At 40.4% G+C, this 62,302-nt stretch overlaps 6 protein-coding genes across 12 annotated transcripts in view; 4 read left to right on the top strand and 2 right to left on the bottom strand.

Moving 5' to 3' along the window:
• Positions 1 to 1,758: 1,758 nt before the first annotated feature.
• On the bottom strand, positions 1,759 to 5,490 carry LOC146313337 (cyclin-dependent kinases regulatory subunit 1). Its single transcript, XM_084739188.1, has 4 exons — positions 5,362 to 5,490; positions 5,062 to 5,128; positions 4,607 to 4,734; positions 1,759 to 2,545 (listed from the first exon to the last, which is right to left on the bottom strand). The coding sequence occupies exons 2-4, from the start codon at positions 5,118 to 5,120 to the stop codon at positions 2,496 to 2,498; spliced, it is 237 nt and encodes a 78-aa protein (XP_084595314.1). The 5' UTR covers positions 5,121 to 5,128; positions 5,362 to 5,490; the 3' UTR covers positions 1,759 to 2,495.
• A 1,231-nt stretch (positions 5,491 to 6,721) lies between these two features.
• Positions 6,722 to 22,357, top strand: pbxip1a (pre-B-cell leukemia homeobox interacting protein 1a). Of its 5 annotated transcripts, XM_084739118.1 has the most exons (12): positions 6,722 to 7,042; positions 7,546 to 7,585; positions 8,091 to 8,218; positions 9,444 to 9,528; positions 9,656 to 9,723; positions 11,330 to 11,978; positions 14,510 to 14,746; positions 15,233 to 15,310; positions 18,303 to 18,340; positions 19,654 to 19,749; positions 19,910 to 20,090; positions 21,114 to 22,357. In XM_084739118.1, the coding sequence occupies exons 3-12, from the start codon at positions 8,147 to 8,149 to the stop codon at positions 22,181 to 22,183; spliced, it is 2,574 nt and encodes an 857-aa protein (XP_084595244.1). In that variant the 5' UTR covers positions 6,722 to 7,042; positions 7,546 to 7,585; positions 8,091 to 8,146; the 3' UTR covers positions 22,184 to 22,357. The 5 variants fall into 5 exon arrangements, with proteins under 5 accessions (XP_084595244.1, XP_084595246.1, XP_084595243.1 ...); XM_084739120.1 differs by lacking the exon at positions 7,546 to 7,585 and having other exon boundaries at positions 6,722 to 7,027; XM_084739117.1 differs by lacking the exon at positions 7,546 to 7,585.
• Positions 22,358 to 28,201: 5,844 nt separating this feature from the next.
• On the top strand, positions 28,202 to 30,759 carry s100a11 (S100 calcium binding protein A11). Its single transcript, XM_084739013.1, has 3 exons — positions 28,202 to 28,356; positions 28,436 to 28,575; positions 30,422 to 30,759. The coding sequence occupies exons 2-3, from the start codon at positions 28,447 to 28,449 to the stop codon at positions 30,554 to 30,556; spliced, it is 264 nt and encodes an 87-aa protein (XP_084595139.1). The 5' UTR covers positions 28,202 to 28,356; positions 28,436 to 28,446; the 3' UTR covers positions 30,557 to 30,759.
• Positions 30,760 to 33,481: 2,722 nt separating this feature from the next.
• Positions 33,482 to 41,262, top strand: s100u (S100 calcium binding protein U). Its single transcript, XM_084738709.1, has 3 exons — positions 33,482 to 33,637; positions 38,510 to 38,640; positions 39,351 to 41,262. The coding sequence occupies exons 2-3, from the start codon at positions 38,521 to 38,523 to the stop codon at positions 39,942 to 39,944; spliced, it is 714 nt and encodes a 237-aa protein (XP_084594835.1). The 5' UTR covers positions 33,482 to 33,637; positions 38,510 to 38,520; the 3' UTR covers positions 39,945 to 41,262.
• Positions 41,263 to 45,837: 4,575 nt separating this feature from the next.
• On the top strand, positions 45,838 to 49,455 carry s100s (S100 calcium binding protein S). 3 transcript variants are annotated; one of them, XM_084739301.1, is made up of 4 exons: positions 45,838 to 45,916; positions 47,949 to 47,995; positions 48,309 to 48,462; positions 48,662 to 49,455. In XM_084739301.1, the coding sequence occupies exons 2-4, from the start codon at positions 47,982 to 47,984 to the stop codon at positions 48,851 to 48,853; spliced, it is 360 nt and encodes a 119-aa protein (XP_084595427.1). In that variant the 5' UTR covers positions 45,838 to 45,916; positions 47,949 to 47,981; the 3' UTR covers positions 48,854 to 49,455. The 3 variants fall into 3 exon arrangements, with proteins under 3 accessions (XP_084595427.1, XP_084595429.1, XP_084595428.1); XM_084739302.1 differs by having other exon boundaries at positions 45,867 to 45,916; positions 47,949 to 47,999; XM_084739303.1 differs by lacking the exon at positions 47,949 to 47,995 and having other exon boundaries at positions 45,865 to 45,916.
• A 9,733-nt stretch (positions 49,456 to 59,188) lies between these two features.
• LOC146313332 (SH2 domain-containing adapter protein E-like) overlaps positions 59,189 to 62,302 on the bottom strand; it is a 10,776-nt gene continuing 7,662 nt past the window's right edge. Inside the window, exons 4-6 of the mRNA XM_084739379.1 lie at positions 61,440 to 61,665; positions 61,029 to 61,148; positions 59,189 to 59,748 (exon numbers count right to left, since the gene is read on the bottom strand). Of these exons, the coding sequence (XP_084595505.1) occupies positions 59,565 to 59,748; positions 61,029 to 61,148; positions 61,440 to 61,665 (530 nt within the window). The 3' untranslated portion in view covers positions 59,189 to 59,564. The remainder of the gene's footprint in view (positions 59,749 to 61,028; positions 61,149 to 61,439; positions 61,666 to 62,302) is intronic.

The following is a 62,302-nucleotide window of genomic DNA, read 5'->3' as shown; positions in this document are numbered from 1 at the left end:
AGACACATTCTGCACGTCCAACAGCGTGGCTTCATAGTAGAAGAGTTCAGGTACTGGACTGACCTTCCTGTAGTCCAGACCTGTCTCTTATTGACAATATGTGGAGCATTATGAAGCATAAAATTCAACAACAGAGACCCCGAACTGTTGAGCACCTGAAGTCATATATCAAGCAAGAATGAGAAAGAATTTTGCTTTCAAAACATCGACAATTATTGTCCTGAGTGAAGCTCCGAGGTGATGTAACACAGTGGTAAACAGCTCCTGGTCCAACTCTTCTGGAACAAGTTACAGGCATCAAATTCACAAGTGTATATTAACAAATAATAAGCAATAAGGGGTGATTGCAACATGCAAGTTATATTTCCCAAAGCACTGTGAGCAAGTGTGTATTTGAAAGAATTTCATGTCCGATGGATTTATTTTTATATTTGCTGGGAGTGATTCCACAAAAAGGTGTTTCTAAAGGTTAGGGTGTAGCATTATCTCTCTTTCAAAGGTCATCCAGGGACACATGTTAGAACCTGACCAGATGTTGGCTGTATTTGGGGTGCCGGACAGTCCTCTTGAAGGACCCACTTCTGCTGTGGCAAGGTTCATAATCCTCTTAGCACGCAGATTAATGGACTGGAAACCAGTACAACCTCCCACTCACACCACGTTGATTGAGGATGTTATGAGAACTTAAACTGGACAAAAACTCTTCAGGCGAGGCACGAAACAGCCTCTTAACTTTTTGCTGCAAAAACTAGTTTATACCTAAAGTTGGACATCAATCACTACAGAAAGCAGTTTTGCACCTCGTTTAATGTCATATGTACTGTGCCTGTACTGTTTGTGTGTCTGTACATAAATGCTGTACATTTTCTATAATTTCAGGTTGTGTACAGCACTTCCTGTTTACCAGAATGCCAAGAAACAGACATCTAGAAAAAGAAATGGCAAATATGATTAAGTAAATGTCTCCATTTTGATGCAGCCTCATATTGTGGTAAAGCAAAATAAGGCATCATCAATTCCACACAGCATCTGCAGAGATCCAATATTCTGTTATTTTCAAAGACACAGTAATTCAAAGGTGTAGGGATTCCATCCAACACCAATTTCAGTTGTTTCATCAAAGACTAAATGCATCACAACTTTCCCATATTGATTTTTTAATCATTCTGGATGGTAGAGCAGCTCTATATCTACACATGTAATACCTTACAATAAAAGGCACAAGTTCACAGAACAATTCAAGGCAGAATTTCAGGCCCAGCAGAGCAGCTCAGAGAGAGAAAAAGGGGACAGAAGGTAAACACAAACATGTCAGAGTGGTGCACACATTCAGAAGAAGTTTGACATAAAAACAAGTGCCTTAATAACATTTAATACCAAAATAAATGGGACCGTTTTCAAACATTTCAGTCAATGGTCTGGACTTATTCTATAAGAGCGATTTAGGGTTAGTGTCTGCTGTGATTTAGAGCAAAGGAACAATTTGCAAATCTATTAGGTGAGACGGGTGTGTAGGAGAGAGGCAAGTAACACTGTCCAACTTGCAAAACCTTTTACCTGATGAAGGTCTAGTACAAAAACATTGCAAATAAATGGTGTATTGCAAGTTGGGCAGCGTGAACGAGTCCTTTTGCATTTTTTAGGGTGAGTGTCTGCCAATAAAGCTGTTGGCTGCCTTTTCACATGTCAAGTGGTAAATGTGTAATTGTTCAGTAGTTGTAAACCCCAAATACTGCCAAAACACACATCCACACTAAAGAGATTTAAAAGTCTACATTTATTTCAGAAAAGGGCAACACATTCATAAATACTGAGCAGCTCACTGGTACAAACACCCATCACAGAGATTTGTTTGAAAGTAGGCCAAAGCTAATAGAATATTTTCTAATGGAAACGGGATCAGAACTAGTTTCTGGCGACTCCTATTGATGCAGCTTTTAATGCACATGACAAAAATTGTTAAATGCCAATTTACAGTGTCATTTAAACCAAGCAGCAACATGTCACTTAAAACCGCAATTTGATGTTCCAGAGTCGACCGTAATTTAGGATCTGCCCTGAACTTCACCCAGGATGCACTCTGTTAGAATTACTGAAACGTTTAAACAAGTTTCACTCCATATCTTATAGCATTTGTTCTAAAAAGCTGGAATTATCCAAGCAGGTTCAGCAAGTTGGACAGATATAAGTCAAAGAGACAGTGTGAGCTGATTTGAAGGTTTCTGGCAGACAACGTGTCGCCGTTAACATGAAGAAGTCTTTTTTCCCCCCCGAAGAGAAGGGCGGTGATTTTTTTTTTCCCTTCAACGTATACTCCATTCCACCTCCACTGTTCATAAATGTGATAGTCCTTCTCCAGATCCAACGTGATCAGCCCAAACAAGTCACCCACCACATGAGAGGTCGGTAAGCTGACATCACGATCAGTATTTTGGCGAATTGATCTGTGGCACAAGAGCAGGACTGATCTTCCAAGGACCCGGAGAATCTCTCCATTATGACTTTTGGGTGGGCAGAGGGCGCCGGAACAGCAAGATGTGTGGCTCTGGAGGAGAAAAGAACCAGGTACACAATATATAAGCAAAGATGCTTTAACAGTTGTGACGCTTATGGAGAAACGTGACACCTGGGACTCCTCTTCCACTGTTTTTGAATAGAGGGTGCAGCTGAGTTTGACACCCGCTGTCCATATGCTGGTGATCACCAAATCTATTGAAACGTTTGTCTATACCACGTCCTCAGAGGGTGTAACTTTACCCGTTTTAACATCTGACTTTACATCTTCTGCCTTAAAGGCATCCAGATGGGCACCAGCTTAAACAAGGGGGCTTCAGCTTTCAATTAACTAAAAGCTACAGAAGACAAGTTCAGTTACATGCAAAACAGACACGTATCAGGCATCAACTAAGGCTGCACTGAATAATTGAAGCTTTAATCATAACAGTGACCGTCGTAATCTATAAAACAAGCAGCCCAGTTTTTTTGCATGTCTCTTCATTCTGTTTAATTTTGCACGGTTTCAGAAACAGATTAGGCTGCACTAATATTATTAGCATTATCCTATTTGTAGAATTGGATTCCAGTGGTGATTGCCTAGGACTGATTCTAAAGTGTGTGTGATCCAAACATTTCTAATAACCCAGAGCACTGTCAAGTCCAAAAGTCTAAATATTTAAAAGCAGTAATAATTTCCAGTTTGCAGTGTTTTTTAATGGAACAAAATATTTTGCTTCAATCCATGTTTATTGCTGTTTAGCACTTCTTTTTTTCTTTAAAAGAAAAAAAATGTTTTAATCCAGTCAGAAAGCTATCTGCTGCACACAAAGGGAGGCATGCACAGAATAATAATGGAGCTGTCTAATAGCAATCTGACAGCATGATAAATTACATTTACATAGTAACAATAACAAATTATATTTCAGCTCCTCTAAAAAAAGACCAAATGACTTGATCTGGCGAATCACAGTTGAAATTGTGGAATTTTTTAGGATTTTTTTTTTGATGATGACAAAGTGAAAGATATTCGAAGCTTTTTTTGAAAACCTCAATAGAAACTCTGGATGTCTGACAATCAGTGCAGCTCTACCATCAACGCCGAGTCATGTGCTTGTTCCCTTCAGCTTCTGTTAAATTTTTTGTAAATGCAGATTCCCTATGTGACATTTTGCATTTGCAATCTAGTGTTGTCACAGTACTGGAATCTCAAATTTTGATACTAGGTTTCCTTTTGAAACTCGACACTGAGGACATAAAATTTTAGATTATTAAAAAAATATAACAAGGCTGTAACACTACAATGGATGTAACAAGATGAATGACAGGAAGACCGCACTGTGCATGTTTAAGAGGGCGGACTATGTGGGCAACGCGCAGGGCACGGTGTGTGCCAACTCACTGTTAAAGAGAAGAAATGGTGTGTACACTGCAGCTAGGTACCAGTGTATAGATACTGCAAAAAAAAGGTGTACTGAAAGCATCATTTGATTTTTTTTTTTTTACAACACTATTGCAATCTGCACCCAACTGTTGCTCATTGTGTTAGTGTGACCTGCAATCAAAAAGACTGTACTATTTAATTAACATTTGACTCTTACACACTCATTGAACTTCAAGATTTTCACTTTCACACTTGCTAACCACTGCTTTTTGACAGCTCATATATTATGGAAATGTTCTTAAGTGAAACCTCTGAAACAGATAATTGAAAAGCTACAGCTTTAAGTTTCCAAGCTTAATTTTCCCCACAAGTGGCCTCATCACGTCTGTCTTGTCCATTATTGTCAGTCTCTGGTGGCTATATGTCAATTCATGAAACCACCACACATGCAAATATTTTCTTCCCTTCATGAATGATCACTCTGCATGTGTGCTAAATTTTTCATCTATTAAAAGCTGTCTCAGTGACAGAAACAGCCATAATTGTGTTTGATTGAAATCTTTCCACAGTGGCCTGCCACAAGTCTCAACAGCAGAACAGAACCAAAGAAAGAATATTCATCAGAAACAGATGAAGACAAGGTATTTATGACTTTTTTGTTTACGACAGGTATAAGTCCAGGTAATTTGTCGCAGACATTATACCCATCTTAGCAACACTATTTAGTACCTGGCTGGTGGATCATATAATGGACCCATCCTTGGCTCTGCTGGACCCCCAGATTCCGCCACTCAGTCTCTGACATCAGATGGGTCTTGGGGACACGCTTTGCGATTTCTTTGGGAAGCATCACATGCCTGTAAGTCAAAAAATATTATGAGATATTCCTCTGTTAGTCCCTCAATGGGTAAATTTACAGTGTTACAGCAGCAATGTGGATAGCAAAAATATAAAGAAGCATCAATAAATAATATAAAAACTTCAGCAAATTGAAATAAACTAAACAGGAAATATGAAAATACAAATAGGAACACTATGAATACAGAGATAAAATAAAAATATGATGATGACGTACCATGTTACATAACTGAATAGTTTGGATACAATGCCACTTTGTAAAATAGTTATAAAATACCGGAGACACACTTAGAAAATTAAAGGATATAAACATGAGCCATACACACCTGTACTCATACTTGTCATCGTCGTATTTATCAGAGTAGTAGATCTGTTTGTGAGACATGACGGAACCTGGTGGACAAGTTTTGACCATTAGGTAATATTCAGAAGCAGAAAAATACAGCAAAGTAGCCAGATATTTTAGTTGGGAACACGACAGCAACTTTAGCATCATTTAGCGAGTGTGGCTAACGGTTAACGTTAGCTAACGTCGCTCAACTGTTATGTCTTAAACTTTCGTTGTCAAACAGCAAATTAGATGTTTCTAGTATAACGAGCCGCAGAAAGCGAGCTTTCAAAGTTACCTTATATGATTGCCAAAATATCCTGTTGAGAAAAAGTCAATTATTCCAGGTTTTTTCGCGTCCAACAGCAGCGAGATGTTCGCTCTCCTTTGTTTCCCTCTCGAATGTTTGCGAGCCCGCTTTTCACCGTTCAAATACACCACGTCGCTTCCTATTGGCCAATCGATTTAAAGAACTCACTTGCCATTGGTCGCGTCTGTCTGTCGCAGGAAATAGTCGTAACGGGTGCGCGCCCGTGTAATTGGTGGACAAGAAAAATGTGCTGGAAGTCTGTAATCCAAACATGGCATACTTCAAAGTTATTGCATAACCAGTGACCCAGATTTTTTTCACTGGACCTCAACATAACAACGGATTTAGTGAAGTGTATTTTTAAATTCTACTTTTGTTCGAGGTAACAAACAACTTCATTTAAAAAATATAGAAATAATCTTTTCTGAATCCTGTGCATTCTGTAGTACTGGCACAGAAACATTTGTAAATTCATTGTATTCATCTTTTTCATTTAAACATCAATGCACCACTTTTGTTCTTACTGTTGTTTTTTGTTGGCCTAAAACAAGTTTTTGTAAGGAGGAAATACAAAAATGTAATTTTCTGGCAATAAATATAAGCATCAAAAGTACAAATAGAAGTACATGACACATGTATACATGTGTACTGTATACTTACATAACATAGCCCACATAAACACAAAAAAGTGTGTGTCTGTGTGTGTGTGTGGGGGGGGGGGGGGTGTTAGTGAACTTCAGTTGCATTTGGAGTTACTTGTAAAAATGTAATCTGAAATGCAACTGGTAACTTAAGTTGTCAGAAAAATGTAGTGGAGTAAAAAGTCCAGTGTTTTCGTCTGAGATGTAGTGGAGTAGAAGTATAAAGTTGCACAAAACAGAAATACTCAAGTGCCACAAATTTGTACTTCGGTACAGTGCTTGTGTAAATGTATTTAGTTGCTTTCCATTTCTGTGCGTCAGTAAAAGTATACATAAATGATATAAGACATTTACTGTCATTTAGGAGCAGCTTTACACTGTGGTACTGCATGTATGTGGAGACATGTGAGCTCCAGTTCTCTTTAATTGTGTATGTTTGTGTGCATTTTCTCATTTCAGATATGCAGACGTGTGAATGTAAATATGCCTCTCAGAAAACATTTTAATTTTAGAAGAAAGGAGACAGATGATGAAACTAATGTCCACACTGGAGCAACTGGAGTGAAGGGGCTGTCCGCTCTGGTAAGTCCCGCAGTTCAAATATAACTCTGCCGACGTGTCAGTGAGCGGCTGGTCCAGCCAGACTCTCCCTGCTGTGTATATATATGTGTGTGTGTGCACGCATGAATCCTCAGGCGTCGGTTCACACATGAAGTTGTATTATTAAAACACAGCGTCTCTGTCACCTGCCACTTTCACCTGCGCGCGTCAATCACGCTGGGATGTGCGTCGTTTGCCTGACACGACACTTTTATGTGATTGGTCCCGTGTTTGTTCGGGGGCGGGAGCTGCGTAGCCTTTGCTGAAATCCCATTGGACGGACGGCGCGTTGGTTGACGTGACGGAGCTTGGAATTCCCAAAGTTCCCAAGTTCACGGGAAGAGAGGAGCGTTGTTCATACTAAAAAAAACAAAACAAAACGTTTTTAAGGAAAAAAACAACGATCGACTGAGGTGTGAGCAAGTGGGGTAAATAAACCTTTTTCTTTGTGTTTAATTTTGTAGAGCGGAGCAGGTGTTTGAAGCGCTGGTGCACAGTTGGGCCTGAGTGAGAACGCGGAAGAGTGGGAATGGGATTGTGTCTAGAAGGGAACCTAAAATTTGGGAAACTCTCGCGAGATTTGTTACTTTATTTCGTACCCTGTACAAAATAATTATGTTTTATCATGTGACAATGGTCTGATTAAAATATAGATCGATTTAGAGACATAAACTTCCTGTTTAGGGTTAGGGAATGATTATATGTCGAGTAAAATGTTCACTCTCGCGAGATCAATTGTGGGTCCGGGGTTCTCTTCTACTTTGGACCGTTCAGCCTACCATTCTTTGTTTACCATCATGAATGAACCTTTAATTTGGTTGCTACAACAACCATAGCCCCTGAATTTTGTTTCTTAAACGCACAAAACAGAGGCTTAGCGAGCAAAGTGTTGTCGACAAGTGAGTATAAACCGTTTGTTTGCTCTTTTCAGGATCAATGAACTGCTCGTGTCTGGGGTTTGACCATTTTTGGTAATTTAACAGCCACACAGATTGAGTGGATGCATGGATCTGAATGAATGGTTGGCTGGAAATAGCAGCGGTGGTGAATGCAATCGGGAGAGTCCTGTTTCTAGTGACTAAAGCCTTTGTTTAACTGCGCAGCAGTATATTATGGATGCCACCACACCGTTACATAACTCGTATCAACGACAATCTGGTCTTTATCCCGTGCGTACGCTGAATTAGGTCCCAAACTGCAATGTAACTGCACAATTGTGTGCTCTTAGACTACTATTTACACATTTATCAACATTATCCTGCAGAAAATAAGGCACAGTTTGTCATTTTGCGTGTATTTTTATGTTAAGAATTGTGCATACTCTTAATTTTGACATTAGCTTATGTCTGTCTACACTACCAAACAAGTTGCAGTCAGATTAATACATCTGCATGATTCCGTTAACTCCCACATGACGTGCAGTGTGTGCATCAGGCATGTTCAATGAAGACACGTTGTTTCTGTCGTCGTCTGCAGAATATCATAAAGCTGAATCTGCACCGTGCTGTGCCACGTTGAGCCTGCAGAGGGCGATGTCTGACAACAGCAACAGCACAGGCAGCACTGGCTCCTCCACCAACAGCTGGACCCTCCTCTCCCCCGAGGTGAGACAACACAGAAACACATGATCAGGAAACTCTGCTGCGAGCCCCGTGTGCCTGGATATCATTTAGAGGATGGTTGTCTCACTTGCTCATGATTACAGGATCATCTGAAATGTGGCACATCTGGACTTAGAACTCAAAGTTTCCCATCATGATAAAATGGTGGTGAATGACGCTGCTAACATATGATATCCTCCTAGAATATGATGCATTGCTGCAGATTAAACTAACCGACAGTATATTAAACTGTTAAAATGAGACCAACTTTAAACATCTACAGCAGTAAAATGCAACATACACATTAATGCAGCAGTGATAATAATCCAAACATATCATTCATACTAGTAAAACACTGACAGATACCTTTCTACTGCAGAATGAGCACTTTTACTTTTAATACTTTAAAGTTTTCTGAGAATACTTGCATACTTTTAATTAAATAAGATTTTGAATGCATGGCTTTTATTTGGTCTTGAGTGTTTTCTCATTGTGGTATTAATACTTTTATTTAAGTAAAATACCTGAATACTTCTTCCATCACTGCTGTTCTGCATGTCTGTGTTGAGTTAGAGAATTAAGGACAAAAGCCTTATATTATAATAACCACAAAATCCTCCTCAGATGTAAATATACACTTATTATTAGGCACACCTAATTAGAACTAATGCAGTTTAAGACAGCAGTCCTGCAGTAAATCCTTCCGTCACAAGGCTGTAGTGTACAGTATTTGTTGAAATGTGTTGTTACATGTGATGTTAATGGTATTTCTGTAGTATGAGCTGATGTTAAATTGTGTTCTGTTCTACTGAGAGATAGTAGAACATACTTTTCTTCAACCATTATTTATATCAGTGAAGGTGAACTAAATGTGACAGCTGAGTATATATAATTTTAGGAATGGAGAATTATATGACAATCATATTTGATAATGGATGTTCAGTGATTTTAGCTGCTATTATGCAGTAATTCAGAAAAACTGAGTGAAATCAGACTCACTGCCTTCTTTATATTGGATTAAGTCAACAAAATGGCGTGTCACAAGAAAAAAAGCCAAAACCCATGATTTAATCACAGTGATAGATGAGAAGAAATATTGTTGTTTGTCAACCAAAGCTTCGGTGCGTGTGCTTGCATGCCTGTATTAGCGTGCTGTAAATGTCAAGGTCGGTGTTACTGATGTGCGTGCTGTCAGTGCTGAAGCCTGATCTCTCCTCTCACTCCGCAGGAGGCTGCTGTTGAGAATGTCGGGCCAGTCGACGACGGCACCGAGAGCTTGGGCGACGTCCCGAGTCTCTCCGAGGAGGTGACAGGTACTGACAAGCCGAGACCAGTGGCTGCCGGCCAGGAGTGTGACTTAAATATTGGATCAACGTTTGCTTTTAAATCTGTTGTCTGGTGTCATATTTTAGTTTTGACATCGTGTGACTGTTATTTCAGGAGCTGCTGCGGAGTTCAAACCAAGTGACATTTCTGTGGAAACTGTCCTGTCTGAAGAAGGTCATCAGGTTAGTGCACAGTAAACTGCAATAATCATCAATAATCAGAGCACAAGTTAGATCAATAAAGAACATCAGTATGAAGATGACAGTCAGTACACGTGCAGCTGAGTTTGACTGAACACCTTTCAGATCTGTCACATCAACTTTATATACTCGCCTTTTTTGCCAACACCTCAGAATCAAGAACAGCTGGATTACCGTTTTGCCTCCATGTTTAATTTTGCATTCTCATGTTTCGCCTCAGATGGTCCCTTTTCCCGAGTTGGGAAGTCTTTCATCCTTCTTCGGTGCCTTCATGAGCTTTTAAAGCCTCTGGAAACTGAAATCCTGAACCGCTGTAATAATGTGTAAATAATCAAACATACTGCTCTTAAATAATGTCCGTTTCTTTCCCTTCTTGCCCCCCCACTCATACATACACACCTTTTCATAATCCATTAAGTCAAATTGCATTTTTTTCACCTTTTGTACAGTTGTCGTGACAGACTCTCTCCACCTCCCTACATTCGTATTTTAAGTGTAATTCATTTGCCAAAAAAGAAACAAAATGCACAAGAAACAAAGTTTAAGATGAATTTGACACAATAAATGTGCGGTGGAAATTTGACATAATGACAGCCATGTTTCTGTGTGTATCAGACAAAAACTCGGCAGGCAGTGTACCAAAATTTTCACAGATGTTCCAACTTTGAGGGGGCACTCGTGTGAATTTTCCCAGTTGGGAAGTAATTTTCCTGGAATTTCCTGTTTGTTTGTTTTTTCCAGTATTGGTGCTACAATGATACTTTAAAATGACACAAGTACCTAAAAGGTGCTTTAACCGATACTTTTTTTAAAGAAAAGAAGCACAAAATGACTGTTGACGCAGTTTAAAGTTTACTTTTATGTATAAATAAATACAAAACACTTACATTTACTTAACAAATTAATGCTTCACCAGTTTACATGCAAACATTTGTTGCACGTCTCCCTACACTTTAGCTTTTAACCATGTTTAAGGTTTAAGGTATCTACTAGCTAATGGAGGCCAGAGCCATGTGGAGTTGGTGAGTTGGTGTTGCCGTAATATTAGCTAGCGGGTTGTAAACATGTTTGTAACATCGACACCAGAGGGAAGCTATTTCAGTCGACAGCTGACGGGCGTGTGGCACCGAGATGAAGCGCCGTAACCTGTGTTGTGATTCGAGCTGATAAGTACCAGTCATATAGAAACCGGTGCTGTATTGGAACTGACTTTCGATGCTCAACCCTTCTCCTGAATGCAGGATAAGAACCTTACAGGGTGAAATATGTCTCAGAAATATGCCTCAGCTGAGTGTGACGCTTTTAGTCACATCCGATGTTGGGTTTTCAGTAAGATGATTGGAAAAAACTCCAGCTGCCTCAGTCCTGCTATGCCAGTGGCTACTCTCAAAGTGAGAAGATGAGACCAGTTCTCTTCAAATTGTCACTCTTTGCAGCACAGGATGTCACTAAATCCAAGAAAAGTACTGTAGTCAAGACAGACTGAGTGAAAATGGATGAACAGAAAAACAAAATCATAGCGCTCTGCGATGATGATCACAAAAAGATGATACCAAAGTAGTTTTTTCCTTTCTATCCTGATTTCTAGGTGTGTCAGGAGACGTCCCCAGAGTCCAGCATGGGTCCAATCCCTTCCAGTCCCACCAGAATAAGTCCTCTTCCACCCAACCTTCTTGATTCTCCAGACGTCGACCTGGAGAGTCAGCCTCCAGTCATCCATGACATCGTAACCACCTCTCCCAGTGACAACGAGCACCTCGGAGCCACGCCCTTTGTCACCAACATGGATTTAGGGGCTCCGCTCGATATCCCCGCTGCTGAACTTCTTCCGGTGGAGCCCGAGGAGTCCTGCTCCGCTCCTCCCCTCACTGAGATCCCCGTCTCTGCAGAACAAGAGCTCGAAACGCCTGCTGATGTCGGTCTGATTCCTGCTGAGGAGAGTCCTGCCTTCACTGCTGAACCTGAGGTCAACATCCCCACAGAGACCCTCACAGCCGCCGCTGCTCCCTCTCATGTTGAGGCTGATATCAGCTTCGCTCCTGAAGTTACAGAGCCGCCGCCAAGCCAGGAGCCAGAGATCCTGGCGACAGAAAGCCCCATCGATGAGCGTCCTGCACCAGAGACTGTGGGCTCAGTGGAGGCAGAGGAGGCGGAGGAGGAGGGCGAGGCAGCAGTCGAACAGGAGGAGATGGAGCCACCTGAGACAGTGACTCAGGAAGAGAGAGAAGAAGAAGAAGGTATGGGATCAATCTACAGGAATATTTATGATGATATATCAGGAGGAAATGTAGATGTCATCAGTCAGTATTCTCATAAAGTTTGGAACAGCTGCTTTAAGTCTTCAAAACTGTTTCTCAATTTAGACCTTTAAAACAGATGCTGCGTATGAATGCACTATACACTACACACCCAAAGTGTACACTCTTCGGATGCACTGCTCAGCGTGTACAACATCACTTTCTGAGCCTCCTCTCTGGTTGGATACACGTAACCATGGTAACCTGTACCAACAATGAATGTATATGATGTGAATATACATCATATAAGTGAAATCTTACTTACATTCACATTGCTGACGTTACACAGACCGGCATTGGTCGCTGTCCACCTTCGTCTGTTAAGTTTCTGTTTTTGTCATCGGTATCACAGTGCATTGTGGGAATAATTTTGCTGGTAGAGCGTCCAGTGCTTGCATACTGCAATATTTCCCTGGATACAGTATTTACTTCTCCTAATATTGATTTCATACTGAGGTTACTAAGGGAGGGTACTAAGCTTGAAAATGCACCTTGATGATGCTTGAAAGTACTTGAATTTGACCATGAAAAAGGAGGCTGGAACCCTGCTGCCAGCAGCAGCACGGATTCTGCTCAGCTGCCGATTTGACGTCTTTGTTGCGTGTCACATTACGAGTCACACAGAGGACAATTTGAAATGTGATTTGAGTTGCCAGAGCATCCCGACTGAGATGCATCTGTAGAATCCTGATTAGAATTGCATTTCAAACCTCCTCCAAGTGTGGCTTTGAGGTGGAAATTTGTAAAGATCAATCTGGATATAATCTGGATCCGCCGAAAAACACACTGTATTTGGGCTGGCAGTCTGAATAAGGTTTAATAGATGCAGTGGATCAATCACACTGATTCCTTCTAAATTTGTGTCCTTCAACAAGACAAAGTCTCTGCCTTCTGTTAGCTGCTCCTACAGACAGACATGTTTGTTTTACTGCACACCCATGACAATTTGGACAGTAATTATTGAGGTATCTTGTTATCTGAAAACAACAAAAGTCAGACAAGAAGCTTATATAACAATAAATCAGTAAGATGCAAAAGAGCAAAACCAATGAAACAAATAATCCATCATTTCTGAACACCTGGTCTTCCAGTTAGCGTTGAGAAATGCACAGCAGAGTCCTTTCTGCGGTAAAATCCTGACTAGAAGAGCAAAAAATCTCACTAAACCCACATTCCTGTCATTCTCTGTGCATTATGTACCGTTTTGCAACGCTGGAATAATTCGTGGCCACAGATTTGCTTCGCGGTAACATGATTAAACAGGATTACACAGGATGCCAAGTCTACTTAAATGAGCAATATGTGGCAATTGCGCATCCAAAAATGAGTACTGCAGTCCAAATCCTACTTAATGTACGACCTATGGTTGAAGTTATTTCCTCCCTCCCGCTCCTCCCCGGAGCTGAGGGAGCTCAGGCAGGCTGCAGGGACACTGCAGGAGCACAAGATGAGCACAACACTGTCGATAACAACTGACACTGAGTCCTCCACAGCCAAACTCCAGTAACATTTTGCTCAATTTAACTGTTACAAACATCTACTCCTCATCAAAGATTATTCACAACTTCGTAGGACTCACAAACAGGCACTAACTTGTTCGGCGAACGTTCTGCATTATTTTTAACTCCAGTTAACATGAAATGAGTAAACTAAAAGTTATTCCAGCCTAGAGCAGAAATTTCAACAGAGATCAAAGCGGCTGTAGTGCTGTGAAGAGCATTTCAACTGTGCATGTTTCCTTTATCTCTGATGACATCTCCTCCTCTAACGTTGTGCTAAACTTGTGCATATCCCCAGACAAAGTTGCAGCTGATCATATAACCATAAACCAACTTCCACACAGTGAACATAGGGCTTCTGAGGGGCCCCCGGGGGTCTGAAGCTCTGCAGCAGTTAACAGCTTAGCGCTGTTGGTAACTCAGCCTCGAGCAAAGTAAAAGTTGTAATTAGCACTAGTGGATAAAAGCAGAAAATGAGAGTCCTCTTGCAGAAGAATTGGTTAACATGTTCCTTATCTGTGTCACGCTCGCAGCTGCAAAGTGATTTATCAGCTTGACAGGGACGCGCACACCCTGCTGGGAAAATGAAGAAACCCCCATGCATGAAATTACTGTTGTTGTAATTTAGTGAGAAAATGTCAACCATTTCCACGAGCAGCGCTGACTTTTTGTCAGCCTTTCTTCACATGCTGTTTACACTCTGTTGTGTTCATGTATTCACTCAGATTTTTGGTATTTGCGTGAGGCGCTCTGCCAGCAGATAATTATGACTTTGGAAATAACTGTAGTTCTGACACGTTTCTAACCAAAGATGTCGAGATGATTTGTTAAAGTGGCTCGGGGGCCACTGTGGTTTAACTTTAGGCTCCATGTCATCATCTTCACAAAAGTACAAAATTAAAAGTGACGGCTCTCTGCTGTCTTGACATCGCTTTTTCATGCTCATGGTGTCTTTTTCTCTTCCTCCCCCAGAGCCGTCCAGCAGATTTAGTTTGGGCGCCACGAGCAGCTTTGATGATGGACTGAGGAGGAGGAATTTCCCCCCCTTCGACGCGCCGAGACCAAGAACATCAGACGAGGAGGATGAGGAGGAGGAAGTGGAGTTCAAGCTGGCTGAGAAGAAGAAGGAGGAAAAGCCGTGGTTCTCTTTGAACAAATGCATCGTGGGTGCCCTGATCCTCCTCTTCTTTGGTTCCCTCTTCCTTTCAGGTGAGTTCCTCTAACACCTAATGAAGCCTGCAGGCTGCACTTCTGCTTTTCATGGTCAGTGCAACGAGATAAAAACATTTTTTAGCACCTAATAAAGGTGCTTAAATGCATAGTTCAGATTTTTTGAAGTGCTCACCACAGCCTTGTTTTGACAGGAAACCGCTGTTGTATGAAGTTAAATATTGTTCTCTCCAAAGCAACCAAACTCCTTTGACAATCAGTTATTTAACCTTGCAGAACATGTGAGTTGCTGATCTGCTGCCGCTTCAATCAGTTAGTTTGTTTGTGTTAGTCTGGGACTTTGATGCTTTAAAGGGTTCATTTGCATTCATCAAAATCACACAAACAAAATACCAGATCAAGGCAGCAGTCCAGCAACTCCTGTGTTCTGTAAAGGTCAAATTATTGATTTTGCATGGTAAAGTGGTGAAAATATAAGAGTACAGAAGTGGCTAAAATACGTTTTGCTGCTGACCCTGTCCACAGCAATACTTATCTTAGCTTCCGTGTTGAAACTCTTCACTGCTTCTCCAAACGAGCGGCCTGAGGCCCCCTTCTTCGTATGTAAGTAATGTACTGACTATCGATCAGAACCGCACAGTGTTTCCCCTACGATGGAGTCGTAGCAGTGGAAGTGAGGCACCTGTGGAAGGCGTGCATGAGAAAAGACATTTTGCACTGGAAATATTTACTTTTGTGCACTTGCTAAATTTGCCCTGCTGGAAGGTTTCTTTGTGTCTGCTGGCATCAGAAAGACTTTGGAACATTTTACTGTAATCATCACAAGAAATGTCTGTTTAGCTTTAATAATTATTATAGCTTTTAAAATAGAGTTTACTTTGACAGTGAAGTCAAGCAAAGGAAAGACAAAGTTGAGCTAAAATTGAAGTAAAAAAAATCAAGGGACACAAAATAATGAAAAAGAAGTGATAAGAAAAACGGAACAAGAAGAAACTTGTCAAAAATTCACTTTTACGGAACATGATAAAAGCATAATCTTTAAAACAATTATTGAATAAAAAATATATCGACTTAACTCATTAACTTGTATCATCATGCTGTTGTGTTATCGAACAGTGTAAATTCACTTAAGTGCAGTGACAGTTTCAGTGATAAACTAACTTTTAACATTTGTGGTGTTTCTTTAAGGAGATTCTTTCCAAATATATCTGTCAGTTGTCTTTGACAGCTTTCGTGCATCACGGTGGCCATTTTTGAAGAGATAATGTGGAGCACTTCTCATCTCCGTTAATGTCCCATAATAAATAATGCGTTTATGTGGTGTTGAAATGATCAGAAAAATGATCTCCTGACTGATAAAATTCATGTGAACACCCCCTCAAGTTGGAACAACAACCTGGAAAGTCTGAGAAAAATGTTCGGTTGAAAACCTTTTAAGTTTGTAATTTGTATTAATTTGTAATTGTTAGTTGCTTTCCAGATAAAGTGACTTAATGAGGGATTAATTAGAAATGTGATTTATTAGTATTAATACTGATAACAAGTCCCTTACTCCACACTAGTGCTCTCTACTCTTCGTAGCATCCATGTTGCCTCTACTTTATGACTTATGCTACGTTCCAGACAGCTTTGGAGGTCGAAAGTTTCCAACCTCCTGCTAGAAAAAGTTCATTGAAACACTCAAAGTCCTACCTGTGATCTCGAGGCAAATCCATCCACCCCGGCTTCATGAAGAAGTCTGACGTCACACAATAACAGCAGCGCCCATGGGAGCCTAAAATAATACAGACTGTCATATAATAAAACCTGTCTGGAATCTAAATTGGTGTCAAAATATTTGCCAAAGTTATTAAAAGCCGTATTGTGTTGTTTGGAGGCTGCACTGCCGAGGGTTCAACTGCGTGTACACTTGCCACATTTGTCACAGTCAGCCATGTTTTTTGTTTCCTTTTGATCTCTTTCACCTGGACAGCTTTGAGGTCAGAAGTTTGAAATTTCATCAGGGAAAACTCCAACTTCCAACACCGTCCCGAACGCAGCATTAAAAGCACATGAACACGCTGAAGTTGGAATAACGTCCGAGGAGCATGTGAATGCACCGTTACTCACAAGTGTCTTAACTGATCTGGATATGAAGCGTCCACACGTCGTGCAAAATAATTTAATGTTACTCAGTTCGTCCAGGATTTTGTGGGCTGCTTTTGCAGTTGCTGATTTCAGTGCTGCTTTTCTAAAACATTGTGAGGCAAGTTGCAATGTTTTTGAGCTCTTTGGCATAACATTTCAGGAGCAAGTGAAAACTGCAAAAAATAAAAAAGTAGCTTTTTTTTGTATAATTCTATATAAAAAGTGTTTTGTTCCAGTGAGAATAAGGACTCAGTCAAAACACAACAACATTCTAAAATATGAAAGTGCACAGAGAATTGATAAATGTCAACAACAATGAACTTCTGTGCTTTTCAGCTCCCGTGACAAAATTTAAATTTAGAAAAACACAACATTGAGTTGATTCATTGAGACGTACACGTATTATGTTTGCATGTGGGACTGATATGATTGGTGGAACTCACAGGAAGTGACAATGATTGGTCAAATTTGCACTTTTCTGTTTATATGCTTTTACCGCAAGTGTGTCAATTGACCTGGATATAAAGCGCAAAATAATATACTTTTAAATAGTAAAGACACAGCCCTCTCCTCTCCTCTCCTCTCCTCTCCTCTCTCCTCTCCTCTCCTCTCCTCTCCTCTCCTCTCTCCTCTCCTCTCCTCTCCTCTCTCATCTCATAAAAAAACAAAACCAAACAGCAGCAGCAGTCATATATCAGCAGTGTCGTACCGCTGCTTCTACTTGCATATAGGGGAAACACTGCTTCAAACAACCCTGCTTCAAATAAGCTAAGCTAACCGCTAACTAACTGCTAACTGTACATCATCTTTCAGATTCTGTGCACCTGTTTCCACCTGTGACGGTCTGTCAGATTCAGGGTGTATATAGGGTAAATATTGTTAAAAACAAAAGTAACATCATTGCACATTGGTTTATTTTACAATGCCAATATTTAAAAGTGACATAAGCACATTTATTTGCAGTTGTCAGCAACAGACAGATTGTTGACTAAGCTGGGCTGTGTCAACAGGTTTCCTGTCTGACCTGGATAATGGCAGGTCCAGTGCTAAAGATAAGACAGCAGTGTAAGCTTCTGCGCTAGCTGGCTAACGCTCAATAACTTGTCCAAGCACTTATCTGGCCTGACACTTCATGCAGTGGCAGCAGAAAATGGCAAATAACACGCACTCTGAATTGTACAATAACACTCTTTATCACTGTGTAGAAGGACTCACTGGATGCTGAGGGCGCTTTAGTTGAGGGGAAAATTACTATTGCTGGCAATTTGCTTGGTTAGGGAAAATATATCACATCTTGTTCAATGGAATTTAAAAACTTCAGCCTAAATAGTTTCTGCGTTGTGCACAGGTTGTGCCGGAGCTTACATCACCGCAAAGGCATCTCATGTGGTGTTAAGACAGCTGTGTGTCAATAAAAGGGCGTGTTGTAAGACGTGCTTGAAAGATGTTTTGTTTTCTCCTCTGACAGGCTTTGACGGCTACGACCATGACGGAGAACAAAGCCAGGTCTGTTCCTGCCGTCTCTTCACTTCGCTTCCTCAGCATCAGTGTCAAATGTTGTCCAGAATGCGAGGGCGCAGATCTCGTTACGGTTTAGGGGGAGGACAGCGGTTGTTACATGAAGTTTTATTATGAAAAAAACTTCCACTTCCTGTGTTACTTTAGGCTGTTTACAAGGTTAATTATTAGATGGTAGATCAGCTCAATTTATGTGAATTATTCATATTAAAATACCCTCAACTTCCACCAGTCCCACAAGTGGACAGACTGTTGAACCAAACTCCATTCGAAAAGCAGGTGTTTTATTGTTGGAACATATTTTTTCACAGTAAAAACTTTAGTTACATCATCACTAAAACTCTTTTCTGATTCTCTTCGAGCTTCAGGTTCATTCGGCTTACATGTCATTTACTCACTAACATCATTAACTAACCTGTGATGAGGTGTTTGACACAGACAGCTCAACCTGTCAGCTCAAACCTGCAAAAAGTGCTTTGTTAACGTGTGAATTATTTAGAAAGAGGAGTCTACTTCTATTAAATATCAGTCATTCTTGAGAATTCTGATAAAACCGTTCTGTTGTTTCAGGCGTTGTTGATTTTTGCTCTTCAATTAAGCTGGGAAAATATATTTTAAAGGGTCAAACTTTTGGCTATTAAATCTAAACACATTATTTAGTGTTTAAAGAGAAGTGAGTGTGGTCACCTCCATCAGCATAGATGTGAGATGAGTCGACATATTTTCACAGTATAGCTGTAGCAAATAGCCATTTAATTTTTTAAAACGTTTTTCCCCTTAAAGCGAATCAAAATACACACTTTCAGAAGTCTTATTAAGCTTTAAGCACAACTTTAAAGGGCCATCATTTTTGTAAAATATATATATAAAACAAAGATGATTATAATAGCACATTTATGTATCTATATTATCAGTAGGTATTGTTGGTTTTAGATTTTGTAAGCTTTTTAACACATTTTTAAATCGTCTGAAGTTTTAAATTTATAAACTTGCCCTGTGCCAGAAAACACCCCTGTCCCAGACAACAACTCACAAATTAAATCAGACCAAAACATTGTATAAATTACATATATTTCATGTATAAATATTAGACTTACATGTAATATTTTAAAAGGTTTTTTTTTGGTAGGAAATGATTTTCTAGAATTTAGTCAGAAACAACAGCTGCCCCCCTCTTCCGGGATCCGCGTCCAGTCGTATTTAAAGAAACCTTGAATGTTAAAACTTAAAAGGACAACTGCTAAAGATAGGATTATTTAAAAATATGTGTTTTATTCATTTGCCAACCATTTTCAATCCAGGACTGGCTTAGCAGTGATCCACAGGATATGAAAGAGCTATTGGATAAACTGACACAGGAAAACCAACAAATCACTCAGCTAGAGGCTCAACTAAAGGTCAGTACACCACTTATATTGATGCTAATGATGTTGTCTTACCCTTTCGTTGCAATATCTAGACTGCATGCTTTCAATAAATGTTTGTGATTATTCTCCAAGTTGTGCAGAACTTTGGCTCTGACTACGGCACTTTTGTTTTTCTTTCTTTATTTCTCAGTCTCAGAAAGGAGAACTCGACGCAGCTCTGAAGGCGGTCGCAGCGAGCGGCGATGAAAAGGGAAAAGCCGATCTGGAGAACGAAAACGCGAAGCTGAAGGAGGAGCTGGCGTCTCTGCCCGAGCTGAAGACAGAGCTGGAGAGTCTGAGGGCGAGGGTGACCGAACTCAGCCAGCTCGAAGGTACAAACATGAAGTCAGCAAACTCATATAAGATCGAATGAAATCTGTGCTGCTGCATCTTGATGGTTTTTTCCACAGTATACAATATTTAGCCCTTTTTTTTCCTAATACATGATAATAACGATAACTTGGCAATATTGCTGACACTGACAGAAAGAAGAAACCTTGCACAAATCGAGTCAAGCAAGTTAACAAAACAAGAGATTTGCACATAGATAGGCACTGAGATATAAAAATGGATTCCTCAGAGTACTAAACATGATATTTCTGATATAATTAACCATTTTTCACAGCACCCAGCAGTCAGGCGCTGCTCCACCCTCTCCGGTTTTAAATCACAACTGAAATCATGACTGAAGAATAACAAACCATGTGACCATCCGTGGATGACAGCAGCCATATGTCACGTACCTTTCTTGAGAGCGACCGCGCCCACCTCTGGGTGAAAACAAGCGCTGTCAGTGTGTGTGTGTCAGTGTTAAACACTTCATCACAGTTACTTTGATGATGCTGCTGAGTAAATGACACATAACACATAACACATGTCGAATCGGCACCCAAGAACTGTGATAGAATTCAGTCAGGAGCACATTTAAATATAAAAATAACTGGATTTGTAAATGCCTCCGGGGCCCACTAGATGTTGCTCAGAGACCCGCCTGTTAGCTGCAGCTCAGCTGATTTGAATAGCTGGAATATTCCATTTCATGTTTTTTTTTTCTGTATGATATAATTTTTTTAAATGGAAAGCTCTGTATGTAATGCTTTAATCTATCTCTCTTACGTTAAATAAACAAACAAACAAACAAATAACGCTGCATAATAAGTGATATGATTGTAGGAATGATAATTTTTGTATTACAATTTTCGTTTTTACTGAAAAAAAATACTAAATTGTGATGATGTGACGTTTGTATATTGAATATTGCACTTGCCCATACTAAACTTTTGTTAAAGCTGCAGTTAATCATGCAGTTCTAATAAAAAATAAAATGTAACGTTGATGTCCTGAATCCTTCACAGCTGATCAGGAACTTCCTCCGCCTGCCCCGAGCTCAGCCCCTCAGCCCGGCGACAAAGATGCTCGGAGTTCACAGAAAGCAGCCGGACCTGAGAGGAGGAAGGACACGCGTGAGGGAGGACGGCTGAAGGAGGAACTCCAGAGGCAGAAAGTCCTTCTGGAGGAGAGCAAGAAGAGACTGGAGGGGATGAAAAAGGAAGGAGGCGACAGGAGACGAGTGAGGGACAGTTTGGAGGAGATCCAGCGGCAGATTTCCGAACAAGTGGAGAGGTGGGGGAAGAAGAAGCCGCAGGAGTCCAAATGGAAAGGGAACAAGGGCAAGACCAACGAGCGGGACCACTGGAAGAAAGAGGAGAAGAAGGAGTGGAGAGGAGAGAAGGAGTGGAAGCACGGCAAAGAGGGAGGATGGAGGGACAAAGAGGAGAAGAAGGAGAAGGAGTGGAAGTCCCAGAAGCAAAACACCCACAAGGAGGCGTGGAGGAAACACCAGGACGAGTGGGAGAGGAAGAAAGGCGAGCGCAGGATGGACAGAGAGGAGAGGAGGAAGGAGAAGCCGTGGCACAGCCGACCCGAAAAGAGCTCCCACAGCCATCATCAGCACCAACACCACCAACACCACCACCACCACCATCACCAGCAGCACCAGCAGCCCCGGCAGCCTCACCAGCACCACCAGAACGACTTCTGGCGAGACCAGGAGCAGAAGCTCAGGCGCAACGTCCGCCCCCAGCTGGGCTGCAGCTCCGTGGACGACTGCGCCGCCCGGGAGGGCCTGTACCCGGTGGAGCTGCCCGAGTTCGAGGAGCTGCTGGAGGGCTACCTGAGCAAGCTGGAGGGATCCTCGTCCGAGAGCAAGGACAGGGTCAGGAGGCTGACCGCCGAGTTCTTCGAGGACGGCGCGTTCATCCACGACAGGGTTCTGTTCAGTGACTTTGCCGAGGACGTGGCGGACATTCTGGAGGACATGGTGGACGTTTTGGAGGACGGCGGGCGGAAGGACGACGACTCCCTGGAGGAGGAGATGGAGGAGTTTGAACGAGAGGCCCTGTGGAAGTTTGCCGCTACGGCTTAAATAGACAAAAAAAAAAAAAAAAGAGTAAAATACACAAAGATGCAGCACAAGTGGTGGTTTTCTAGGACATTTTCTTGCCTACATTCTCCTCTTCAGAGCTGTAATTGTAGTAGCTTTCTGGTACAGAGTGGTTGTGCCTCTCATAAACGTGTCCCTCTGAGTCTTTAATTATAAGCTACGCTCGTACTCGTCATTTTGGACTTAGTTGTTGTTACCTACCTCCGTCAGGTCACGCCTCCTAACGCAGAATCCTTCAGTAACGTGTCGTGTGTGGGTTTCTCCTCTGCTGTATAGTGTTTTCTGAAATAACTTAGTGCATGTTGCAGTTCATAATGTAAATTCAGACTTCATACACACACACGAAAAAAAAAGGACTTTAAAGGGACAGTTCACCCCAAAATCAATAACCTGCCGTTCATCCATCCTGACTGTTTTGGTGTGAGTTATCAGCCGTAGAGCTGTCTGCCTTTTCTCCAAGGTTCAGGGGGATTATTCCAAAAATGTATCCCATTACAGTTACTAATTACCTGCTAAAATATGTAGTCATTAACTTAATGTAAGTATCATAATTTTAAAGTAATGTAACTTGATTACTTTACTTTGCTTTCGGATTACCTCTATATAAAATATGGTGAAATTGTTTAGTCTGATATGATGTTTTTGGGGCTGCAGCGATTATTTTAACCATTGATTATTTTCTCAATGAGTTGATTAGTTGTTTGGTCTGTGAAATGTTGATAAAAGTCCTCACACAACTCAAAGATATTCAGTTTACTGTCAGAGAAGAAACCAGAAAATCTTTTTCACATTTTTCAAGTCTTTCCTCTAATTGTTTTCATTATCAATTAATCTGTCCACCATTTTCCTCCATAAAATGTCAAAAAAAATGGTTGAAAAAAACTCCAAGATCATGTCTTGTTTTGTCCACAACACAAAGATATTCTGTTTACTGTAATAAAGTAGTAAAGAAATTTACTCTGAGCAACATGGTCATGATTTCTGGATAAAAACACTGATTTAGAATTAAAATTAGTGCCATCTAGTTCCGTTATAGTGGAGAAAAGGCAGACAACTCAAACCAAAACGGGTTAAAACAGGGTAAAAACAGCACTGAAGACCAGAGGATAAATCTGTATTTTTGATTTTGGGGTGAACTGTCGCTTTAAAGAAGATGGTATTTGCAAATAACTCTTTTGAGCACCAGTGCAATGGCTAAATATATTCATACCCGTCATTCGGTGTTACATAAATGATCAATTACAGAAAAAGACATGTTAAATGACAGTTAAATATTTTTCTGTCATGTGACCGTCTGCCCTCTGTGAGAAAACGATCTGCCACTGCTCCGAGCAGGTTACAACAGATGCTGAGACATTTTTTTTTTGCATATACCATTTTTGCCTGGAGTCGGGTGTTAACTGCTCAATCCCAGAGGATAAGATCCCGGTTCTTTCAGTGATAAGAATCAGATCAGGTCGGACCAGTTCTGCGTCAGCGGCTTTTCAGCGCTGCCGCTTGAGAGCCCCCGAGCGTTTGGTTTCTCGCTTTTGACAGGCTTTTCGTCATCTGACTCCCAACTGTCAGACGACAGCAGATGTGTAGAAACAGCCAGGAACCGGTTTGTCAGTGCTGCTCAAAAACTTAAAAAGAAAAAAAAAAAAGCAATAGGACAAAGTGATAGCCATAGCTAAATTTAAGACTGCTAAAACACTTTAGCACTTTTCTCAAATATTCATATTTACATCTGTTTCTTTTTTTTTTTTCTCACTTCTCAATCCTGCTGTGTTTTTTTTTTAGACATTAGTTCTCCTATTATGTTTGATAATGTAGCCATGGGGACCTCCAACACATGATCTACATACAGTACACTGGGTATCCCAGAGCATTCAGAGAGAAATGTTTAGTGATCTGTAGTAATCCTGAAAGTGTGGAGGCTCATTTCTGTCGGTGTGATGAAGGACCAGTACGACAGTTTAATGAAAAACTTACTCAAAATCATCACTTAGTATCTAGATTTGATTATTTCTCAATGTTTCTCAACGTTTCTCATTATTTTGAGATACTAACTGAGATACTAGGTCACAATTTTGAGAAATGTTGTCATTATTTTTGGATACTAACTTTATTTTGGGGAACTAACTCATTACTTTGAGAAAATAACTTTTTATTTTGAGGATGTTTCTCTTTATTTTGAGATACTAACTCTTTGTTTTGAGAAGGATTCTCATTGTTTTGAGATAAAACTTTCCTTGAGAAACTCATCATTTGGGGAAATTAAGTCATTATTTTGAGGACGTTTCTCTTTATTATGAGATAGTAATTTTTAGAGAGAAACTAACTTTATTTTGAGAAAGTTTCTCATAATTTTGAGATACTAATTTTTTTAGAAACTAACTCTTTAATTTGAGCAAGTTTCACATTATTGGAGATACTAATTCATCATTTTTGAGATACTTACCCTTTATTTTGGGAAATTAAGTTTCTCTGTAATGACACACTGAATCTTTTTTTGCTCGTCACACTGCCAGAAATGGGCCTCTGTACATTTATTGGATTTCTTGATTTCGCCGTAGATGAGATTGGCAGCCGAACCAGTATTTTTCTTTTTTTATTTTGTTAGCAGGTTGATGTTAACTGACGTGCACACAGGTGATAACACTATTTAACACTTTTTATTTTGAAAGAGCCTGGCGAAAGTTAAGATAAAAGAATGTTTTGCAGAGCTGCTTCCTTTGAGACAAAATAATTACTTTTTGGTTTTACTGTTTGATTTAAGTCATATTTGCTCATGACGTTTTTTCCCTGTTTAGGTGGACGTGAAGTTAAAAATGACAGACTGTGATTGTTGGTTCTCATTTTTCAGTGAAAAAAGTGTTTCATGTTTATTTATTCTGTCGGTACACTGCAACTCTTTTCCTTATTTTCAACGAGAAGAACCACAGACTTTGTCCAAGCCCAGTGCACGTTGAATGTGTGAAAATGGTGACGTTTTATTTTGGTTTTCATAAATTTAGTTTGCCAGCTACTGCTTATGTGCCTTTATTATTATGAATATGTTAGATTGGTCAAAAGGTCTTAGATTTCGTTTGCTTCTGCAAGACTAAGAAGACAAGAAGTTTACACTCCTTGTAATTTTACTGCTGCTTACAGGGCAGAGAATGAATGTCGTCGGGTTTACACATGAAGTGTCGAACGGATTTTTGTTAAACGTTCTTTGCTGTTTGTGCAGAGGAACTTTTGTTTTGAAAGTTTGTAGACCAAAGGGATCGGAAGAAAGCTTAATTTCAACAGATGAGTCCTTTAATGAAACACATTATTTGAGAAGTATTTTTGTCTTTGTGGGACAACAGTAGGGCTTACCGATCATGTACAGTAGGAACTGACTCAGATGTGCATGTAATTGATCTCTGGACAAATGTATTGATAAATTTGGATCATTTTTCCTTTTTTTTTTTCCATCATCAGTTATGTCCTCTTTTAGGAAGTCAGTGTTATGTTCAATAAAATTTCCACCATTGAATATGTAAAGTTTGTCCTTATTTATCTCCAGTTGATTCATTCATCATGTGGAGAAAATAAATCAGTGTTATTAATCAGGATGAGTTCTATTAATAGAACTATTTTAGTACTGAAATATTTACAATGATACCCAGCCATCTGTGACTGTGTGTGTGTGACTCACTGACTCTGGCAGAAAGTGAAAGTGTTGGCATGACAGGAATCTATTATCACAGCTACGATGCCAAACTAAAATATTTACATCCTGATTAAATACTCAGAAGCAGGAGCTGACATGCTCACAGGCACCAAGTGTCTCTCAGCCGTACGTGACGTGATCCTTGAACCGACCTGTCACTGACCTGATACGCTGATGAACGAGAATGTAAACAGTAATTGATGTGAGTCAGTCACTTTTAAACTGCAGCAGGAGCTTGTCACCATGCAAGCTTCTCTGTATGTTTTTGTGCAGATGGATTAACAACTACAAAATGTCTAACAAGCGTGAGAAAGGTAAAATACTCAATCTTTGCTAAATATACTGTACTGTATTTGAAGGGGTGTGCATAAGACCGTCATTACACTGTCATAAGCATGACATTGACATCTGTCATCAGTGACTAAAAATATCTAACAATCTTACAAAAAAGAAATCGGAGAAAGGGAAAAACACTCAAACTTTGCTGTCAGATATCTTGGTACCACTATTTGAAGGGGTGTGCATAAGACTGTCAGTCATAAACATGTCATGACACCTTTCATGAGCATGAAGTAGTCTTTATGAATGTGTATGACTCTTGACATCATCAAACTTAAATGAACTGTTTAGCTTTATGTTTTCACATTGCATTAGACCATTATAAGAGTGCCATGGATATTTTTCTTGACCTCAAGTAAAGTGGCACATTTTGGTCTTGTCGTAAAGATGTCATTAAATGTTATAATGCCAATTTGATAACACATTAGTACCGAGGTGATTTAAATTACAGAGTTAGCTGATGGACAGACAGCGGTTAGCTTGTTTACTTGCTATTTAAGTAGGCTAATCTCAGTTTGCTGTTATCTGTAGGTGACGTTAGCTGGTTAGCTTGGTTAGCTGTGGAGCTATAGCCACCTAAGTAGCTGACTCAGCCCCCCGGAGTGCCAGGAACCAAACCCAGCAAGGAAAACACATTGGTCTCATATTTCCAGTTGCCAGTGGTGGTAATCACAGTGTAATGAACCAACCAGTCATTGAACAGATATGCTGATGAACGAGAATGTAAGCAATGACTGAGATGTGTGAGTCAGTCACTTTGAAACTGCAGCAGGAGCTTGCCATTCTTCGAATTTCAAAGTCACCATGCAGACATTTCTGTATGTTTTTTGTGCAGAAAGGTCAGCAACTAAAACATGTCTAATAAACAATCTTCAGAAAAGAAATTAGAGACAGGTAAAATTCTCAAAAACTTTGCTAAAATGTCAGAAATTGAGTCAGTGGTTAGCTAGTTTACTTGTTGCTAAACTAGGATAACTGCTGTCTGCTGTTATTTGTAGCTGCTGTGCACTAATTAGCTTGGATAGCCATGGTGCTAGCTGTCCTAATTATCTGTAAAGTGGTATTTGGGCCTGTCATAAACATGTCAGTAAATGTTATGAAGCCAGTTTGACAACAGAATACAGTACCAAGGTGTTTTAGCTTACAGAGTTAGCTGATGGACACACAGTGGTTAGCTAGTTTACTTGTTGCTAAACTAGGCAAACCGCTGTTTGCTGTTATCTGTAGCTGCTGTTAGCTAGGTTAGCCGTGGAGCTAGCAGCCTAATTAGTTGTAAGCTAAGTACCAATTTAGCTTACAGAGCTAAGTGGTGGACAGACCGTGATTAACTAGTTTACTTAAACTGCTGTCTGCTGTTAATAAAGATGCTCATAAAGATGTCATTAAATGTTATAAGGCCAGTTTGACATGAGTAAAGTACTAAGGGCATTTAGCTGTATGTCCGTGTCCAGTTAGCAGTTAGCTAGTGTACTTGTTGCTAACCAGGCTAACCACCCCAGGGTGCCCTGGGTGGTTATGACAGTGTAATGACAGTCTTATTCACACTCCTTCAAATAAAGTGTTACCAGAATCTCTAATACTGTCGTCCTTAAAATGCTTGAAAATGCTTTCTCTTTAAATCCCTCCACACATTTACTCATGTAATCAGAAATCCTTACAACGCGACACTGTGTTGTCCTGACTGGATGATTATTTGAGTCATGTTTTGTATAAACTAATTACTGCTTAGACAGGCATGATTCAGTCGCTTGATTAGAACGGCCTGACAAAAATGCCGTCACTAAACCCCTTGCTCTGCAAACAGACAGAAATGACTTTTGTGCTATCATCAGTACAAATTTGCCCTTTGCAGGACAGAATGGCACTTTTTTAGATCTGTGTGCGTGTGTGTGTGTGTGTGTGTGTGCACGCGCGGTTTTATGATGTGTGTATTTGTGTGGTGGAAATCAGACAGAGATAACGTCAGCCTTCTGGATGGGGGTGAAGAGGGCAGGTGAAGTGTTTTCCGCTGATGTGTGCATCAGTGGACGGGGATGAAGCGTATATATATTCAGAGAGGTGATGGTCAAACTGGAGGGACACGGTTCTTGAAACCTGCTGTAACACACCCACACCACACAGCATCTCAACACTAGAGGTGAGATCACAGATGCCGTTTCTTTGGTACAACTCTAATCATTGACTTTGCAGATTTATTGATGCTTCTCTTTCTTTAGATCTCTGCATCATGGAAGCTGCCATCTGCACCCTTGTCACCCAGTTCAAGAACCACGCTGGTAAAGATGGATCCTCCAGCACCCTGAGCAAAGACGAATTCCAAAACCTGGTGACCTCTCAGCTACCCAACTATGTCAAGGTAAAAGTTTTTCATCACTACAGCTGCTGACTGCACTTACAGATAGACATTAGCGAAACTGTGGTTTATTGAGCAACATTCAGGCCTCTTCAGGTGTCACCGGGCTGTCATCCAGGTATATTATTGTGGATATCCAGTTTTGCAGTCCCTCCAGGATTTCACTGGCTGTTTGGGGGATTTTTATGGCTCTAAAATACCCAATTTTACAGCAACTTTTCTAATAAATTGTGATGCATGTTGCAATGCTTTCAGACTTTTTTTTTTCCAGTGAAAATTGCAAAAGAAAGTTGCACTTTTATATAATTCATCACAAGCAAAAGCAGCTTGTTTCGGGGAGAACAAAACCACACTGTTCTCAGTGTTCCAAGTAACCTCACCAAAAACACTCACAAGTACAAATTTGTTTTATTTGTAGATGAAGAAGTGTCCAGAGCACTTGCTTTGTTTGTATAAATCAAAAATGAACTCAGGGAGAATAAAACACATTCTGCTCTCAGTGTTTTCAGTGACCAAAAAAGTTCAGGATTTGAAAAATTCTAACAAAACATGCTTTATTTGTGCACTTGGGGTGTGTTCTTCAAAGACGCAAAATCAGTCAAAACAGCAAGAGCAAAATTATAAAATATAAAAGTGTACAGAGCGTTGATGTCGATGACAAAGACAAATCTAAAATACCTGCAACAAAATGAAGAAATAAAAATACAAAAATAAATAAACGATTAAACATTGAGTCAGTTCATGTATGACATTGGGAACTTCTGTGATTGGTGGAACTTGTGGGAAACTACAGCAATTGGTCAAATTTGCACAAAAGGCCGTGCAGATTTTATAGAGATGGAGAGGCTGAATTTGCACAAATCATCAACGTCACAGCTTCCTGGAGGAACTGATTAAATGTCAACATCGTTAAAAAGGGACATTTGTGTGCTGAGTGTTGGTGACAGTCTCATGCACGATGACTGCAGCTGAAGCTATTTTTCTTTGTCAGTCTATGAATGATCTTTTCCCATTACTCGATTAATGTATGTTCGGTATATCAAATGTAATTTCCCATCTAAATTAGCATTATGTGATGATAAGGTCATATGCAGGTGTGGAAGTAACTCATCACAAATACTTAAATTATTCTAATTAAGTATTTTTAGGGGGGTAGTTGTACTTTTATGAGTAGATTTTCAAGGCTGTCCTTTTACTCGTACTTATGTATGCATTACAAAATGTAATCTGCTTAGTTAGTTTTAAACCCATAGTTGAGTTCTGAGTACAATTTGAATTAATATCTAAACTTTTCGTCTGCATTGTAGTAGTAACGTGATCTGATCACAAACAGTGACATATATATACTCTCATCTCATTGCAGTTAAGAATATAATTAATTAAAAATCTATTCATGTATATTTATATTTTGACATTGTTTTGTTTGGTGGAACCTTAAACTTGGATTTAAAATGAGGGGCAAAAAATGACAAAAAAACAGAAAAAAATGAAAATTAGAACAAATCTAGAACAACAAATCTACAGTAGTTTTACTTGTTCAATCATAAATTTATCAGTTGTTAATTCAAAATGTTTTAGAAATAATCAAGCACATTATATTAATATGTAAAATATGTTTTAAAGGCACATTTTACAGTATATATTCATTTAAAATATACTTTATAAAGGCCGTTGTGAGTCATAAAATGTGTGCTTCTGAAGGAAACTTTATGGCTCCAGTTATGATTTATTGCTGCTCTTTGCCATTAGGTGGCAGGACAGTCTTGCAGAGCAGCTGCTGTTGTTGCACCTCAGAGTGATTTTGTAATGATCAGGGTCTCCTCCTCTCTTGTCACCGTCACCCCCACAGAACGCCAGCGATCCCGGGGCCATCGACGAGCTCATGGGCTCGCTGGATGCCAACAACGACGGGGAGCTGACTTTCTCCGAGTTCTGGCAGCTGATTGGAAAACTGGCGAGCAAACAGGGAGGCTTCTGTCAGTAGAAGGGCTCGCCATCTTTTTTTGTCAGTTTGTGGCTTTTGAGCAGATTGTGCGACACCAATCAACTCAATTCGAGCTGTCGAACGGTGAAACTCAAAGGCATTCACGTCCTTTTATCGCTCCACCAGTCCCACATGTGTAACTGTTTAGTTAACCATTTGTTGAATGCAGGGAACTTTGAATTAAAGGCTTCATTGTCTTGAACCCACCGACGCTCTGTCTCCTGTCATTCATTCACCACATTATATGATGTCCAGCCGTCCACATTTGAGTGGGAGTGCATGACAGCCTTGATTTAGTTTAGGGGCCTGTAATCCTATATGTGTTACTGCTGCCGCAACTATAGTGCACCATCCAGACCATATCTTGTTCCATAGAGCTTCGTAATGCCTTTACAAAGCTGCCTGTCCAAGCGTTAAGCAGCGGTGATGCAAAAGCATCGCCTGCTCTTCACTGTCTGTCAGTGAGGCCTCAGCAGACTATGTAATGGGGATCTGTGCACCAAACAGAGCCCATTATGTTCAGAAGGACTTATTGTTTTTGCAGCATTCAGAGCTTTGTAGTTTAATTGCATTCTGCTTGTTTAGCTGGTGTAACGGTCACTTTGTGTTAATTCTGATGTCTAGACAGAGTTATGTGTGCTGGCTCGCTCCCCAGCTGTTTTATAGCCTATAGACCTGGGGGTTTTTTTGCAAAAGAGACAAGGTGCTGCTAACTAATGTTGAAAATCTTTCAGCAGATAAGAAAATGTGACCTTTGAATCCAAATTACACATGCTTAGGTGCCAGTGTGGGAGGGGTGGTGACGGACAAATGAGTCAGCAGTAACAAAAAAGAGCAGGGCACCCATCTAGTGTAGGCTGTGTGCACATCTGTCTGTATGGGGAAGTCTGGTTGGCAGTCAAGAGCTTCCCCACATAACCACATAAATGTGGATGCTTCAGTCAGAACTATCAAAAAAAAAGTTTGACTGCCATTATTTAATGTTAGATGCAGATTGAGCCACCATAACTGACTTCACCAGCTCTCAGAGTTGTACCAACATACATACATACATTACAGATGCTCCCATTCAATTAGAAGAAAACATAAAAAGTTGTGTAAAAAATATATACAATCTACTACCATAAACCCAGAGACAAAATGGCAATACTATATAGTGGAACAAAATGTATACAAGAAAAGTATATTAATATATGTACCTTATTTTTTAATAAGAAATTTAAGAATTATGTACACAGTGTGTATCATGTTACAAAAATTATATACTTATATTTATATAAAATTAGTTCTAATAAAAGATTAAAAACTAGGTTTAAAATGACTAAATCCTAAATTAAAATCAAGCAGAGCTCTGCTGCACAATTAAAAACTAATCTCGGTTTAGTAAATCCTGGTTTAATGATGTAAAGGTGGGGGGGCATAAATTTTCAGCTGCTCTATATTCCTTTCAAAATGTTACACTGTCTGCTAGCTAGCTAAAAACTTTTTTTTAAATGTAACATTAAAAAGTTACATTTTTTGCTAGCTTGCTAAGAAGTAAGAAAACAAACACTTTGCTAGCTCACTAAAATGTTATCATAAGGCCAAATTGTTTGCTAGCTAGCTAAAAAAGTTAACAAAATGTTACCTTATTCGTTAGCTAGCTAAAAAGTAACTCTAATTTCTTCTCCTTTTTGTGTATTCTGTATTTCTAAAATTTTAAAACAAAATACCCCCCCCCCCCCCAAAAAAAAAAAAAGGTGGTGGCTGTATCTCATTTAGCCACAGAGATAAGCAGCGGTTGTGAGATTTAATCTGTGTAGGGAATTTAAAAAATACAAAGGCATGAAAGGACCTTTCAAGAATCTGGCAAGACTGCTTTACCTCTTGCACCACTCTCGCCACCCACACTGTCTGTCCGGTTTTATTTTCACTGAAGATTGCCTCACTCTCAAATATCCCAGATTATAGCAGCCAAATTTAAGTTTTAACCATCTTTTGTATTTCAAAACTATGATCTTGTTCATGTTTGGACCTTTCATAGGAGCAATACATTATGTGTATCTGAATTTCTGTCTGTGTGTTGTCCCAAACAGTGATGGACTCAAACTATCTGAGGGTCAGGGGGCAAAGAAAATAAAATGGGCACCAAGTATAGTTGTGTTGCACTTTATCATGTTTTGCCCCAGGTACTGCACCCTAGAGGACACTTTATTATATTTTGTCTGCTGGAAGTGCACTCTTGAGATCACTTTATTAGTGCATTTTAAAGAGCATCATGTTTTGTCCACTGGAAGGGCACTTTAAAGGGCACTTAACCATAGTTCTCCACTGGAAGGGCACTTTAAAGGGCACTTAACCATTGTTCTCCACTGGAAGGGCACTTTAAAGGGCACTTAACCATTGTTCTCCACTGTAAGGGCACTTTAAAGGGCAGTTAACCATAGTTCTCCACTGGAAGGGCACTTTAAAGGACACTTAACCACATTTGATCGTTTTTGATGTTTTTTAAAGTGGTTAAAAAAAAAAAAAAAAAGACACACCCGCCCTAAAAATGGCTCTAAGATTCTGATGATTAAATACTTTCAGTTTTCATATGTACACATTTAATAAGTGAAACATTTCTGAGCTTTTGTGCAGATGAAGTAATCCCACCCGCCCTGCCTGTCTCTGTCTCCTCGTCCCGCAGATGAAGCCGCTCCAAGCCACAAGCCTGGCGAGCTGGCGTGAAACTGTGCAAATCACACATGACGTGAAACAGCTGGCCCACGAGCCAAAGATAATTCCAATAAAAACCAACTATAAGTGTTTTGATACACTTCTACTCCCTTTTCCTGAGAGTCAGAGCTCTTCTCTTCCACATTCCCAATTCTCCCTCTCCCTCTCTCACTCTTCCAGGTACACGCCCTTTGACTTGTCAGGGGGAAAAGTTTTAAGGAAAGAAAAAAAAAAAAAAAAAGCCTAAATCACGGAAGAGATTCTGCTGTCCTACTAGTTTGGCAAGTTCTCTAGGCTGAAAGCCGCGTAGAAAGGCGGAGAAGAGGGCAGAAACTCAAATTTGCGCACATTTATACACTTCTCCTGTCCCGCAGACGGTATACGGTGAGTTGAATGCGTCTTTCTGGGTTCTTTTAAGTTTCTCCTGCGTATGAAGCGTTGTGTTTGTTCATCGTTTTTGCCACGTTTCGACAGACTCTCGCTGCAAGAGCCATCCCATGAAATTTGGCCGCGGTCTGTCTGAGTGCGGGACGGTTTCAATGACTCCAGAAGTTTTTAGTCTCATGTTGCACTTTTACGAAACAGTGAATGAGAATTAGTTATTTTTGCTTTTATTGGCGTATATTGGGTTTTATTGAGCGTGTTTGATGGCCATATGCTCTCTCTGCTCCTTCCTCTCCTTCTCTCGGAAAGATATTTGATATTTTGATGTAGATCAGTTGTCAAGTTGCCGATCAATTGCAAACAGCCTATCAAAAATTGAAGTGACTTGAGGTGGCAGAGTGTTAAGCTTATGTATAGCATATCCAGAGGGCATCCGGCCCGCGCGTTAAAGCGCAATTTTGCGTAAAATCAAAATTTTTGCGCACACGCTACTCATAAAGAGGCCCTGCGAGTTGTGACAACTTCTTCCTCCGATGCTGTTTTTCATTATCTGAAATAGTTTGTGGTGTTAATGATAATGAGTCCTCGCAGACCTGGGGGTTGCTGATGGTGTTGCGCACGCCTCTCAACGTCCAGTTGTCTTTTATTTTCAAACCTGAGTGAAGAATTGGATGAAAGACAGCCAGTGTGCGTCTGCTCACTGCAATTTACAGCCACAACCTAACTTGTTCCTCTGTTAATATTTCATGCCACACGAGCGGTAGTATTGTCATTACTCTGCGCACATACCGTATCACATTCGCCCATTTGGAAACGCAACACTCAATCTCCTTTGGGCTCTGGAGGGAAACGGGAAACCTCTGGTTGTAGGCCTGTATATTTAATTATTTGCGCAGTTGTTTTTTTTTTTTTTCGCCTTTTAAGACAAATACCGGGTATTAGTTTGTCTCCTGAGTGCGACAAGATGAAGCTCTGACGTGGGTGCAAGTCCTGAGTTCATTTGTCGAAATTAGGGCACGTGTTGGGACGCTATCCAAGCAGGCAATACCACCTAAAGAAAGGTCGCTAGGTGAATAATGAATGTGAGAATGGACAGATATGTCAATCCAGGAATAGATGAAATGTGTTTGCTGGGTATTTTTGGACAGGAGGCACTGAGGCCCGTCGAGGCCCAGTGTGAAGCCAGGCTGTGGAGGGTGTGTCACCTTGCAGGAAGAAGTCCCCTAAAGTTCCTACAAACTGTGGCTGTGTCTGCATTAACACAAAAGCTGACAGAAACTGTGATCCAGGAACAGAAATAAAATAAACTGGAAAATGTGAGCCTGTTTTTCAACAAGTGGTCAAGTAACTGATAATCAGTTAATCGTTCTGAGTCATTTTTTTAGAAGAAAAAAAATGTCCAAATTCTATGATTTCAGCCTCTAAAATGTGAGTTTTTTTGGGTTTTTTTGTTTATTGTGGTACTCTGTGACAGTAAACTGAATATCTTTGGGATATGGACAAAAGAAGACGTTTGAGGATCTTGTACTTTGGATGTATTCAAGGATGTAGAATCGTGTAGAGATGGTAGGGATGTGTACCCACCCATATCCAGGGATTACTGAATTGTCCCTTGCAATAATTTAGATCACATTTAAATATAACCAGTGTTGACTGCCAGCATTCAGTCAGTGTTAGTTGATGAGACGCAGTATTGTGCTGATTATAGACACAAAACAATGTATTTTTAATTTTTCAAAGATTGCGTGTTCCTCCTCATTATGCATCAGAGTTGTTTAGTTTACTGTCTGCCTTTAGCGATGTGTCTTTTTTTACAACCCAAATATGATTTAAACAACTAGTGACAAAGCTAGTGAGTTATTTAGACCATCGGAGGGAAAGTGAGAAATACAGAGAGATCTGTTATTTTTTAATCTTTTCCATTGCTGTAATCTTAGTCAGCACTCCTCTGGCAGCATTTCAGCGTCTCACTGTATCCCCTCGGAGACTGACCACTCTTATTGTGCTTACACGCCTTATTTATCAAGAAAATGATAGACAGATGTATCAATAATGAAAATAATTGCTGCAGCCCTAGTCTATAATAACACGAAAACAAAACGGTAGTAATGATAGAGGGGATGGAAATTTTTAAAATCTAGTAGCAACCCATTGTCATAACTTTGAATTACAGCTGTATTGACAGTCAGACGTGAAACGCTTACTCTACCCTATGCAAACTTGTGGCAGAATGGATCAGAGCAAAATGACTGTTAGAGATCAGTAGGTCAGCGAGCGCAGGCTGAAAGGGGTCGAGTGAAATGTTAGGTTTTAATGGCTCCGATCTTCAGTGTCAGAGAGCCCCGTCTCGCATGGTATAATGTGACCAACAGACACATGCCCTAAATGGTCATATAGCGACAGCCCTGGAAGGTGCTTGAGTGTGACATGCTCCCACTTCAGTAATTGAGATATTAGTTTGCAAATGACCGCCCAGCTGATACGAGCAAGAGGCTGCATCCTGTTGAGACAAGGAGTGTGCTCTCCCAGCAGCAGCAGCAGCAGCAGCAGCAGCACAAACTTGGTGTTTGCTCTTGCAGCATTTGAATACTGGAGCTGACAGACGGGTACGGTCGCCTTGAACATATCCTCTCACTGCTTTGGGGCAAACTAGCTCAGAGTTGGCCTGTAAATTCCTGTCTAAGTGATCTCCACAGACAGCAATGAATGGAATTCCTGCAAAGATGTGTCACCTACTGGCATGTTTCACGTTTTGAGTCACGTCTGTAGATTATCTGTGCGTCTGTCGAGATCTGAACGCCTTATTGTGTCACTATCTAGTTCATGTAATGCTAAGAGAGACTTTAAAATATTTGTGCATGTTTTTAACCTGTAGGAATTCGCTGCTTGTGTGCAATGGAACCCTTAAAGGGGTATTATTCAGTGTATTTAGTCAGTGTTTTTCCTGCAATAAGTGGCAGTCAGCACATCCCAGTTTCGAGAAACAGCAGGAGTCATACTTGCCAACCCACTCGATTCTCCCAGGAGACTCCTGTTTTTCATTGTCCTTTGCCTATTTCCTCCTGGGATCACAATTCTGTATTTCTCCCAATTCATGACATCATGTACAAACCCTACAACACTAAAAGGTCTGTTGCTTCCACAGACAACAGTACAGCTACACTAAACCAGACTCTCTGGAAAGAAGAATTCCTGTCTCTTGAGGAAAGTTTAAAAGGAAAGGGGCATGTATAAAATGTAAAATCTGCTGTATCAATTTTCTTTTTCTTAGGAGTAGGGGAAAATATAAATGAATGAAAGAAAACTGATGAGTATTAGTTTATGCCAGAGATTTGTACAAAAGAAAAGAAGTTCACAAAATAAGTCTGAAATCATCCCTGTTTTTGAGGTCTCAAGGTTGGCAAGTAGAAAGCTGTAGAAAGCTAAGCAATGTACTGCTGCAGACAAGGTCAGCAGCAAAACATATTTTAGCCACTTAAAAAAGGATAACCTAAAAAACAAATCTATTATTGGGTTAACTCTTGGCTATATTTAGAATATTTTCACCACTTTACTTTGCTGTCACACACCCTTTTATGACAAGAAATCACTGATATATAAACCAAGAATCGCTCTCATCAATCCAACCAAACTTCATTGGTAAAATCAGTAATTTTATCTCACAGAACACAGGAGTTGCTCCTCTGCTGCAGCGTCGAACAATTAGTTTGTTTGTGTGACTTTTGCGTTTTAAAAGGTTAGTTCAGATTCACCAAAGTCACACAATTAACACAAACAAACTAAAAGACTGAAGCAGTGGTAGACCAGCGACACCTGTGCTCTGTGAGGTAAAATTACTATTTTTGTCGTGATGTTTGGTTGGTTTGGAGAGTGCGATGTTTGGCTTTGATGAAAAGGCGGTTTCTCATCAGAAAAGGCTGTCTGACTGCAAGGAAAAGTGGTGAAAATATTCTAAATATAGCACATACTTAAACTGATATAGAGTTTTTTAGGTGGAACTTTTTTTAAGTGGCTAAAATGCATTTTTCTGCTGACCCTGGCCACAGCAGTACATTCAGCGCTGGTACTCCTGCTGCTTCTCCAGACTGTGGTCATGCTGACCGGCATCTACTGGAGGTAATGCACTGACTGTGGATAAGTACCTCATACAATCCTACTCCTACTCAAGCCTGACTATCAAATATATTATGTGTATGCATGCACAACACCGTGAGGGGGGTGACTTGAGCAGAAGAAAGGGCAGCAAAGGAAGTGGGGCTGAAAGAGAGAGGCGGGTACAGCTGGTGAGAGAAAGAAAGACAGCAAGAAAGAGAGGAGCAGACAGGGACTAGGTAATCCCTTCGGTAATCTGAAGCCCAGTCCCCTCGGTCGCTTCAGTAGATCAGATGACCTATCAAAGATCAGAACTTCCATTGTGCATCACAGCTTGTCTCTCAATCAGACTCCCTCTCACCCTCTCCACTTATCTCACGTCACCGTCCCTCGCTTATTGCGGCTCAAGACTCAACACCTGAAACGAAAGGCCTTGCAGGGACACGAGGAGATCCGCTGTTTCATTTTCCACTGGATATGCCTATCACTTCAATGTGTTTCGAATCAGACCAGACTAGAACTTCCTCCTTAACACTGCATGCTACATGAGTTCAATCAGTTTTGCTATGGTCCGCTGCTATCTATCTATCTATCTATCTATCTATCTATCTATTTACCTGCCTACTTACCAACCAACCAACCGGCCAACCAAGCGACCAGCCAGCTGACTGACTGGCCAATCGACCAACTGGCCTATCTATCTATCTATCTATCTATCTATCTATCTATCTATCTATCTATCTATCTAACGCCACTGTCTTCACTCCTTCCTTTTCCCAGAGAGAGGAGTCATGGAGGCTGCCATTCAGACCCTGGTGAAGGTCTTCTTGAAGTCGACCAAGGGAAAGGAGAGTCTGGGAAAGTCGGAATTCCAGGGTCTTGTCAAGAGCCAGCTCTCCAACATCCTTACGGTTAGGAAATCTTCAATGAACCTCTTGACACTTGCATTATGCAACCACTTCACAGTAATCTAACATTAGCACACTCATTCCTGAGAATTGGGATGAATCGTGTGCCACCAAAAAACCTTTAAAAATATTTACTACAAACACTCTAATTCCAATTTTTTAGGGTGAATTTTTTGTATTTTTTGTATCTATACTTGCCCTGTGCCAGAAAACACCTTTATCCCAGACAAAAATTTACAACTTCAAACAATTAAAAAATATGTTAAAATCCCTTGAAAATCTAAAACTGGCAATGCCTCAATTAAAATATATGTAGCAAAATGTGCTATCATAATAATCTTTGTTTTAAAATGTATATATATATTTATATATATATATATATTAACTAAAATGTTGGTCCTTAAAAGTTGTGTCTCAGACTTCTGTGTAATCAATAGTTACAATAGTTTTGTCCCAGTTCTCAAGAATGAGTGAGTGCTGACCAGCCTGAACATATCCAGATTTCTAGCATTGTGACCAAGTGGTGGCGCAACATACAGCAGGTGAATGGGGAAAAGTGATCCGATATGATAGAATGACATTCATCAGCATTATAATGTAAATAGAGCCACTGATAGAGGGTCATTTACTAATCGTGTGCGTGATTTCACCAGGTAGAGTTACTCATCATTATCCTTAATTGTTTCATGGTTGTGTGTGTGTGTGACACCCAGGACACAGACAGCAAGGAGGCAATCAACAACATGAAACAAGGACTGGACGCCGACCACGATGGCAAGGTTGGTTTTGAGGAGTACATGAAGCTTGTCGGCTACCTGGCGGTCTCACTCAGCGAACAGCGCCAACTGGCCAACTCAGAGGAGCCTGCCCAAAACGCCGCGTCCGCACAAGTTGAACAAAGTGCCGTGGACAAAGAGGAGGAGAAGCCAGAGGCAAACGCAGCGGCAAAGGAGGAGGCGAAGCCAGAGGCGAACGTAGAGGCAAAGGTGGAGGCGCCCGCTGAAGTGAAGGTAGAAGCAAACGCGGAGCCGATGGTAGAAGTGAAGCTGGACGGAAACGCAGGGCCAAAGGTGGAATTGAAGGCCGAGGGGATGACGGCGCCCGAGGTACCGAAGCTGGAAGAGAACCCGGCAGTGGTGGCGGTGGCAGCAGCAGCAGAGGCGGCGCCGACGGCGGTGGAGGTGGTCGTGAAAGAAGGGGAGGAGAAGGTGGAGAAGATAACAGACAAGGTGGAGGAAGCTGTAGAGAATGTGGCTGCGGCTGTGGAGGAAGAAGTGGAGAAGAAGACAGAGGAGGCGACCTCATAGGGGACAATCCAATCCATAACAAAAAAATCACACTACACGCTTCCACACTACATAAAACACAGCATTAACGCCAAAATAAGTTGTTAAGCCACTACAAATTTTTTTAAATGCATACAACTTTAAAATGATATTGGTAACAGTTCAAGCACTACAAACCCAGCTCTGAAGAAACCCCATTCCTCATATATGATGAATAATACATGTACATGACAGTAGAATTATTGCTTTGTACCACTATGTTCATATGTACAGCATGTGCATCCCACTATATAGCACATTTACCTCATTACAATAATATACTATGATAGCATGCAGACGTACATTATCATATGCATGTCATATCCCTGTGAAAACCTAACTGCAAAATATGATTTGACCTGCAGGAGCACACTGACACACGTGACCATAGTGTTGCTGTATGTTAACACACCACTGCAGCCAAGATGTTCAGTTTAAATCCTGTCCTCTCCCCACTTATAGTTTTATCTGGGTCTCTTTTTCAGCTCTCCAACATCTTGGGAAATGTGCCTGATAGCTTTCTTGCCATAAGTTAGACGAAAAGCTCACTAACACTCTTATATGTCAATTGAATTTGAAGCTTAGGCTAAGATAATTAGTTGTTGGCTTTAGCTTTTTAGTTTGTTTTTTTTTTACATCAATTAGCATGATAAACGTGGGCAATTTAATTTAGTTTACACTTTGTTTATTTTGTTGCCTTCTGACACAGTCAAGCAACCTGTTTCCCCATGTTTCCGGTCATGCTAGGCTAAGCTACTTAGCTGCTGGCTGGAGCTTAATTGGTTTAAATCCCATCCTCTCCCCACTTTTATCTTTATCTGGGTTTCTTTTTCAACTCTTCCACACTCCTTACCGTACATTGGTCCTTGGTAAAACATGAGCAGTGTACATCTTGTGAGACACTAATGGCTTAAAGGAATAGTTTGACATTTTGGGAAATGTGCTAATTAGCTTTCTTGCCAAATGCTACAGCTAGTAGCTAGTTAGCTCGACTTAGCTCAGTTAGCTTTCTAGCCAAGATTTAGATGAGAAGATTGATACTACTTTCATGTCTGTGTTGTAATAATTAAGCTATAGCCAGCTGTGAACTAGCTTAGCCTAGCATAACTGGAAACAGAGGGAAACAGCTAGCCTGGCTTGATCAGAAGCCACCAGTTATTAGAATGTTATATACGGGCAATTTTTTCGTGAGCTGTTTCCTAATTCCAGTTTTTAGGCGAGGCTAAGCTAATCAGCTCTTCAGTTTACCTTAATTATCATAACAACTAGCTTGAGAGTGCTATCAATTTTCTCCTCTAAGTCTTGCAAATAATTTCCCAAAAGGTCAAACTATTTTCATAGTGGTTGCATAAAAAAATCTGTCAAAACATTTTATACATTTTTTACATTCTTTTATGTTTTAATTCACAGTTCTGTAGAGCTGATTTGGCATGACAATAAACAAATTGTTTTGCTGGAACTTTGCATTAATTCAGCTTATCTCACTCTTTCTAGTGTATTTCATGGCTTCTCTGTCAATGTCTGTTTTTTCTTTAATATCTAGTTAGGCTCTCTTCATGTGGATCCTGCAGTATATTCTCTTCACTCGTAGTCAGCCATGGATTAGAAACTGGAAGATCAGGTGTGGCCCTTGGCTAAATAATTAAGTGTTCAAGAATGGAATCCGCACCAAAGGACCCTTATGGTCAAAAGGGAGCCCAAAATAGTCCCATGGGAGTGGGCTGGTGACTCGAGGAGCAGGTCAGAGAAGGTATTCATGATGCAACATAATCCACCTGGATTTGAACTGGTTAGAAGAACAAGCTAACAAACACCGAGACGCACATAACAGGTGTCACTTGGTGGCTGTATGTATCTTAAGAACTTAACAATACAATTGGTGCATTTTTATTTAGTGAATGTCTTCCAAAGCATGTGGCATTTCAATGGTCAGGTTTTACTTTTTGATCCAAAACTGTGCTGGACGGTACATCACCCCCTGGTTGTACTGGATTGGAGTGACCGAAACTTGACCTCGTCAGCTCTCTTAAAAATTGCTCCTTGTTTTCTGCAGCTTGTTCAGGCTTGCGTGTTTGTTTGTTGGTCACACCCTCGTACAGTTCTCTTTTTTTAAAGACCCTGTTTGACCTGTAACTGGATCCTTGAGTCCCAGGCTTTTGGGGAAACTACTGGATTAGGCATTTGATGGGTAACACACCCTGGGACACAAACAATTACATGAAAGTAATCCCGGGCTCCAGTGATCCTGCCCATCAGATGAGGTGGTACTGTCAGAGAGATCGTTGTCGGAGGTTGTGCATGTTGAAGCAAAAGAATACTGAGCCATCAATATGAATCTATGTGGTGTGATCTTTTTTTTTTTTTTACAACAGGCTAATACATAAGACATTGCATGATATCAGAAACTTATTTGTTTGTATTACGATTGTATTGCAATTATTGTGGCCAAATATTTAAGTTCGACATGGCCTCTTTATATTTAACTTTTTTTTTTACCCTAACTCTTTCTTGTTTGGACCACTATGGAGATCACTTGAAAACATACTTCTTTGTCACATTATATGCAATTTGTTAATTACAATTTAATGATTTGTAAATTGTCTCATCATCAATAATGCAGCCATGAGAAAAAGGCTCGTGTTGCAGGCCTGCTATGTTATAGGTCTACCTTGGCCAGCTGCATATACTACTGCTTAAGGCGCACACACACACACACACACACACATGCACGCACACATACACGCATGCACACACGCACGCACACATGCACACACACACACATTTAGGGCACGCTCCCAAATGTGCACCTTATGCAGTGTAACAGTAACACCTGGCACTTCAAACTGCTCAGCAGCAAAATGGGCAAGACAAATAAAACCTGAGTCATGTGGTCACCCTGCCTCGCTGCGACACTCCCATTGCAAATACTCTCTCATTTACACTCACTCTGCCTCAGCCTTTTACTCACTGTACACTCTGTTTCCTGCACGCTTTATTACTAACTTACTTTTTGGACATGTTGGGCTATTTAGACTTTATTTTTTATTTCTTTTATTAAAGCATTTATCTTTTTATATATATTAAAAAACATTTTCTAATCATGGTACTTCCTGTGAATTATGGAAACATATCACTCTCTTGCACCATCTACAGCCAGCTGTCTGTTCAACATGTACATAGGCCTCAGGCATTTGCATCTTGTATATATATATGTGTATATATATACATATATCCAGTATATATCTAAGGGATTATGTATAGTGAGCAGGTCGTTATTGCTAAATAAGCCCCAACAGGGTGATGCAATAACTGCTCACTGCACACTATCCCATTTATTACATGATTACTACCAAAAAAAATAAATAATCTGACACAAAATATTAATTTTAAAATGATTTTATGGGTTTAAAAATTATTTTATTGCTCCTCCAGAGTCTATGATCAGAACTGCATCCATAGCAACAGTCTGCTATACAGAAATAATAGACTTTTGAATACTTTAATAATTGATTCTACTTATGACATGGGTACTTGCTTAAAAAAAATCAATAATCTGATTCAGTGTTATTGTTGTTATACATGTGTAAAGGATAATGTACAGTGACTAGGTCATTATTTGCGAAATAAACATCAGTGGGGTGGTTATGTTGCATTAATGACCCGCTTATTGTACATTATCCCACTTATTACAAGGCTACTTGCTTTAAATACAATCAATAACTGGACTCAAAATATTGATTTGAAAATTATTTTATTGATATAAAAATGGTTGTGCTGCTCATCCAGAGTCTTTGATCATAACTGTGTCCATAGCAACGGTCTCTTTTTCATAGCAACAGTCTGCTATTCAGAATTAACAGACCACAAAATGCTGTAATTGACCAATCAGAATCCAGTATTTAACAATGTAATAAACACACACACACACACACACACACACACACTATATTTGTTGTTCCTTACAGGCCAGGTGTATGTTCTGCATCTTTGTGTTCTTTGTTTGCTCTCAGCCAATCATCGTAAGCAAAAGTTACTTGACTTGCACTACCACACCTGGATTTAACATCATCTGGAACTTATTTAATCGCAGCTAATGCTTTCTTTTAATCTATCTGGAATAGCAAATGGACGGAGTGAATTGTGACTTTTCTTTCAAAGAGGTTGAACTGTTGCCCTGGCAGTTTTTTTTTTTTTTTTTTTTTTTTTTGTTACTGTCCCACAGCGTAAACCCCACCCAACCTTAACTCCACGCAGATTAAAAACATGCTGGAACGAAACACGGTAGATCTGCAGCAGGGAGTGTTTGCAGCCATATTTTCATTGCCACACAATAAGTCTCATTGATTGTGTCACACAGCAGATAAATATAAAGGCCTGTGTTAAACATCTTCCCGGTGGAAATACTAAAGTGTACATATACGAGTATATGGATCTGCTTTAAGGGCTCGTTGGGTCAAAATGTCTCTGATTATGGGACCATTCCCAGGGCATTGTGCAGGCTTTCATCATTGTGCGTTGATGTACTCTGTACTTTATTTCCTGCCAAGTACTAGAGGGTGTGTGTGTGTGTTTAACAGTTGGACTCAGTCCGCTGACATGTCCAGTAAACTCCACTATGCTAGTATTTCAACTTCATAATATGTAATGCTGTATCATTTTTGCTTATTCTATGTAACATGTGTAATGGCTAATATTGAATAAAACTGTGACGATAACATATTTTGACTTGTGGCCTCCTTTGTGCTCAGTTACACGCAAGAATCCAGTTAATGTTTAATAGTTTAGTTTAGTTTCATTTATTCCGGTCATTCATCAACTTACAACTGAAATAAATGTGTAAATGAATCAAATTAAATCAACACAGGTTTTGCTGACAAGCTGAAGCCTTAGCTTATTATTTCTACCCTTGTCACACTAATTATTATGTACTGATCACTTTATACAATGAAATTATATATATACATAATGCATACATACACATATGTATATTTAATGAAAAGTTTTATATACACTAATGTATTTTTGCAGTTTTAAGGTCCAAAAAATCTCTAAATGTTGAGCCACCATGAGTTTCTGAATAATACGTTGGTTGGTTCAGGATAATCAGCTCTGTTTACAATGTTTATCACTCTTTTTTGTGATATAATTGGCTTTGTAATTGTTTTTTTTTTATTGCATTTTATTTTACAGCACACTCATAAGACGTTACAAACTGTACTTTGTGTTAAACTAGACAAAAACTAGAAAGAACGTACTTTATCAGACAGTATTAGACCCTTTATTTGACTCTTATTAGACTTTTTAGAGGTTAAATATGGACACATTACAACAGAACTGTACTGTAAACTAAGGTGAAAATATTAAAGTTTGTGCCATCACCCATAGGCAAAATATTTCACTATAATTTTTGTTTTTACTTGTTAAATCTGGTTCATATATTATTTTTGAATGGGGAAGCAGCAGATATGTGATTTCACTTTAGTTTACAGTACAGCTCTGTTATAGTGTGACCCCTTATTAACCCTCTAATGAAGACTAATAAGGGTCTAACAGTGGGAAATAATGCACTTTAACTGCCAGTACAGCTCTGTTGTAATGTGTCCATAATTACCTTCTAATACGATCTGACCTGTAAGAATTTGAATTTAGAATGTCTTTTATTTTGTGCAACATATATAATACATATGTGATGGAGAGAGAAAGCACCTGCAGAGAGAGGCGGAGGGAGGACAGAGAAACAGAAGCAGAGACTATGTAAGTGGGTGAAGGAGTTTGGGGGGGTAAGGAGCGAGTGGAGGGGGGAGGAGGATGAGGAGGAGGAGGAGGAGGAGGAGGAGGAGGAGGAGGACAGGTGATATTTAAGCCACTGGCAAACTCTCTCCCCATCCATCTCTGCCTTGGCTCAGTCCCCTGCACCTCTTCAGAGACAAAGGAGGCCCTCCATCAGCACTCAGGTAAGACAGACAGCTTGGAGGGGTTGCTTCGCTGTACTTTCTCCTCTGCATTCGATAAAGGTTTCCTTCTGAAGTAAAGTAAATAAAACAATTCAATCAGCTGTGCATAGCAGAAAAAAACAACACATGGGTGGTTAGCGGGGGCTCAGGTGCAAGCCTGGAAACAAAATAGTGGGTGTTATTTGAATTTCTTTTTCTTGTAATGCTACTGTTTACTTTTTGTTGATGTGCAAGCTTTGAGGCGGGAGTTTTTACATCAAACAAGTGAAGCCAGGAGGGATTTGTGGCAAACCAGTGATAAGAAATGACAATATACTGGCATTAATGTGTAACAAACAATGTAAAATGTATGAATAACAACTAGAAGCATGGGAAGCATGCACCAAACCATCAGTGCATCAACAGTTTCTGCTTTTTTTTGACCAAATTTTTAACTTTATCTATGATTCAAAGTGGATATTAGGTCACTGAGGTCATTTAGCGCATATCCATACTCAATATTGTGTTACTGACAGCATTTTGGTCTCCATGGTTTCCTATTGTATTGTGTCAGTCAGCACGACAGATGACCCCCATATAGATTTTCCAGTTAGCCAGCTTTGGTGTCCACTCGCCTCCTCTTTTGTCTCTGCTGCCTACAACTCTGACCTCTCCGCGTACAATGCTGTGCAGCCTGACGAGAGGCAATAACCGGTGACTGACATTATTAGCATCCCTGTCTCCTTTTGTAACAGCTGATAGTTAATAAATCATGCACGGGGAGATTGACGGGTCGATTGTGTCCCACAGTGTTTCGCGTGTGGATCGGCATCAAAATGATGCTGCAGGCTTTTAATTTTGTAAAGGTCGATCTCTAAATTTATGTTTGAATATGACCCAGCAAGTGGACTGTGAAAACAAGAAAATTACATAAGATAAGATAAGACAAGATAAGATAAGACGTACTTTCATAGCAGCACAAAAAGCAGCAGTGCAAGGGGAAATATAGTAAGAAAATAATGTAATATAGAAGCAGAATCCAAAACAAACAAGATAAAAAATACAAATGCAAGTTGGGAAAACACAAAATTTCAAGGAAACTTACTTCAAGAGAACTTAAACTCTTAAGTTTTTACCAACTAATTATGTTTTGTTGAGATAATTTACTTTTCTACTCCGGATCAACTTGAATCATGAAGTTTTAGAAACCCCCCAAAAAACTGTATTTCAAAAACTGTTGAGTAAATGCAATCATGTAAAAGTGAATAATGGTTAAGAACTTAATATTTTCAATCACAACTATTTAATTTCAAGCACTTGAGTTTTCTGAACTTTTTATTATGGTGTGTGGAAGTTATAATAATAGTAACTTTATTTGTATAGCACCTTTAAAAATAGTTTACAAGGTGATACTCAACAGGCAAAATGACAACAGAAAACCAAAACAATGAGGCCAAAATAAAGCTAAAATTGAAGTAAAAGTAAGACACAATCAAAAGACACTAAAACAGAATAAAAGTAAGACAGAACAGTAAATTAAATTAGGTTAGATGAGAACAGAAAAACAAGAAAAACATGTCAGTAAGAATAAATAAAAATAAAGGGAAAAGAATGGAGACGACATCACAATATAAATAAAAACAAATAAAAAGATTAAAATGGATTAAAAAGACGACATCGCATAAAAGAAAGTCTAAAAAAAGTGTTTTTAGAAGGGATTCTGGACTGAGTGAATACACAAAGCAGCTCAAACACCTCAGGTTACTCAGCCGTTTATATTTTGAATGCGAGCTCCGTGTTTCACTTCTGGTTTCCATTTTGAGCGATAAGGATAAGAGAACACACTGAAACCACTTTTCACTGATAGCAGCAGCTTTAATTGTTTCGTGCATTAACGATTCAGCTCACGATGAGCGATAACCAAAGAGGAGAACAATCAAAACAGCTTCCTTTTTTTTTTTTTTTTTTACATATGCAGCACATGAGGTGACATGAAGTGTGTATGTGCATCTGCATCATTGACAGTGACTTATCTGTGTCTGTGTGTGCGCAGTCTCTCCACGAGTCCAGCACAAGAAGCTCCAAGATGCCGGACACAATGTGTGTAAGATTGTATCGAAAAAATGCTTTTTTTTCCCAAAGCTATCCTCCATCTTTCCATCCATCCAAAACCCTCTGAAATGTAAAACCCAGTAAGGCCACGCCGCTCACAGTGGCCACACTAAATTAGCGTCACTTGACCCGTTGTGTAGAAACGGGAAAGCCTCTCTGCTTCCACCTGCCTGTCCAACTATCGCTTTGTCTTGGAGGTGGCTTCACCCTCGATCGCTATGTGACCGCACATGCAGTCGGGGGCTGGAGCGGGCATTTTGTGGCAGAGTCTGACCTTTTTGAACCCGCTGCTTGTCCCCAGCATGTCCAAGGAGCCCAGTTCCAACCTGGAGAGTGCCATGCAGATGCTCATAAAGACCTTCCACAAGTACTCGGGGAAGGAGGGCGACAAGTACACGCTGAGCAGGGGCGAGCTGAAGGAGCTGCTACTAGAGGAGCTGGGGACTTACTTAGGGGTAAGAGCAGGAGGACATGGGAGGTTGTGCGCTAACAGTTTGCAAGTATGTGACACAGAAGTGAAGGTATGCGCTCACATAGTCAGACACACAAGTTGAGACAAGCTTGTGCAGTGATGTATGCCCCCCAACACACACACACACACACACACACTCAGCAGAGGACACATTCTCAACTCTTGTTCTGTGTCTCTGTCAGAGCTCCAAAGATAACGAAGCGGTCGAGAAGGTGATGAACGACTTGGACGCCAACAACGACGGGGAGGTGGACTTCACCGAGTTCATCATCCTGATGGGCGCCCTCACCGTCGCCTGCAACGACTTCTTCCTGGAGTTCAAATCAGACGAGAAACCAAAAGACGGAAGCAGTTCGGCGGAGAAGAAAGATTGAATCAGTGCAAGAGGAGAGAGAAGAGAGGGGAGGAGGTGGGGGGGGGGAGATGGAATGAAAAGGGAGAAGAAGAGGGGAAGAAGCAGGAGGAGGAGGAGGAGGAAGGGAGCGAGCTGTAAATCAGGAGAGATGCTCTTATGCAATTTGTAAACACTACAAAACTACACATGAGGGGCAGATAGTTTGTGGGTTCACAGAACACGGGGCATCCAGCGAGAGGAGTGTTTCTCCCCTCCTGCAACTGTTTTTCATATCACAGCAGATCCGGAGCTGGTTGCGCTGTTCTCAAAAGCAGTGTGACTTTACACACAAAGCAGGGTATATCTCAACTACGTCCAACTCAAATCTAACAGTTCTGACAGTTTGGAATAAGGCACTGGAAAGAAAGAGAGGAAAGTTTTGCAGAACGCACACCGGAATGTTTGAGCATTTCTTGCACATGAATAATTTGTGAACATATATTACAGATTATCATATTACTGTATGTACTCAGTGTTGAACAATAGATTTATCCCCTTTTCTTGCGCCTATTTTGTAATCCTTTTTGGTAATAACCAATGCATTCTTCAAAATATTAAACATGGCATTTAACCAACCAGTAATTGTGGTGTGTTTGGTTTCACATGCTTACAAGTCCCCCAAGTACACTGTAAAAATAAATGCTAAAAAGCAACTGTCAGGGTTGTCTCAAAGGAGAAATATGTGATTTTTTTACTGAACTAAATCAAACAATGACCATGATATGTTATCGGAGATTAAGGCAACAAGGAAACAGCAATGCAGGCAGCTTTTTTTCCCCTTTGAAATGTCCATTCTAGTCCAGAATAAGTGTTTTTGTTTGCCTGTTTCATGTTTATTAGAGTTAGAATTAATGCCGAATGTTTGCATTATAAGTAAATCAACTGTTTATGAGTTGTAAGAAATGATTAATAATCTTTTAAAAGTGTTAGATGTTCATAACCGTTAAAATAAGCAAAATGTTAATGGAGTCTGGCAGGAAGAGGACAGACAGTCACTGAGCTCAAACTCCAGAGTGTGTATTTTCGGAGCAGTGGGCTTTTGTTTTCAGGATAAAAGGCTTAACTTTACATTGACAGACAATTCACAGACTGAGTAGGACTACTTGTCACTTGTTGTTAAAGTATAATGTTGCACTCGCCTTGCACTCCTGATCGGCGTCCTGCCTGAGCTTCGAGTCAGGGGCGGAGGGGGCGCAGGGAAACAATTCACTTCAACCATAGATTGTATATTAAACAGGATTTGGACTGCAGGATTTTTGAACAGTAGGGTGTTACAAATTTCTCCTTTGAAAAATGAATGTGACTGAATTCATAAAGACATGTTGAGGTAATGATTCAGAACAAATAAACTGTTCCAGTCAAATAAACTTGATATTAATTCACTTATACTTAAGAGAACATGTTCAATAAGCTTGAAATATTAATGTAAGCCAGCAACTGTTCAGTCACGCAGAGACACATTACAAACAAATGTGATTTATTTTTTTTTACATTTTCTCAGTTTGAAGAGTCAGTCCTTCATTTCACACAAAAGAACTTACAGCTGCTCCTGCTGGAACTACTTTGTTCCAGCAGAGGCACTAAATTGTGTTGTCATTAATGTCAAAACAGACAATCTTCACTTTCTTTAAAGTGTGTTAGAGACGGGCAGCAGATTTTCATCATACAAACCCCAATTCTAAAAAGCTGGGACGTTGTGTAAAATATAAATAAAAACAGAATGCAGTGATTTGCAGATATTTTCCACCCTCTTTTCAGCTGAATACAAAGACAAGATGCTTAATGTCCAGACTCATAAACTATTTCTGAAGCGACAAACTGTGAACTCATCTAGTATCCTTCATGCAATCATCTGGGTTTTTAATGCAGTGCTGCCTGAGGGGTCAAAGGTCATGAGCATTCAGTGTTGTTTTTCAGCCTTGCCCCTGTTCCAACATTTCTGGAATTTGTTGCAGGCATCAAATTTAGAACGAGTGTTAAGTTTATCAGTTTGATCATTTGATATCTTTGAATATATTCAATTGAATGCGAGTTGAAAAGTTTTTGCAAATCATCATTCAGCATTCTGTTATAATTTATGTTTTACACAACAACCCAACTATTCTGGAATTGGGGTTTGCATAAAAACGAAGGGTCTCAGGAGAGTTTTAACTCGCTTGGATGTGTGTTTATATACTGATCGTGTTTCTTCAGAAACTAAATTTAATGAGTCGAGTGAACCGTACATGTACAGTACATTCATTTAACTCAAGCCAGAAGACTTCAAGTTATAAAAAAAACTCATGTTCAGAGAAAAGATTAGTTGATTCCACTGAATTCCTGTATGATTTTTTTTTTTTACAGTGTATTCACAGACATGTCGGACGTGAATCGCTGCACCTGGAAATCGAGTTGAATGGTGCAGAGCGAAACAATGTCAGCAAACTGCGAGTGAGCGCGTGTTGGTGTGTGAGTGTCCATGTCTCTCTCTCTCTCTCTGTGTGTGTGTGTGTGTGTGTGTGTATTGGGGATTCCCACAGAGTAAACTGCTCCAGCTCACACATCCTGCCAACAATATCCTGCAAGTCTTGTTCCACTAGATATAAGCTGACCCAGATGTTTGACTTGGATCTGCATGGAAAACGTCTTCAAAAGAGAGACAGAGGAGGGAGGAGAGAAAGAGAAAGAGAAAGAGGGAGAAAGAAAGAGAGAAGAGGGTGCGAGAGGGAGATAAAGGGTGTTTGTGCGCACGAGTGTGTGTGTGTCGGAGTGTGTTTGTGAATGAAGGACGGCGAAGGCGAGGAGAGAATCCAATTTATGGAGTACATTAGTCAAGTATGTAAGTTGGAAAGCAGTGGTATAATCACAGAGGAATGCTCAAGTTGCTGTGACTCTTAGCACACTTACTGTCCCTCTAACACACACACACACACACACACACACACACACACAGACACACAGATCAGTAAATCAACACGTTGTCTTCCACCTCATTGGCTTTTACAGCTGTTCGTCACTGTTAAAATATGACCCAGGAAGAAACACTGAGTGGCTGAATCACAGATCCTCTCCTGTCACGACCGGAGGGATTTCTGTCTTTCTTTCTTTCTTTCTTTCTTTCTGTCTTCGCTTCTGGGTGTAATTGTGCTTGAACGCTGACGAGTTAAACCTCCTCCTCCACCTTCACCGATATTACAGTAAGAAACTGAATCCAGGTTAGACAGAGCGTCTGTGGGCGGGGTTCGTCCTATCTGCTTTCATTCCTCTGAGCCCGCTGTGTTCTCCAAGAGCCGTCCTCTGATTGGGTGGTTTGAATGTTTGAGCGGCCTGCAGATAGGTAAACAATTCAAAACAAAACACTGTGCACGACTGTTAACCCCGTTGTATCCTGGAGGGAAACAAGCAACCCGTCGCGACTGTTAACAGCGTCTGTTACCTGCGCTCTCATTCAGAGGGAACAATAAGTTAGTTGCTGTCATGTGGGAAAAAAGACGGTGGACAAATAATATTTAAAAAAAATAAAACTCACAGAAAAAGAGAAGGGAGAATAAATGCTAGAATTAATGCTAGCCTTGTTGAATTAAAACAAAGTTAAAGTACAGAAGTATTTGCAGCAAAATGCAAAATAAAAACGGTGCCTGTGAGCACGTGCAAGTCTGAAACTACAGAATCCCACAAGTTAAGTCAAGTTATTGCTCAGGTGAAGCAAGTCACAAGTCAAGTCATACGAAGTAAGGGATAATGTACAGCGAACAGGTCATTACTGTGGAATAAACCCCGAGGGGGTGATGCGGGACCCTGACGCAGAGCAGAGGGCTCTTGAATCACCCCAAGATTGGAGCTAATCGACCCGTAATTTAAGTCTTTCAAGTGTAACGAGTGTTGTTTTGTGTACAAACCCAGTTCCCAATTCCTCTTTAACTGTTGGACCATTTGCACACACAGTTTTTCACTAAGTGGTGAATTTCACCTCATCCATGTTCATCTTCTGACTGAGACTTTTGAAACAATAAAGTACATCAGTTTTAACATTAAATACTGTGTTTTTGTACTGCATTCAATTGGATACAAGATTTGCAAATCATTACATCCTGTTTGTGTTTACATTTTACATGACCTCCCAACTTTTTTGGAGTGCGGTTGTACATTTTAGCCTTTTTTAAACTCAAATTTTGCTCTTAATCTCATGAAATTCCAGTGCGGTTCTGTTTGTAGTGAAACAGAGCGGGCTGATGTTTATTTTGGGCTCGTCAGTGAGGAGTTTCAGTCATGAGCTCAGGAGAGACAGACATCCTGCATGAGTTATGCTCTGGAGCAGTTACTTAATTCTCAGCCACATGTCCTTTTCAACCAGCCTGGGACGAACAATGGCTTGAGGACATCCCGCAAACAGTATCTAAACACACGCCTGACCCTACCAGGTGAGCCGACTCTGAACTAAAAAAGGCCTCTGCTGATGGATCACACGTGGCAGGTGACGCTGCCTGTGCGAGGAGCGGAGATGAGCAACACAAAGCCAGGCCATGACACTGGCACCGAGCCTGAAGCATCTGATAAGGACGGCAGGAACACTTCGGTTACCAACGGAGCGGGTCAAGCGACACCCAGATGTCAAGTCGGCACGTCCATCAGACAGAGTCACGAAGGCGGCGATCACGTCAGGCTGTCACGAGAGAGGCAGGGAGGCAGCGAGAGTAGGATGGCATGCATGTGAGAACGAAATGAAATTATTCATTCAAGTATACAGTAGCGTGAGCGGCTCCAGGTCTATATTATGTGATGATTGATTCCTCTCCAGGTGTAGCTCGCTCCGTCTTGGGTAGAATTTGAGAAGGGCCGCTTTCCTCGGGTTCATGAAATCCATCTCGATAGAAGACCGGAGGCAGAGCAGCTCACTGCCAGAGAAGAGTCAGGAGACATATGAATTACAAGAACCTGGCACTCCTGAATCATACAGAACATGCTTTGATATACCAGGCAGTGGTGGAAATATCTAATTACATTTGCGCAAGTCCTGTACTTAAAGGTATACGATGCAGGATTTTCCTTTAAAGACACAGAATCCTACAAAAATAATCCCTCTAAATCATCACTTATGATCCAAAAGAAGTGTGTTGTGGTGTCTGTGTCCGCAGAGACCTGCCCTCTGCTTGTTTTTTTATTTTTGTTTCTAAAAAGAAAAAAGGGCAGCGACCCACGGTTACAGTTAAGTCTCTCTTCGCAGGCCATCCCAGCTCATCACATACCAAGGTTTTGTCCCCGCCCGTCGGCGTCTCCTACTGAAGCACAAGGTTTCCTTTAGCAGCTGTATGAAATGATGCCACAAAGCCTTTTTAACACATGATTAACGCCGTGAAACAGTCGCAGTTTGGTTAGGTTCAGGCACAAAAACTACTGGGGTGGATTTAGGATCTGACCATGTTTTGGGGTTTTGAAAAGTATGTCAGTGAAGCAACTTGCAAGACAATAGTCACACGCATTATGTACCTTAAAACTTTTAATAACATTTTGGTTTCACATGGGACACAAATTCTGGTCTTCTATGTGGACGTCCTGTCCCATATCCATCCACCATATGTGGACTTTTTAATCTAATTTGATTTTAAACACCCAGAGTGTCTCTTTCAGCCACTTAAGGCTCTAACACATGATCAGCAGTAAAAACACTTTGCACTGTTTTCCTATGGAGAGAGCGGTCGCGCCCACCGAAGCGGCACCGCTACCCTCAGCATGGCACACTGCTCGGATCCGCCATTGACCACGGCGCTCAAAGTTCAGCAGAATTTGCTGCTGACCTTTTAAAGTGCAACCAGTGAGATAACAGCTGTGTGTGACGACGCAGGAAGAAGAGACCACAGGTGTGTGAAAGTGATACAAGCAGAGGAGACTGATGGTCAAGTCTTCCCGGACTTGTGGAAGATCACGCAAGATGTTTGTGTAACGTCACAATGAACAAACAACATACACAAATTTCACAAGAGTTTTGCAAATCAAGGGTTACCTTCCAGACATGACTGAAGAAAAGTGTTTCAAGGTTCCCCAAACTCTATAACACAACATTAAAAACAGACTACGATCCTGCTAGTAAACGTAACGCATGGCGAAAAGTGACCAGTAAAGACGAGCTATAAGACTTGAGGAACATAGCTGAATCCAGAGCTGAAGGCAGCTCAGCTGTTTATATACCAGGCAGACAGGACGTAGCAGTTGTAGCGCTGTGCTTTGTCTCTCTGCGCTCTACCTCGCGGTGAGTCCGGGACAAATATCTTGTCATGTGAAGTCCCTTTCACAGGTATCCCATAATCCCCTCATCAGTATTTAACGAGTTGGGAATGAGATCGGGCTGCACAGGCAGAGCAGAGAGGCAGCAGACAGGATGGACGTGCAGAAATCTATAACTTGTTAGCAGCTCCAATAAACAGACATTTCCCCTATACTTCTCACAAGGTTTCATTTTCAATAACTGTTTAAAGTTTTCGATATTTCACAGAAAAGTAAATATTGGAGAAAAGTCTAAAAACAAATTTGTGTAGCAGAACTTCTTTTTCTTCCTCATCTCACTCCTCCTCAACCTCCTACAACTGCAAAATGCCACTCAGACACTGATGCATCAGTCTTATCAATCTTTTTTGCAGATGACACCTCTGTATTTTTACCTAAGTAAATCTTCAAATGCAGGACTTTTACTTGTAATCAAGTATTTTTGCACTGTTACAATGGTTCTTTTACTTAAGCAACTGATATTAATACTCCCTCCACCACTGATAACAGGTGTATTTGCAATACTTCCCACATTTTTAATGATGACTTGCACACTTTGTACATCATTTTACTTCTTCAAACTCTGCACTATGTTTTTATGTTGCACCAGAGAGGCTGGTGGATAACTTAAGATTTAACTGAATTGCATTGCATTAATCTTTGAAGCTAAGCAGGTAAAAGTGTCACCTGCAGCCCACTCAACATCTTCAAAAGGTCGCAGCAAACGGTTATTAGCGAGACTGAAAGTTATCTATGGTTTTAGAGTAATGAAATCTAACCTGTGGGTCGCTTCGCCTTCATAAATTAAAACACAAACTCTTGGCACCAAACAGAGACAAACAGTGATAGTGTCCTCGCTGAGAGTCAAGGAGAAACAGGTGACAGACAGATATCAGCCTCGGATAACAGCGACCGAGTGAGGATGGTAAAGGAGAGGGGCCACCGATACCTAAGAGAAGGAGGATGGATGGAGGGATGGTGTCAGTTGCTCTTTTTTTTTCCTTCACATTAAGCCTCCTTGACTTGGGTGTAATGACACTACTCTTGCTCTTTATCCGTTTTTAGCGCTGCATTGACCTTAAATGTACACAGGTTATAAGCTGGGGTGCTCCTTACAGCTACGAAAGACGTTTGTCCTCAACATGATCCCCGGCTAAACCTAATCTCCCCACTACAGACCTTAACCTTTTCACTTTAACCTGCCGTAATAATATACGGCCTTTTAGTCACAAACCCCAGTTCCAAAAAAGTTGCGATGCTGTGTGACTGAATGCAATGATTTGCATAAACTTTTCGACCTATATTCAATTGAATACAAGTTATCTTTATGTCTGCAACAGTTGAGACAGCAGCATGTTTACCACTGTGATACATCAGCTTTTCTTTTAACAATGCTCAGTGAGCGTTTGGGAACTGAGGACACTGATTATTGAAGTTTTGAAAGTGAAACGTCTTGCTGAAATATGCAGGGACGTCTCTGAAAACAGGTTTGGAGGTTTTGGAGCAACATATGCTTTTCAGAGACGTCCACGCTTATTTCAGCAGGACGATGCAAAGACACATTCTGCACGTGTTCCAACAGTGTGGCTTCATAGTAAAAGAGTTCAGGTACTAGACTGACCCGCCTGCAGTCCAGACCTGTCTTCTATTGAAAATGTGTGGCGCATTTTGAGGCGTAAAATGCGACAATGGAGACCCCAGACTGTTGAACACCTGAGGTCGTATATCAAGCAAGAATGGGAAAGAATTTCACTCTCAAAACTTCAAAAATGAATGTCGTCAGGTCCCAAACATTTACTGAGTGCTGTTAAAAGAAAAGGTGATGTATCACAGTGGTAAACCTGTTCCTGTTCCAACTTTTTTTGGAAGTTTTTGCATGCATCAAATTCAGAATGAGTGTATATTTACAAAAAAACAATAAAGTTTCTCAGTTTGACCATTAAATGTTTTCTTTGTAGTGTTTCCACAGGTCAACAGTGACTTGCCAATCATTGCATTCTGTTTTTGTTTTTATTATTCTCACAAAACGTCACAACTTTTTTGGAACTGTGGTTTGCAGATGTAACGCTAAACTTCCAGACAAATTACTGAACCGCTGAAGCCGCAATCAAAACTCTCGCGGTTAAAAGATTCATTATGCTCAAAAATGTCCTCATTCAGTCATTCCAGCATCTGTCTGTGAAGAGGCTGGGTCCTCGGGGCATGACGAGCCTCGTTTGATGCTTTGATCGTTCCCTTTCATGGCGCCCCTCACCGACACAAACACCCTCACACTTTGCTGTTCGTGTGGTTGATTTATCAGGATCAGAGAGAAGCTCACGGAGGATCTCCAGTATTGAGATCCAGGACCTTTTATTCTAATCTGTTTTACAACGTTTGAACAACAGGCCTCCACATGTCAAAAGACAACGGTGAAAAATGTATAGCAGGTGTGTCTCCTCTTCCTGTGACCTCTGCTTCGGTGCTCTGCCAAAAACTACAAACAGACCTCCATTAAATCTTTGGGGAGACGTGGAAATGGCAGACTTCCTAAAATATAAAACACAAGACAAAATTCAGCCTTATAACCATATTTTATTGTCATCCTGATGGTTAACATCAGGCTGTGCTGCAGGTCAGAGATGTCCAAATAATTTCCAGCATATCTCTAAATCATGAATACAGAGAACTTGTTGAATGTTTGAGCTACATTTAAGAATACACAAAGAAAATTAAGACTTCAGTGAATAAAATATAGTTACCACTTCTCCATTTGGTGTTCTGCCTCTTAGCACCGAGGGGGAATTAGACCCTGAAGGAGAACATCGTCACTTTGACTGAATGAAGAATATTAAAAAGTATCAAAGCTCATTTCTGCCAATGTGATGGGAAAAAATAAGATATCATAGATCATTACAATGAGTACTTAATCAAAATAATGACTTTTGAGATACTAAGACATTGTTTTGAGACCTTACTTCACAATTTTGACACAGCAAATCATTGTTTTGAGGTTTCTCATTATTTTGAGACAATAACTCATTACTTTTAGATGATAACTAATAACTTTGAGATACTAAGACATTATTTTGAGATAGCAAGTCATTGTTTTGATTAAGTTTCTCATTGTTGAGATACTAAGTCATTATTTTGAAATACTAGCTCATTATTTTGAGATATTACCTCATTATTTTGGCATAGGAACTCATTATTCAGATAAAGTTTCTCATTATTTTGATATAATAACTCTCATGATTCTGGTCATTTTTTTAGGATACTAAGTAAAGATTCTTATCATAATGACTTATAGTATGTTTTAATCAGACTGGCAGAAATGTGCTTCAACAAAAAAGCGAGGCTATGGCATGACTGACATTTTTTATGCTAATATTTAAACAGTTTTTCTTGTTTAGTTTATTTCAATATTTGCCGTTCCTTCCTTGGTCTTATATCTGTAAATCATCCTCAGCCTTAGGATGTTTTACTTTAGACATTCATTTGACAGTGTTTTCTCACCATAAATCTCATTAATTTGCAGGTTTATTTTACAGATATCAACTGAAATGTTTAGTTAAAAACTAAGCATGAAATGCAGCCTCAGTTCTCATGAAAAGCAGTAACTATTGTAATTCCAGGGTCCTTCTAGCACATTGTATCAGGGTGAATCACTCACTCTTCACAGTGCAGATAATACAGCAGAAACAACGCCCTCATTCACAGTAAAACAGAGGAAATCCTCAGGGGGGACAGCGGTTACAGACAACTAACAAGTATAAGCACATAAATTATAAATATGCTGCCAGCATAAACATAAAATAGCAGGTCTTTTGTCATATCTTGATAAGTGGAGAGATATGCCCTGTGCACGGATTTTACAGACCATTTAATTTCGAGGAAAGAAGGAAATCCTTGGTGTTGGCATGTTGGTGCAGTGTACCAGCACATCCACCAGAGGGAGGAAGAGAGCCACAAACTAATGAGTTTCACTGTGTATCAGGAGAACTTTCTGCTTCAGAGCAAATTCATCTTAGTAACAATGACAAACAATATCATGTGTGGCTTCTGCCAGAGCCACGCTGGATAATTAAAACATCACATCTGTGTATGATTTCCAAACCAGCTCTAAATCACATTTAATTTTTAAAAGTGCCTCATCGTTTGCACTGCGCTTCCCCCCCTTGTTCACATGCAAAACAGCAGCTGAGATGGTTTGCATCAGCTGTGCATTAAAGCAAAACAAAAGACAGAGGAAGACATCCAGATGGTGAGCTGCAACTAAGTTCCGATGATCAAATAAAAATCCTAAAAATAACAAATAAAGTACAGCCAAGTTATACAGTAAGACTTGCTGAAAAGAGCAGAGCAGTAGAAGTACACATTGATCAGAGGGTGAGGTGATTTTTGGGGATATTTTGTCCGTGCTGGCCCAGAGGTGTGTTTGTTTTGTATACCTAAGTGGGGCTGGGGTGGAGTCAGTGTATGCGGGGCACCGGGTGCAGCAGAGTCATGTGCTCGGCGCCGTTGAAAGGCAGACGCTGCGTGCAGTAGTGGTGCACCACCTCCGGGATGCTGGGGAACACGCAGCTGCTCTGGTCCAGGGTGAAGCCATTTTCTTTGGTCTGGGCGACGATGATGTGGACGCAGCCTTGACTCGTCCTGAGTCACACAGAGGAGAATTAACCACATTTTACCCACAATTCAAAGCTGATACAAGATGGATATAAATTCATAATTTGATTTTACTTACTATCATATGTTATAGCCATTAATGCAAATTTAAAAAGGATGAAGACCAAAACCAACAGTGCACTAGGGAGATTTCACCCCTGAAATTCAAATCCAGGTTTATGATTTTAATTTAGCTATCACAATGCAATTATGCAAACACACTGACGACATACCTACATCCTGTTGTGATCACATACGTGAGCTGCACCTCCTTATATTTGCAACTGAATGGTTTGTTTTGTTGCGCTGTTTTTCGTCTTCCTAGTTCTGACGACAGCCTGACAGAATTTCTGCCTTCATTCGGAGCAAACCAGTCTCAAGGAATCCCCCCTAAGGATTTTCTTATTTTTGGGTTTGAAGATACTAGAAAACTAGGAAACTAGGATACCTATAAATTAAAATCAAGCAAAACAGCCAACCTTTTCTTGTCTTGTTGTTCCAACTTCAAAAACAACTGTAATAAAAGTTAAAATATTCTATTCCTCCTTTTGCTGGAGACCTCCTGCATCCCACTCAAGGACACCAGTTAGAAAACCACTGCGCCAAATCATTTCCCAAAACAGATGAGCACTGAAGTTTTGTAACATACATAAAAATCTGTAAACATACAGATTTTGTTTCTCTAGTCATTATTTACAACCACAGGAAGGTGCACATGGGATTGACTCAAGATAAACTACATTCTTATCAGAATGAAAGAACATGTTAGCTGATGCAACATTACAGAAGAGTATCAGGGCCAGGCTCAAGGATTTGCATTTGGAGAATTAAGTCAAAATGTTGAGAATAACATCGAACTTTCAGTCTTTGTATAATTTGTGTGCAATCTGTTAAACAAACCGGCCCAAGGATGCAAAGTCAAGTGCAAAAACACTATAAAAATGCTGAAAATGTCTCTCTTCTTGTGTTTGTCATTAATACTGAAAGTTTAAAAAAAGTTAATCCTCTCATTTTCTCCCTTCCTTTTTTCACTCTCCCACACAAGAGTGCACTTGTGAGTGAAATGCGTCGTTGGTTCATTGACAAAAAGAAAAATATTGAATATTAGCAGCCTTATCCTTTAAAAAATGATGTGAAAGCCATGTTCGCCTGTTGAGTCCACACCTGGACTCATTCAATTTTAATCGTTTCATCCACTACAGTATGTGATCAGTAAGTAAAGTTTGCTCCCGTGTGACACCGCTGATGCACTGTCAGGTTACACTCACTTGAGGGCGATGGAGTACTTGCTGTTGTCCGACTCGCTGTTCCTGACCAGGAAGCTGGCCTCTTTGCACGACTGCAGCTGAAACTCCGCCTCCTGACGAGTCACACAGCCGTGGTACCAGCTGAGACACAGGGTGGGGGTGAGGGTGAGGGTGGGGGATTACATTTCATCTGTTATTGATCAAGTCTAGGACCTCATTTCATACAAAAAAACCCAGTGGAAATGAGTGTTACTCTTACGTAACACTGACAAGTTTTAAAACTCTTGCAAGAGGTTTATTGCAAGAATTAGAAACACATGCAGCACATTCTGACACACATAACATCTGAATTCTTTTTAAAACATTTTGAGTATTACATCATTAAATATGCGTGTTTTATCCAATCATTTAATCCTCATTTCACCTCCTCACCTTTGTTTTTCCAGGGGCAGGGACGGGTCTACAGGGTCAGGGTTGGTGCCGGGGTTGGAGGATGGCGTCAGGGTCGGAGGAGAGGATCTCAGGATCTTCTGAGTCCAGCTTTTCTGCCTCAGATGCTGATGCTGCTGCTGCGACTGGGCGGGCGGATGCTGGGGCTGCCTGGTGAGCGTGGGGTGAGGTGTCTCATCTTTTGGGCGTTCAGGGCTGTCAAACTGTGCTGGGGGAAGAAGAGTGACGAGAGAGGATGTGAATTTATCTGAAGAAATGACTGACTGCGTGCCTGAGTTTGAACTGGGTGCCGCTGGAGCCTCCAGTAAATACAGAATAAGAAGACAGCGGTTTGATGATTCATGCACGATGTTATTCAGTATGCTATTGGTCTACGCTGCGTATAAAATATAAATGCGAGCGCAGGCATGAGTTGTTTTTTGAACAAATATACTTCTTATTGATCTGAGGCAGAGACGAGGATCAGCTGAAACTGTATTATATAAAGAAGAAGAAGTTTTACTTTATTAACCCCTTTGGCGAAATTCATTTTTTTCACTCAATAAGCCTGAAATATACACATGCACACACAGGACCTATATATGTGCAGATGTGGACAGATGTTACACATTCAGTGCTTTTCTAAAGGGCAGCCTGACAACGCCCAAGAGGTGAACTGGCACCTTTCCGGCCACCAGTCTGCACTTAAAATGTTACTGGTTACTAGTTCAGCAAAACACTAACCAGTATCACAGTCTGATCAGGGTTAGCCTAAAGTTAGAGATGTAGTCTGATTTCTATTAGTTACTTTAAAAGTGCTGGTATTTGAGGTGTGAAGATATGATACGAAATGTTACAAAACTACA

The sequence above is a fragment of the Lutjanus erythropterus genome, chromosome 16 (assembly GCF_056507025.1).
Source record: "Lutjanus erythropterus isolate fLutEry1 chromosome 16, fLutEry1.hap2, whole genome shotgun sequence".
In the NCBI taxonomy this organism is placed as follows: Eukaryota; Metazoa; Chordata; class Actinopteri; order Lutjaniformes; family Lutjanidae; genus Lutjanus; species Lutjanus erythropterus.
The sequence above is the reverse complement of the archived record's forward strand: the minus strand, read 5'-3'. Positions and strand labels throughout refer to the sequence as shown.

What these genes read in the sequence shown, in the direction of transcription:
- s100a11 (XM_084739013.1), top strand. Translation starts at nt 28,447, where the DNA reads ATGGAAGCTGCCATCTGCACCCTTGTCACCCAGTTCAAGAACCACGCT. An exon ending in AGCTACCCAACTATGTCAAG is followed by an intron (nt 28,576 to 30,421) that starts GTAAAAGTTTTT and finishes TCACCCCCACAG; the next exon opens with AACGCCAGCGATCCCGGGGC.
- pbxip1a (XM_084739120.1), top strand. Translation starts at nt 8,147, where the DNA reads ATGTCTGACAACAGCAACAGCACAGGCAGCACTGGCTCCTCCACCAAC. An exon ending in GGACCCTCCTCTCCCCCGAG is followed by an intron (nt 8,219 to 9,443) that starts GTGAGACAACAC and finishes CTCACTCCGCAG; the next exon opens with GAGGCTGCTGTTGAGAATGT. An exon ending in CGAACTCAGCCAGCTCGAAG is followed by an intron (nt 20,091 to 21,113) that starts GTACAAACATGA and finishes AATCCTTCACAG; the next exon opens with CTGATCAGGAACTTCCTCCG.
- LOC146313337 (XM_084739188.1), bottom strand. Translation starts at nt 5,120, where the DNA reads ATGTCTCACAAACAGATCTACTACTCTGATAAATACGACGATGACAAG. An exon ending in GATGACAAGTATGAGTACAG is followed by an intron (nt 4,735 to 5,061) that starts GTGTGTATGGCT and finishes TTTGACTTACAG; the next exon opens with GCATGTGATGCTTCCCAAAG. An exon ending in TTATATGATCCACCAGCCAG is followed by an intron (nt 2,546 to 4,606) that starts GTACTAAATAGT and finishes TTTCTCCTCCAG; the next exon opens with AGCCACACATCTTGCTGTTC.
- s100s (XM_084739301.1), top strand. An exon ending in AGCTGGGGACTTACTTAGGG is followed by an intron (nt 48,463 to 48,661) that starts GTAAGAGCAGGA and finishes TGTCTCTGTCAG; the next exon opens with AGCTCCAAAGATAACGAAGC.
- s100u (XM_084738709.1), top strand. Translation starts at nt 38,521, where the DNA reads ATGGAGGCTGCCATTCAGACCCTGGTGAAGGTCTTCTTGAAGTCGACC. An exon ending in AGCTCTCCAACATCCTTACG is followed by an intron (nt 38,641 to 39,350) that starts GTTAGGAAATCT and finishes TGTGACACCCAG; the next exon opens with GACACAGACAGCAAGGAGGC.